This window comes from Ixodes scapularis, unplaced genomic scaffold, assembly GCF_016920785.2.
Source record: "Ixodes scapularis isolate PalLabHiFi unplaced genomic scaffold, ASM1692078v2 PGA_scaffold4__175_contigs__length_147842914, whole genome shotgun sequence".
In the NCBI taxonomy this organism is placed as follows: domain Eukaryota; kingdom Metazoa; phylum Arthropoda; class Arachnida; order Ixodida; family Ixodidae; genus Ixodes; species Ixodes scapularis.
In genome coordinates this window covers 28,985,444-29,057,532 of record NW_024609879.1, presented here as the reverse complement: position 1 = coordinate 29,057,532, position 72,089 = coordinate 28,985,444, and the positions used below count along the sequence as shown (strand labels likewise).

At 46.8% G+C, this 72,089-nt stretch overlaps 1 protein-coding gene and 1 long non-coding RNA gene across 2 annotated transcripts; both read left to right on the top strand.

Moving 5' to 3' along the window:
- The first annotated feature begins 18,666 nt into the window (after window positions 1-18,666).
- Window positions 18,667-19,457, top strand: LOC8043973. Its single transcript, XR_006078316.1, has 4 exons — window positions 18,667-18,750; window positions 18,849-18,961; window positions 19,045-19,098; window positions 19,403-19,457. It is a non-coding gene; the product is annotated as an uncharacterized LOC8043973 (long non-coding RNA).
- On the top strand, window positions 19,453-53,185 carry LOC121832899 (choline O-acetyltransferase-like). The gene is made up of 6 exons (XM_042293500.1): window positions 19,453-19,568; window positions 26,128-26,299; window positions 33,690-33,862; window positions 34,967-35,067; window positions 51,633-51,755; window positions 53,059-53,185. The coding sequence occupies exons 2-6, from the start codon at window positions 26,128-26,130 to the stop codon at window positions 53,183-53,185; spliced, it is 696 nt and encodes a 231-aa protein (XP_042149434.1). The 5' UTR covers window positions 19,453-19,568.
- Window positions 53,186-72,089: the final 18,904 nt, after the last annotated feature.

The following is a 72,089-nucleotide window of genomic DNA, read 5'->3' as shown; positions in this document are numbered from 1 at the left end:
CTGATGCATCACACTGCAGTGATCCACTTCTGTTGCCGTGTCACTTCCGAAGATCTCGAGGGGAAGCGGTTTAGTATGACGCTTGAGTCGCCTTCGTGACTGTGACAGTCTTTCACGTAGCAGTAGCGACATTTATTTTTTGGGGGAACCCTACCGAACCCCAGCGGGTTCCTGTGGCATCTCACCTACTCCTATAGGAGTAGGCAAGATGCTACAGAAACCCGCTGGGTTCATGGAGACGTGAAGCCGGGACTTACTTTTAAGAAGAACGGTTCCCAAAAAGGCTGACGCCGATCCAAAATGCCACATTCACACTTGGTTTCTAAATGCACCCGCCTGCAGTCCTTGCGATCCGGGCTGTCCTGGCCTACCCAGTCTTTTATTTTGCAGCCGCTAGATGGCGCAATACGTAGTGACAAATTGCATTGCCGGTTAATATTTGGGTCACTTGAAGTGAGGGGAGTGGGTGGAGTGGAATGGGGGGGGAGAGATTTGTATTATCGAGATTCTGCTGAGTCGTTGCCCAAGACGCCTCCGACTGTACGTTGCAAATCTTAATTTGTTTTTCATCTATATAAAAGCAGATATTAATTTACTGACAGGATGACAGTGCTGGTGGGCCCAAATCTAATTATGTATTTGCAATCTGAACTGCTGATAATGTAGTTGCAGGTAGTGACAGTCTCAATTTAGTGGAGCAAGTCAATTGATTGTTCAGGAAAGGCTCTGCCCAGTACTGTTATTCACATGCTTCAGGCCCTTCTACCGTTAAGAAAATAGTGTTTCACCCTCTTTGCACACAGGAGCAGAGGGATCAAAAGTTGCTTTTTTAGGGGCAGGACAACACTGTCATACTACTATAGCCAGACTTTTAACTCAACAAAGGTTGATGACAGAACAGGAAGACATCATTTCATGACTTCTTTATGCAGCGTAGCACGATACAGTCATTGCTTACCTGACAGGCGAGTAGTTGTAATAACGAGAGTTGGTAAGGTTGCCAGTATCTTACATGAATAAATACTATCTTAAAGGCGTGATTTCAAAAGGTAGTGATCATTTATTTAGTGCATAAAGCAGCCTGGCTGTGGCAACATCATAAGCAACAATACCACCTTAATGGTAGTGACCACAGCCCTTGTGTCACCTTACTAAAAGTACCGCAAGAAAGAGCTGACGTTACCTCTACAGGTTTGCATCGCATAAATCAAGTTAAAGCGATTTGCTAATGGTCTGAAAATCCTAAAACAAGTGAAAGTGATTTACTGGTGGAGTGAAATTACGAAACATTTTGAGGGCATGCATTGCTGAAATCTCACCTTATTAGCAACTGTAGCATACATTTTGTTTGGGAATATGCATGCTTCCTGCTATTACCACAACAAAGAAATGGGGTTCAATGTTTTGACTAACATAGCTCCTGAGCATAGGGCTAGATTGACGTTGTGAAGGAGTATTGTGCTTTATTTATACTGCATTGCACGTCATTTTGAATATGTTGTGCGGCTATCTTTTTCTTTATACAGCTACAGTATGTCCTAGCGTGTAAACAAATCAAGATTTTGATGTTAACTCGTCGCTCTAACCTTTAATTTGCTATCCTAGGTGCTGCAGTGGCTGCTCCACTTGGTGAGGCCGTGGCCTCCTCTTGGCCACCTCTCTTTGCTGTCCAAGATGGTGAGGTACGTATCTGGGCCTACAAGACATTTTGTCTATTGTTTTCACTTCATTGACTTGTTCAGGACAACAGACTAATGGCAGAAAAAACAAGGACACAAACAGGCAGGCACACAAAAAGGCAAACACAGGTACTGACTTAAAGGTGCACTAAAGACCTTTAGTGCACCTTTGATTGTCTATTCTTGGTGATAACTCATTCGACAGGCTCTAAGCATCTTAAATATCCAAAAAATTATGCTCGTTCCATTCCTATTTTCCTTCTAAAAATAAAAATAAAAGAACATACTTAAGTCTTGCCATAGGACGAGCAGGAGAACTATCTTTGAAAAAGTGTACATGCGGATGACAGTGACATCAGTGCTATCTGAAAGTTGTGTCCCACAAATTACAGTTTAGCAGTGCCAATAATACCTATCCCGAGGTTAGCAGATACATCAACCGTGGCAATATTTGATTTACTTATGTCCTTCCTTCATGTTAGTCAGATCAAAACCTAGGTTGCACTGTTCTAACTTTTTCCCATCTCACTGAGGTATATCATAAAGAGCAGGGGAGACAATGGCCAAACCTGTCTGAGATATCTTTTTATTGCTGCTGGTCTTGTAGTTTCGGCTTCCCATGTTATAATCACCCCTATTCTCCGTATAAACCCATTCTAGAAACTTAACCGTGGTTCCCTCTAGCCCATATCCCTTCAATTGGTTCCAGAGTTTTTCCTGATTCACATTGTCATATGCCCCTTTGATGTCTAAAAATGCTACCCATAATGGCCTTTGACTTGTCATTGCTATCTCTATGCACTGAGTGATTATGAATACATTTTCATCCAGTCTACCTTTCCTGAAACCATTTAAGCTCCCCCAGAATCTGTTTTCTCTTTGCCCATTCTTCCATTCTTCTTTTTACAATTTGCATAGCTAATCTGTATATTTCTGAAGTTACTGTGATTGGTCGGTATGATTTGACACTGTCTTTTTCTCCCTTGCCCTTATATAATAATCTCATCCTGCTCAATTTCCAGTCCACTGGGTACCTCCCTCCCATAAGTATCTGGTCAATCACCTGCCTTAGTTTCAATTTGCTTGTTTTGCCTAGAACTTTTATCAATCTCATTGGTATGCCGTCTGGACCTGTTTCAGTGCCAGCCAGAACCTTTCCTTCTACTTTTTTCCCATTCCTCTGTGGTCCTTTCCTCTTCCTCACTATGATCCTCCGCGTGTGTTGTGTAGACGCTACCATTCCCTACGACCTGATTTGATTCTAACTCCGAAAATACTGCTTCGATTGTATGTCTAATGTATTGTCCTGCCTCATCCCCTTCTACCTTTGTCCCTTCCTGTGTTGTTAGTGCCTGCTGGTACGCCTCGGTCATTTTCCCCTGTGCACTGATGTGTTCCCAGAATCTTTTTGCCGCATTCCTATCCTTTTGGCTTATCTCTATCATCCACTGGACCCCTGCTCTCTCAATTTTGGCCTGTATTAATGCTAATGTCTCCTGCTTTCTTTCCTGAAATTCCTCCCATTTTGTCGCTACTTCGGCTAGTGTGGCCCCCTTTTTCTTTGCCCATCTGTGTTCTTTAGATGCCGCTTGGCGTCTCGATATTGCTGCCTTAACCTCTTTATCCCACCACCTTTTGGGCTTGCGTTTTAGTTTTCTTCATCCTTGTTTGATTCAATATTTCTCTAACTCTCTTTTGAAAACACTTAGTCTTCATATGTCCATTCTCTTTCCGGTTGCTTGGATACAATGTTCTCGATCTGCTTAGACACCTCTTGTAACTGTTTAACATTTAAGTTATTCCTACCCTCTTGTTTTTGATTTTGCATTTCTGGTTTTATTGTGCCAAATCTGATTTTGATTCTCTTATGATCGCTCCCCAGACCTTAGACCTACATACCTCCTAATCTGTTGTATATTTTACGCGACATTAAACAGTAGTCAATAGTCGAGTGCGAGTTCTTTCTTTCCCGTGCTATTTTTCCATCACATTTCACCTGAGCGTTAACCCATTAACATTAACCCATTAACCTTTGCAGAACGCCTCTAACATCCTCCCTGTTGTATCTGTATGTCCATCAAAGTCTTCCAAATATGCCTTCACGTCCCCCAAGATAAATATTTCCTTGCTAGTGCCAATTTCCCTAACGTCTCCTGATATACATGTCAAGTGTTCTGCATTTTCCTCCCCTGCATCACCGCCTGTTTTTAGATAAACAAAACCCAGGGTTGTGTCCAAACGCCCAATATTGCCTTACCCAGATGTGTTCCCTGCAGCCCTCTCGTTCCCTTTCCCATTCCTGAACCTTAACTAACACCCCTAATCCCCCTCCCTTGTGTTCCCCATTGGCCCGGTTGCATCCCATCCAATGATATCCCGGTATGTATGGTGGTTCGTCCATATCCTTCAGATATGTTTCTGCTAATCCATACACTGCAAAGTTGTCGCTTTCTAATCGCTCCTCAATCTCCTCCCACTTTATTCTGTTCCTGCCCTCCTGCGTGTTTATGAACGCTGTTTCTTTTTCCTAGTCCTGCAAGGCTTCCTCTCACCCTCCCAAACCCTCCCCCCTGTATCTACATTTTGGCCCTCATTTACACCGGCGCCCTCAGGGCTCCGGGGCTCCGCAAAAAATGTATGATGTGGCATCCAATCCTATCGCCTACCGTGCTCCCAGTGGTTCCACTGTAGTGGATGCCCATTGTAAAAGGGTCGGAGCGAGCTTCGTGCACCTCCCTGTTTACTTTCATTACTCCATACTTAAATCGTCGGCTCAACCCCCTTATCACCCGGTTAGCTTCCACCACCCGCTTCTCTATCTGCAAAGACTGTCCCCAGACCTCTGGGACGGTGCATATTTGCACATGCACAGTCTCGGAGACGTCCCTCAGCTTACGTAACCCCAACTCTGTCTGCCTGGCGAGGTTCTGGCTCCGTCCCTTTAACACATCATTTAGTCCTGCGTGTACAAACACTAGGTTCTCTCCTTCCCTGTTTTTCCACACCTCCACCTTCGCTTTGGCCATAGCATCTACCATGCACTTTCCTGACTGAGCCATACGGTTACCCTCCCATCCCCTTTCACCCTGTCCAGCTGCCCCTCCTTAACCCTTGTTATGTTTGAGTCTTTTACCACCAGCACCCTCTTAACCCCCGACTGCCTGTCTTCACCCCCTCCAGCTCTCTGTGCTTTTTGTGCCTCAAGTTCTGCTGCCTTTCTCAAGCCCTGCTGTACTGCAGTACTATACAGCTGTGCAGGCTCCTTTCCTACAGAGTCAATCACCTCGTCACTATTTAACTGGCCCCCTTTGTCTGCCCCCCCCCCCCCCCTCGCCGTATTCTCTGCCACCTCACCCTTTTTCTTATTAACTACTCCTGTCAGTTGCTGCACCATCTCCTCAAACTTCTTCTTATGCTCTTCCAACTCCGCCTTCCACTCTTCCCCTAAGCTCCCCTACCTGTCGCTCAACCTGGGCTCTCTGTTCCTGTTATCGTCTCAGCTCTCCCGCCACGCTCCCTACCTTACTTTCCCATTCCCTGGTCATCTCCACCAGATTCGCTTCGGCCCTCTTATTCATATCTCCGACCTGCGCCTCGAGCTGAACCCACTTCTCCCGCTCTACCCGTATCTCCCACTTCGACTCCTGAACCGTATCCGCCCATTCCCTTCCTATTCTCCCAAAACCAAGTTCTACCTTCTCGCAACTCCGACAGGTAAAGTTGCTCTCTTCGGCTTCTGTTACAGTTTTGAGCTCCAACTCCATCATGCAGCACCAACGGCCACACTCTTCAGATTCTACATCGGGTCCCCCTTTTACATTAGCCTGCGCATTTTTCTTCCTTCGCATATTCACCGTTGCCTACGGAAACACAGCGCGACCCCACGAAAAATATCGCGCCAAAACCAAAAAAGCCTGGGTAACGTCTCTGTCCACAAAACCAACTAGCCCGCCAAAAGTTTCAAACGTACAGGTGGTTTGGTCTTGTGACCCTACCTAAAAAGCCTGCTGTAACCCAACTATCCTATCGCTACTTTAAAAACTGCTTTCTGCTACCTCATAAAACCACCAGAGTTAGAGCAAAAATGCTTTACAGCAGGGTGGTAAACCTGGAGGATCAACCCCAATGGGGTGTGCCCGCGCAACACCACCAATGAAGCAGATCCAACAAGCAAGCCTATCCTATTGCTACTTTAAAAAGTGCTTTCTAGTACCCATAAACACACGCGCAACTAAACTAAATACACCAAATATTGCTTAGCTTCGCAGGAGCTCTGGAAAACACGTCCTCTTTGTCAGCTGATAAGCAGCTGACTGGTGAGACATATTGATGCCTATTTCGGAACACAGAAAGGGAAGGTAGTGAGCTTTGGTAATAGCACACTCATTCATGTTTTCTTTTTCATGTCTTGTCATAAAGTGGAGCCAAAGGTTTTTTTTTTTTTCCACATTGCTCGGCTGCTCGAGGTTGCAAATATTTGTACAAAACATGGGAGTGCACAGCAGTATACTTCCTTCATACTTGGCGATGTCGAATTTAAAAATTGTCAAATGGTTCATTAAAGTCAAGCTTTCATGAAACAATTTTTTTATATCATTATTAGTATTTGATGTGTACAGCAATAATGGACCTCCTTTCTTAATGCATATTCCAAAGCTGAAATTACTTCTCTTAAAGGGGCGCTCGGGAGCTTTCTAAGACGGCCTATTTATGGCCGTAACACATTCTATGTGGTCTAAGCATCCCAAATATTTAGGTTTAAATCATGTGCAGCTTAGTTCACTAATAAAAATGTGATAAAAGATAGTGAATCTCAGACATACAAATGGCGGCACTGAACCCGGCCGGATGTAGGTGAGGAACGAACGGGGCTCATCAGACAATCACAAGCGATAGCTTCACGTCCGGACAAGCAGCCAACCAGCCCTGCTCGTCTGCACAAGAGGCCCTCGATTGCAATCGACTGACAAGTGTCTTTCGCCGTTCCACCCTATTCGCCTTGATTCGGTTCAACCGCATTCGCTATCTTTGATCACATTTTTTAATAGTGAAATAGGCCACACATGATTGTAAGTTTTGGACTTGTGGGATGTTAGAGCACATAGGTTGAGTTAGGAACATAAATAGGCCATCCTGGAATACTGGAGAGTGCCCCTTTAATTTATTTCATTTTTTTATATATATCTACAGTTCAGCATTTCAGTGAAACAAAGCAGGAACATGATTGCAGACGAAAGTGGAGAGTCCATTTGTGTTGCCTGTATTTCTCCACTTTTTGTGCATTTTCTTGACAGTGTTACTCACTGCAGATTCATCTTGGACCTGGCATCAAAATGCGAGAGGCAGCATTTACACACGCTGTGGAAAAGGCTGCCACTCCTGGCCGCTCTCTCAGAATGGTCAGCCAATCACTGTGGGAGCCTGCGGAGCTCTTCGACAGGGGTGTGTCAGGGCAAGCCTGCAGGCGTCTCCTCTAGGAGGGTGTGGTGGGAAAACAGCCCCTACCACACCAGGTGGGTATTTCTGATCAACCTGGAGGGGCACAGCACCTGTTGTAACTGCTGTGCTTAGCTCTGAACAAAAAAAAAATTTTGGTTATGGGAATATTTATACAGCGTGTAGTTGGTCTGCCATTAAAGTTGCGACGAGTCATACGCTGTAGATGAGCAGCGTGTGACTCGTCGCAACTTTAATGGCACACATAATGTTTGTATAGTGTGAGTTATGATTTACTATGATTTGAGATTTTTATGAACCTATTGTTGATTTTGCCTTGTGCAGCACACATGTACAGTGAGAGGCACTAAGAGGTCAGACAAGGTGAATGTGGACAGAGAAGGAGAAATGCCACTTGGGGTGCAGCGCTTTCTTTTCTCACTGGGAGCGAGGCCACGATGTTCGATCTGCAGTCAAACCTGATATTATCGAACCCGGTTAATTTAAAAGCACATGGTGAGGTAAAATTGAAAAAAAAAATTGATTTTAGTTTTTTTCGCAATTTGAAAAGTTTAGCTCTTTCTGCACATTTTCCATTGTCCCAGTGTTTTTGGAAAGCTATATTTCAGGCTGAAAATCACTTCTTCCGAAAGCAAGTAGCAGGTGACTACGCCTCCTTTTGGGATACACTCCCTGTTTATCGATGAATTCTCCAACAAAACAAAATCAACACAAGACTTAAAAGCTTGTCCAGTAACAGATAATCTAAAAAAATTATTTTGAAACTATTGCATAGCTTTTTTTCAACCAAGACAATCACGAGACGCTGTGCACGTTTTTCACAGGTGTGTAACGTGTGTACATTCAAGTGTTTGTGTTTTCATAACGACAAAATGGCGCCATTGAATGCTGTTTCTTTATTCAATGGTGGCAGCATTGCACAAGCCAATGTTTTGAAGTTTTGTGGATGGAACCTGTTTGGAAAGCCATCAAGTGGCTGAGGGAAGTTGACATCACTCTAATATACTTTACGGACCAAACGACATGGCAGGTCACAAAAGAGGCCCGGCAAGCAATGCGATAAGCCTAAAGGCGAAGATATGACTTTAGCAATGCCTTTCAAGCTGGCGGCTATTGAAAAAATGACTGTAAGGCTGTTGGTGCGAATAGAAATTCGTTATTCACCAGTTTTTTTACTTTAAACTCAATTATCTCAAAACAGTGTTTTTTAGTACATAGGTACCATTTTTTCCTTAACCTGACATTATAGAGGGTTGATTTTTTATTCCTACCACATACATGGATGTTCAAAAATACTGAACTAAAATTAAAAATGTGCACCTAGCAGTTTTTGAGTTATAAAGTTTTTAATAGATGAAAAAAACTAAAATTTCAGTACTAGAATAAAAAAAATATTTAAAAAAACTTATTTTAGATTGGTTCAAATAATTCTAGTTCAGTGGATAAAACACAATGTTTCGAACAAAATGATATATGCATGACAGAAATACTCCTAATAGTCACCGAGAAAACTGTTCCTCAACATGGCCTCAAATGCATGGGGAGCATAGGACTTACTTTGTGCTCTTAAACTATTTGTAAATGGACCGGTAGCTGCAATACAAATGCATAGCGAAAAATGCAATTACATCGAACGAAAATTGCAGCGTCTCCCCATGGACCGACCTGCCAAGAGCGCTGTTTAGCTCTGCAAGCTGGCTTTCCCTCTGCTTGAGAATCATCCTTGGGGGAGAGCCAGCTTGCAGAGAAAGCTGGCTTTTTTTCTTTTGAGCAGCCGTGTCGGCCGCCCAGGAGTAAAAAAAAGTCTTGTGGGGGGAGAGAGTGAGCCGGTAAACGAAGAAGCGGCCACTATATAACTGCAGTCGGCGTCCCTCATGATGTACAGATGCCCCTTCGAGCGTGGACAACTTTTCAAAATGTGGCGTGCTTGTTCGTTGTCAAATTCATTAAAACTTCTATAGAGAATTGCCCGCTATATCAAAGTGGTAGACGGTTTTTTGAGAGTTTGATATAGTCAGGTTTGACTGTATTATGTTGCCCACAGGTAGGCGAAATCAGATAGAACGTGGGAGGCCGGGCCGAGTGATAAATTGACTGATTATCAGGCTCGACACGACATCACCTCTTGTTCACTGTTGTAGCTGTGATTTTATTATTTTAAGGGTTTTTTTATGAGTAACTGCTCGTGTATTTCTTTTTATGCACTGCAGGTTTTATCACGCAATACCGACTTGCCGAAGCCATCATCTTAGCCATCCAGATGTGCTGGCAAAAGTGGCATGGAAGAAAAGAGCCATGGACAGCCCAGTCTGCATGAGAATGTTTGCGAGTGGTGCATGTTGGGAAAAAAATAAAATAGTAAGTTCCATTCTCTTTGTAGTTTTGTTTCATGGCAGAATGAACATCTAAACCTGCAAAAAATTAGCAGTCTTTTTGCACAATTTGCTAGCTGTTGTCATCAGCAGTCCTTTCTGCATCTAAATTATATCGTGCATGCATGACCAGGTCACCCCAGAAGACACTAGGTCGGCTGGATCACATCAGAACACGCCAAGACACTAGAACACGACAAGACACTAGAACACGTCAGGATACTAGAACACGTCAGCACACTAGAACACATCAGGGCACCAGAACACGCCAAGACCCGTGTCTGAATTTCCGCTCTGATGTAAACGTCAGAAACACACCAGACCCGGGCTGGTGGATTTTTCAATAGGGGTTGCTGCTCGGAGTGGCGGAAACTCACATGAGAGATTTTGAGGAACCCTTTGCACACCCAAATTGGCGCTGGGCAGAATTCAATCGTGTAGAAGGACAGCGACGGGCAGGTGGAGTGGGGGCCTTTCGGCGCAGTCGGTCAGACTGGCAAAGAAAACTCCTGGGATGCAAGGAACATATCTGGTTAACTGGGGAACTTATAGGTATTCCTGTTGAAGTGTGTATTTTGTACGTCTCAGTGGGAAGAGCGCGCAGTGAGGAGAAGCGTTTATCTATAGAATGTAAGCTAACGACGCACGAACAATGGCAACAGGAAAAGATCCGCAAATTAGGGAAGAATTTAATGGGCATCTACACGAGTTGGATGAACAGGAGGACAGCAACGGGCGAATGATACGAAACATGGCGGAAGAGGAGTTAGACTTAGAAGTGATCAACCTACGTTCCAATTGTGGAGGCCAATATACATGGAATGCACGCGATATCCGATTTTGCATTTACTTCGCCCTGATCTCACATCATCTGGGGTGATATCTGATACGCGCCCAAAGTGACGAAGCGGGGCAGAATATTCTAGGCAGTGATCACAATAGAATTACTCTGCAGCTCTCGAAAGGAGTGTGTAGTAAAGAAAGAAACAAGCGCGGGGACACAAGTCGGCCACGTCTTTCTCACGCAGCTTCTGCTAATGTAGTTTAAATGCTTGAGAAGTGCTACCAAAGAAGAACGTATCAGGGTACGTGGAATACGTAGATACACTAGAACAACTGTTAAAAAAGTATTCAACAAAACTTCATGGTGGCCGAAGGCGACAGAAGCGATGGTGGGTTTAGAGGTCCTAACTGCAATCCGATTGCGCAAAGTGGTCAATTGGCAGCCCTTTTTCGCACTCCACACGGGGTGCATCCACGAGGTCGCAGAAAAATAGGAAATGTGCCAAGAACAAAAAAAAAAATAAAAAAACGCCACCAAGCACCTGGTAAAACCGAAGCTGGATGCTGCAGACCGATATAAAATTAGCGAAATACGGTCAAATGGGAAAGGAAGTTTTGGGAATACCTGGGAATACCTGGGAACTCTGAACGGCAGGGATAAACTGCACTCATCATTGACGAGCGCAGAGGGTTAGAGGTGGACGCCGTCGGCGCTTGGTCTCACAGAAAGTTTGATGGAAGTGTTCACACCACACCAAAAGGCGCCGCGCCAACTATCACCACAGAGAGCAGCACGGACTGTACTCTTGCGAGGCCCGGCGAGAAGATTGGCCTGGTGTCAATTGTACGTGCTCTGGCCCACATCGAAAGCAGCACGGCTTCAGGATCAGGCAAGATACCAGCTTGCGTCCTCAAAACACTTCGGAATGATTGGAGAGAACACCTGGCTGAGATCTTCACCGGCATTCTCATAAGAAGACAGCCTGTACCTAGAGACTGGTGGCGAGGAAAGGTTGGCCTTGTGCCAAAGACAGGAGGAGACCGCCCTATTGAAAAAAATGTCTGTGAGGCCAACTAGGACTTCCTGTGAGGACCTGAGAGGCCTTTTACGATAGCCTGAAATGTCTGATGGGCCCACCAGGCTCCTCAAGTAGGTCTGTGGGGCCCATCAAGATATCTTTCTGAGAGGTGTACGTTCCTTCAGTATCGTTCTAAAAGGCATGTGTGGCCTTTCAGGATAATTCTAAAGGGTCTGTGGAGCCCACGAGACATTATCGAGAGGACCTTGCAGAATTCATCCGAAGACGGTAGAGCGTAATCGTGCTGTGTTCATCGGCAGCCCGCTTCGGTGACGCGAGTGTGTAAACCTGTTCTGTCGCTCTTTATATCAATTGATTGTGTAGACGCAGTTGCAAGCGAATAATTTTTTGATCGAGACTCACTGAGTGCAAACGATGCCCATATATGGCCGCCCATTGAGAACAGATAGAAACTATCGAGCTAGCTTTATCGAACGATCTCGCCCCAACAATTTGGCGGTTCAAGTTGGCCACCCAGCGGCCCAGCCGCCCGCCAAACAACTAATGCCTCTATCAGACGGGCACCTAAGAGGACCTTTATGCCAAAGGTCTTTAGGATTTTCAAATTGCCTTCACGTTCTTCCGTGCCGGACAGCGCAAGTAAATGCCACTTAGAAAATGTTTACAGCGATTGAAGTCTCGTAGCTTGGTTAAAACGGGAAAATCATGTTAACGCCAGAAAAGTAATGTTCTGCCGATATAAACATTTTTAGAGCGCAGCTCTTAGGGGCCCGTTTCCGGCTTGAGCGGCGTCGCCGTCGGCGTCGGCGTCGGCGTCGGCGTCGGCGTCGGCGTAACCGCGCGGTGCATCATGGGAAATGTCCCATAATGCACCGCGCGAGCCCCCCACCAAGGTCACGTGACCTCGTGGGGGGTCACGTGACCCCCGAAGTCACGTGACTCCCCTGAGGTCACGTGGCCCCCTCCTCGAGGTCACGTGACCCCCGCCGATGTCGCGTGACCCCCCGATGACGTCATCGTCACTGATGACGTCACCGGCATCCACATCGTCATCGTCATCATCACTGATGACGTCACCGGCATCCGCATCGTCATCGTCATCATCACTGACGACGTCACCGGCATCCACATCGTCATCGTCATCATCACTGATGACGTCACCGGCATCCACATCGTCATCGTCATCATCACTGATGACGTCACCGGCATCCGCATCGTCATCGTCATCATCACTGATGACGTCACCGGCATCCACATCGTCATCGTCATCATCACTGATGACGTCACCGGCATCCACATCGTCATCGTCATCATCACTGATGACGTCACCGGCATCCACATCGTCATCGTCATCATCACTGATGACGTCACCGACATCCGCATTGTCATCGTCATCATCACTGATGACGTCATCAGTGACGTCACTGATGTCGTCACCGGCATCCGCATCGTCATCGTCATCATCACTGATGACGTCATCAGCGACGTCACTGATGACGTCACCGACATTCGCATCGTCATCGTCATCATCACTGGTGAAGTCATCAGTGACGTCACTAATGACGTCATCGGTACCCGCATCGTCATCGTCACTGATGACGTCATCAGTGTTGTCAGTGATGACATCATCGGCATTGGGGGTCACGTGACCCCCAAGGTAACGTGACCCCCCCCTGGTTAGTTTAACCCCCCCCCAGTGCCCTTCCCTCCTCCTCCTCAAGAGCTGCGCTCTAATTCGGCGTTACAGGGAGTTGTAAGCGGCTTTCATTTTTAATTTGTACATAAATGATATAATTAACGTCAATAAGGAGGCAAAATTTGTAATGTATGCTGATGATGCAAGCATATTCTTTTCCTCCGAAAACGCTGATGACCTAATCGATATGGCTAACTTAACTCTGTCTAGAATTAAATCTTGGGATGATAGTAACTCGTTGATAGTAAATAGTAGCAAAACAAAAGCTGTTATTTTTCGTCCAAAAAATAAACATGTGGTGGTGTCTAAGCATCTCCGTTTTAATTCGTCTCTAATTGAAATAGTCAATTGTTTTAAAACTCTCGGAGTATTTTTTTAAAGTTTTTCTTAAAGGCCGACGTACAAATCAGTTTTCTACAGGGAAGATAATCCTCTTAGCGCTCTCCTCTCCTAAGCTGCGAGGGAAGTCAAGTTGGAGCAAGATAAGAAGTGGATATAGGAAAGGAGGAGGCGGGCAACAGGGGAGAGCGCGAAGTGTACGTCGGCCTTTAAGCAAGCGAAATTTTCAAAAAGGCATAATGACGAGTTCAGTCGAGTGATTACAACAAAGTCCATTTTAAGCCCAAGCAAAGTGGTTTTTTTGGCAATTAGCGGCAATCCTTAGCGTCCTCCGCTTACTCAGTCCTAACGTTGCTCAGTGCTCCCGCTCCTATCCGTGGTTCTGGTACGCTATTTCCCTGCTCGGTTCAGCGTCGCGCTCGCACTTCACCGTAAGTGTTGAAGTCCTCCAGCCGATCCTCCCAAACATCGTATCAGCGTCCAGGTCGCCTCAACGCTCGAAGAGAAGCGCGGCTACCCCTTCCTACTCGTGGACGCTCCCTCCTCCCTCGTTCGACGTATCGCACGACGCTACAGTGACATACATAAATATATATACACAACAGTTAGTAATACACTATTAAAGGATGATAAAATATAAAGTGGAGAAATAAAAGCTAGATAACTGTAGTTCTAAGGAAAATCGACAGGAGGAAAACCGAAGTGCCAAAGCGGAAGATGCGAGCAGGCGACGACGAGGCTTACCAGATAGCTGGGGCCGTGAGTAGAGAAAACTATTCGTAGAGCGAGGTTTGTACAGAATATACGTAAAACACGCTCTTTGTCAATAATAAAAATGCAAAAGCACTGACCTTAGATATTGGTACGACCTTTTATTTTAATGCACTTCTCTAGTGTAGACCGCTGATGACGAGAGTAGGCCTTTAGCAGCCGTAAAGGAGCTGCGGGAACTCAGGTTCACGAAAAGGACCTTTACGCTAAATGCCATTTGAGGTTCGTGTCTGAGATGGGTATATGTAAGCAAAGCCGGTCCGAAATGTGTAACATATGCGACGGAGAGCAGACAGACTTATACGTATTGCTTATTTCTACTTACATTTCCTAGCACCGTCTGCTTGTATACAGCGTTTCAATATTTACAAATTCAAGGCTCATCAGCGCGTGATTGATGCTTCAGAAACGGAGCGCTGAAAATTCCATTTATTGAGAAGTTGCGGCCAGAAGATCGCGGTTTTCAAAGGTGTCCTCGGGCTGCCGAAGCGAATCCCGGTCACAACACCCCACTATGTATGATCTCTCCTTATCTTTGGGACCCTCTCCCAAAGATAAGGAGAGATCGTTTCTGACCACGCAGACCACAGCATCTGGAATGTGGAGTCCCCAAAAAGCAAAGTAATCTGGTTTTACCAGCGCGCGACTGGGAGGGGCGCTTTGGAGTTAGAGTCGCCGTGAAATCCCCGCTTCCGGATTGGTCAACTTGCTCCTGGTGGCAACGGTCGTAGGACGGCCGGTCGGCGGGAAAGTCTTTGTTCCTGTTGGCTGTTGACGCTCGGCGAGCTTGTGTGAAGGCGCTGTTTATGCACATGAAGTCTGTGCATTCCTGTGGCGACTTACCTCGGCAGGTTCTTCGGGAGTCTGGGCGGCAATGGGCTGTTTTCGATATATGGGTGGTGCACACGGATGGCTCTATATAAACGAGAAGGGGTGGGCTTGATCCCACGATCCTGGGTTCTGCAGCGCGAGCTTTGGCTCCACGCGCTCCCAGCTGGTATGCGCTAGCCCATTCGGCCATCCAGCCATAGCTGTGTACGCGACTGCTGAGCATGTGATGACGGCGAGCATCCACAGTTCTTTTACAGCGTGCATGGCCAGTCTTAGCAGCTTATTAATGTGACCTCGCTCTGAGCATGCGCTTTAAAGAGCATCCACAAATATGGCGTCCAGTGAATACTCCCTATAAAGGCCTGGCACATCGACAACGGAGCCATAGGGCACGCGGCCGCAAGAAAAATGAGAGGAGGAGCGCACGGAACGGTGACAAATATGGTACCGCTAAGCAGAAAGGGCAGAGATAGTGTGCGGGCGCTTGGGTCATGAGCGATCACTCCCGGAACCACGTTTCTTTTCGTGTTTTCGTCAAAAGCATGAGCCCAGCGCTTTTTGCGTTCCTGCCTCGCGCGCGCACTCGAGCAAAGAATCACTGCACAAAGCGTCGATTGGCCGCTCGTTCTTGTGTGGCACGAGCAGGCAATCTCTCCTCCTCCTCTGATTCCCCGCTCCTCCTTTCCCATTTTCGGCAGCCGCCTCTTTTCGCGACGTGCCAGCTTTTACAGTATAAATCGTTCCACTAGGAAAAGCAGGAAGAGAAAAAAATGATCTCCCCCTCTCACCCCGCCCTTCGTCTGCTCCGCCGAGTGGACTGTACCTAACATCCGACTGGCGTTCAAACTCGGTTTAAAATTGCATAATTTGGGAAATATCATGCGCAAACGCGTGGATTTTGATATGCAAGTTATCGTGTAATGATATGCCTGATAAAAAAAAAATAACCGGGTCCCATCGCGCTGTTACCTGCGTGCTAATAAAAAAACAAATGAGAAAATTCTGTCAGAGCGGCCGGTTTCTGCGGCGTATGGTAAATCCCGTTCCTGTAGTTTTTTTTACTATATACAAAGTTTCTACTGGTGTAGACCTTTAGGGATAAGGAGTGGAAGTTTGGAATAATAAATAAAAACGTACCCTCACGACGTAATAGACGCAGTGGTTGAGGGTAGTACCGCCGGCTGACTGTACTGCTATTGTAGTAAAGGAACAGAGTTACGCCAGCTGATCATTTACTGAAATAAAACAACAAAGCGGTATAGGCTGAATTTGGAGCAGACGTAGATGTTCTAAAAACGCGAACCACTTCACAATGGCAGCCCCATGCGTGAGTTTGTACACCGCCGAAACCACTGAACTTCCCGAATGTCTGGAGAGGGCGCTGCGGTCGAACAAAATGGCACCGCACTGAGAGCTCTAAATGAAATGGTTTATAGAGGAGGCTATGGCTAGATTTAAAACGCGGTATGCACCATTTCAGTTTCTTTTTTGGTCCGATATGGCCGAAAATAAATGTTTAGGTATAGCTGTGTTAAAACATAAATGAAAGAGTTTGCTTGCATTCAAGGACAGGTTTTATGGGCGTTCTAGGTGGTATGTTCTAGCAGAAGACGATGCAGCACGTTGCCACACGTAAAGCCGCGCCTCTGCCCCCACGGCTATCGTACAGTTAACTAGAATATAGGGGCAGTGGAGAAAGCGTCGGCGGCGCCCCGTCGGCCGTGTGAAGCAAGAACTGTAGACTGCCGCGAGTGGCGCTGTTGTCGTAATACGGAGGACATGGCTACTGTAACATGGAATAGGGCGTCGAGTACGTTCGGAGGTAATATATGTAATGTCTATGGTCGTTTTCGGAATTTGTTTTCGTGAATGTTAAGTGCTTGGCATTGTGACTACATAGGTTCGAGTCTTGTCGCTAAGCAATGAAAACGAAGAGAAAGAAGACGGATGCGCACCGCTAGGCGCCAGCATGCTAGACTGGTTACCCCCGTTTTCACTACGATGCACCAGTAAGCTTTATAAATTAATTCATAAATGTTGAAGCACCCATAAAAAAAATAACACAGGCCACATTAATGAACCGCTATGATCAAAAACAGCTACTCTTGGCGCGAACTTCGCTGGCAGGCGTGCTCTATGATCGAACGCTAGAGCTACCCTGTAGGTTCTACACGAAGCGCTTCACATAGAGGCCGGCTAATTCTCGACTACTCCTATTCTAGATAGCACGGCCAGGAAACTGTGTCGGACGGTAGATTAGACGCACCGGACGTCGCGACTTTGAGGCGCTAGTCTCGCGAACGGGTTAAGCCGAGGATCCGAGCCAATACAGTAGTAATGGGCGGGGCCACCGTTTGACGCGTGGCCTGCAGTGGGTGGTGAACTGCAGCTAAATTGCGCGTAGTGTCGTCATTATTGGTCTACTTTTTTCATGGCATCTTTGTAATACCCGTCCCATATAAACCCTTAATATATATACCGTATTTACTCGATTCTAATCACCCCTTTTTTTCACTCCCGTGATGTTCAAAGGGGGGGGGGGGGGGGGGTTAGATTTAGAACGTGCCCCGAAAAAAATTAATTTCCACAAGAAATATGAATTTATTATAATCAAAATTAACGAATAAATGTTCTAAAGGAAATAAATAAAGTAAACACAGGAGAGTAGTCCGCTTGCAATCAGTTTGCACCACGGTCGACTAGTCGCTATCGCGACTAGTCTTTTGAGGATGATGTAGGGCGGAAGTTTTCGACCGTCGGCTGTGATGCACAGCGTTACGGTCACCCTTTGCTTCTCGTAGCCAGTCGTACGCACTTTTACTTCTCGGGCGCCTACTTCGTTCACGGTGCACGTCCTTGGCCTGTCGATGAACACAGGGGTCTCATCAGCATTGCCGATCTGCCCGAGTCTGTCGCGAGATTCGCGACGCCGCTTCATCACATAACGTTGGAAGCTGACAAGCTTGTCCTCGAAGTCCAGCGGTAGCTTCTGGCGGATAGTGGTGCGTCGTCTCAAAGAGAGACCGCTCCTCTTCATCATCCGCTCCACCCAGCCTCGGCTTGCGCGGAACGCGGCACTCCGAACTGTTCAGCAGCGCCGTGATTTCCGTTGTCTTCCGCGTAAGAAATAACCGTTGCTTAGGTAATATGCAGTCTGCATATCTCAGAATAGTGCAGAAGGAGTTCTGAACAATTTACAAGTCTGTACACGAGAGCTGCCGTGAGAGTCGCAGGTGGCTATCGCGGGCCACAAACGAGGCGTTCATTGGTTTCAGGCACTTCTTCCATGTGCTTCAGACTCTCCAACGAACGGCTTGTCCCTAGTCATGGTAGTCGAGGTCGTTACTTCAAGCCGTGCGACTTGAAGTACGGCATATCCCTGGATGATGGCTGATTTGGTTGGCCTGGGAAGAAAGCAAAATGTCACTACCAGCTTTTTCGATACATCCCGGCACGGACACGCTGATGCCCCCAGCATATATTTCTTGATAGTAAACCGTAGTAGAAAGGGGGTCCTCATGATAAGAATAGTGACGAGAATGATACAGAGACATGCCCCTTTGGCGTAATCTCTTATAATATTTTCCGGCTACAGGAATGTAAAACCTCTAAAAGATATAACCGCGCGCGCCTGTTTTTTTTAACAAATAAATCTTGAGCAGAACGCAATCTTAAACTACTCACACTGTTGGTAGGTTGTTAAAGACTTCGGAAAGCCTGGTGGCGACGGAGAGATTCTGCAAAAGCTATTGCTAGAGCGAGCTTCCCGCAACCCAAACTGGGTAAGCACTGCCACTTTCCTCCGCGTTTTTTTAAAATTAATATTGCACTTAACATACAAACAGCTGATCACGCGGAAGACTAAACAGATGTTTTAAAGTTTTCAGAAAAAGCTATTGAAAAATTTCTGAAGTCTAGGCTTCCTTTGTCAAGCACGTCAATGGCAATGAGTCTTCCGAGGAACAAATTTCCCACGAAAAAAGATCAACTCAGGTATTTTTAACCTTTTATAATAACTTAATTTCTCTAGGGAACGTTTAACTCTCAGACTGATACTATTGGATATATGTTTGCAGACAGGCAGCTGCACTCACAGCAGGAGCGCTGAATTTCAAGCATTTAATTGAAAGGTAAAGTAGTACACTACTACACAGTTTTATATACGTTAATCCTGTGTAATAGAATACAGGCTTCATCAAATGTCCGCGCCATCTAGCAGCTGGTGCACAAATAATTCGAATCAGCCATTGTTTGGTTACTTACTCTGGGCAGGTATCGGACGCAGTGGCGGCGTCAGCGTTAACCAAGGACTCGGAGCTAATCGCAGGCTTCGTGCCCAAGACATGTGTGTTACGAATGTCCGTAGATGGTGTTTTGAAAATTTTTTATATGTGCGATATCTGATTTCTCATAATTTATCATATTTCCGCACAGACAACTTCTCCAGCCTGATGTCAGCGGAAAAACACCCTTGGACATGTCGTAATACCAGCGCATCTTCAGTGTTTACCGCACGCCTTCCAAAGCCTGCGATAAACTGGAGTTCAATACGCCCCTCGAGAAATCTGGGGAACACGTGCTAGTCATACACAACTGCCAGGTACGTGAGCGCTGAACTTCCATTGGGTGCAATCGATGTCAGGTAATCTGCCGTCTTCATCACGCAATAAGCCAAATATTACTCTGGGGACGAACCAAAGGAATCGCTCTGCTGAATCCCAGATGCGCCAGTCGGTGAAGGCAAATTTAAAAGTTGAATATTTATGTTGATCGCATTAGAAAAGTGTTTAGTTCAGAGTTATTGAAATAAAGGCTGTTCTTGGGGCTAAAATTTTTAAGAAAGTATATTTAACGTTCAGACAATGACCAAGGCGGAATGACATCACTTAAAGGGTAACTGCAAAGAAAAAAAATTGAATTTTTAAACAGCCTGATTGGGACAAGCATGTCACAAAACAATTTTTCCGCGGAAAACAAAAATGTTTACACGAATATTTATTGCTCGAGACTAATTTTAGTTTGCGGCTATTTCGTCGGTTTTAAATCGCGCGCCACCAAGTTCGTATTATACGTCACGTAGTGGCTGCTATACGTCACGGAGTGACGTAGCGCAGCCACTCTGCGCGAGTCGAAAGAGCGGAATTTCAAATGTGGGGAAGTTGTGACCCCGCAAATATTGCTAGAAACAATATTTCTAGAAAAAAATTGTTTTTTTGCGGAAGATTTGTTTTGTGACATACTTGCCTCAATTAGGCTGTTTAAAAAACACTTTTTTATCTTTGCAGTTACCCTTTAACAGAGGCACTCGATTAAAGTAACTTCGTCGCCCCAAAGGTGATAACGAGTTACATAGATGTATGTCGCGCAGAGTTGTGCATTTATCATTACAAGGCGCAACAAGCAGCCACCAGAGCTTTAAAAGCGGTAATGGATCTAACAGTAAACAAAATAAAAACGAAATAGATGATAACCGTGCTGTGTTTATTAAAAGTGATAGATCATAATCGCGAATGTCGGTTCACAGATATGCGTGCCAAAGTGATCAAAAACCCATGCTTTTCTGTTGCCTAGCGATCGCTTTGCCAAGTAGCAGTTAAGCACTTATATCTGTTTTTGTCTCAGCTTTTCGAAATCGGAAACTTCAAAGTACTAAGGAGTAAATCAGTTGACCATAAAGAACACCCATCTCTCGCCTTATACAACGTGGCAAAGTAGAAGCAAACTGTTTTAGTACCGTATGTTTGGTATGTGACACCAAAGGAAAGGAGAAAATCAGAGAATACAAAACCACACCTATAATTTCCTGTGCCTTCAGCAGTTACACCTACGTAATCTAATCTGATCCAAAATCCCCTGACACCATTCAATCGCAGAGTAGAGAAATTCCTTCCTTGGCATGCAGGGATGCCGTCACGTTGTAACAGCGTCACGCCTTAGCACAAAGCCGCGCTTACGTAGATATTTTCGGGGGAGGGGGAGATTTTTGCTCGTTCTGCACAAGCGGCCCCCCCCCCCCCCCCCCCCCCCCCTTGGCGTGGGGTCTGTATGAAAATGCCGGTATTTTATTTGCGTCTCTGGCAAACTTTACTGATTTTTCTCAGCGGGATACTGGTGGTAGCATAGAGATAGGCACACCTGTGGCTTGTTTTGTTGCGTGCGCCGTCCGAGGCACCCGAAAGAGTAATCGATATTAATAAATGTCGTCCTGAAGCGTTTCCTCATATAACTGGTCGGGGTTCTACTTCTCTTTTGTTGCATCCGCCCCTTCAAGAAGCATTTCTGTTTCTTGTCGTGTTGCGCCATTTAATTCATGATATGTTCTACCAGCTAGCCCACCAGATGATCTTGATGCATTTAACAGCACTGATGCCCAGGGGCGGATCCAGACCTCCATTTTAGGGGGGGCGGTTCCTCGGTGTAACACGGCGGGGGGGGGGGAGGGGGGAGTGTTTCTATTTTTTGTGGAGTTATCGTTTTACTAAACTCAGATAACATAATATAGATCTTGAGAGCTTTTGTATTGGTTTACCTGTCGCGGATGAACTTTTTGAATTAAAACCTTTCGGGTGACCACGCTAGAGGTAAGTATCTCGAAAATAGTGGTGACACTATCCTTTCTGAAACTTGGGTTTCAGACCGACACTACGTGAGCAGTCGATTTAGGGCAGCTTAAAGACATTGCCTTGGCAGACATTCTGGTTGGAGCTACTGCTCAACTGCTGAGGCAACGGGAAGAGCGGCTTAAATCAGCGGAGCGAGTACAGCGCAATCAAGCGACAAAAATGGCCCGGCGGCTTTCGACGCTGCTCGTGGTGTCAAAACACTGTTGACGCAGCGAGCGAAACGAACGCTGCCATGCAAGTTCGTCGGTTGTTCGCCGTATATTTGGAATGTCCAGAGCGCAGCACAAGCGGCATTGCCAACCCAAACTCGTGTTTTCACGTGCTCTGGATGCAACTCGAGAGAACGAAAGCGAATAATTGTTGAATATTTTTGAAAGCATGTTGCAGTCCGGCAACTATAACTTTTGAACTTAGACAAGACCTTAAACTAGCTATGGATCCTTCCGAATTATATTCGATTGCACTTCGTCTGGATATTTTCTGTATCAAAGGAATTCTTACTTGTTTCTGGGTAGTTAGCTCATTCGTCAGGGTCGAGAGGACGGGTGCAGAGATATGATAGGGCAGAGCGGTTGTAAGGTCGGCGAATCTCAACTGGGCTTAAGGCCGATCACGACTGCAGTATAGATGTTTGGGAGTCGGTGTTCACTCGAACGGGCACAGGCACTGTCCATTTAATTTATGTGTAGCCGCATCTTTGAAAGGGCTCGTTTTCCCCAAGTCCGTTCGACACACACATATTCGCTCCAGCAAAGCCGCGCGAAAGCTCTGTCGTCAATCCACAGAAGCCGCGTTTAACTGGAAAAGACGGCGCCAAGGGGAGACAAGGGGTAGCGGGCGCCTTTCCTAAAATATGTCCCGCCACCCTAAGTTGAAACGGCATTGTATACAAATAAATGCCTACGGCGTCGGCTTGAGGACTCCGTGTAAGCAGCCTCCAGCCTTTAGAGTGCTCGTACCGTTTATCTTTCTTTTATTAGCTTCCCGCCACGAGAAGTCGTACCGCAGGAAGTATGAAGCCCATTAGAGGAAACATCTCCCCCTTCTGGCGCTCGTCGGCATCTTTCTGTATTCCGCGCTGCGGCGCTGATCCTGAGTGAAGGATGGAGGCGAGGACGTAAGCGGGCTTATGTTTAAGCCAAGGTCGTGGGGAAGTCCGGAGCGTCTTCAGGAGAACCTCAGACGCCAGACTACACTGTACCCAGAGAATTTGCTTCCTCTCTCAGTTGAGAAGAAAAACAATTGGTCACCTGGTTGTACAAGCTGCATCCCCCTCCCCCCCTGGAACGTCTCCTCCCGGTACGTCCCCTCCGCACCTCCCTTGGCAATTAGCACACCGTGCCAATAAGATACCTTTAGTGAGCCCGTGGGCGACAGCAACTCAAAGCAAGCCAAAAAAGACATGCCAAAAGACAAGCCCAGAACCACGAAGAGACCATCAAACGAAAAGTGATGAAAAGGCGGCCGCTAGAGAGGAAGGATAATCCGCTACCCTTGAGGAAGGCTGCTTGACGTCTGCGTTTGGGAGCTTCCAGGGCACACATTTTTCGCAGACAACCCCCAGAGAGAGGGAGACAGAGAGAGAGAGAGAGGAAGGGGACTAGATATGTTGAAGGTATTTTCCCCCCATGCTCGACGTGCTGGCCTTGTTTAAAAGTGTGCCTGCAGTCGAGGACCCTGATATTTGGTGCGCCTCCCCACTGCCTCTCCACTTCGAAACTCCTGGCGGCGTCCCTGTCGGGAAGACGTACCGTGACCTTGACGGAGATAAACCCCACTTTGGAAGCGCCCAGCTGGCGCATCCACCCACCGCTGTTTTTATCTTTTGTTCCTCGCGTCGATTGCTTACGTTTTTTCTTCGAGCTGACGAAGAACCCCGGGGGGGGGGGGGGGTTGCCTGGCGAGGCGTTTGGGGGGGGGGCGATCACCCTAACCACCCCCCCCCCCCTTGGATCCGCCACTGCTGATGCCATAGTCCCGTATCGCCGCTTGATGTACGCCTTCATTTTTACACCCTCGGCAGCGCGCACCGAGACCCATTTTTCGAAAATGCCACCGCTAAATGAGTCTGCTAACACAGACACTTCCCTCGGCCCCCGTGGTTCTTGTGAATGCTGGATTCCGGGTGGGAGTGCCATTGGTTCCGTTGATCGCTGACGTCACGGTGATCCACGCAAAGCATCCCTGTGTGAATACTTCATTACAATTAGCGCCAGGGCGTTTGGTGGCCGAACAATAAAGAAAAGATATTGGTGGCCGAGGGTGTTAGCGTATCGCTGGTCGGAGCATGTGGTACGAAGTCGAAGTCGCGTGCTCCATAGGTATCCGCTTCCGGTTACATCTTCAATTTTCAGCGGAACGAGATCTGGGCAATCCAGATTCAGATCTGGAGTCGGGTCTGCTTCGTAGCAACGAGCGAAAGACGTCTGTATTGATCCCAAAAGTCCAGTGGTAGACAAGCGCTCCAGAAAAGTCCCTCCTCAAGCACCTGAAAATGACGAGAGGAATTCGCCGAGCTAGATGCCTACAGACGGATATTTCACCAATCGAGACATTTCGATAACTGCTGCACGCAACAACATACAGCGACTCCCGAAAGAACATTTCTCTTCTCGACTTGATAGACTCCTGAGAGCATCGGCTTGCGATACCCGACTCATGTGCCGCGTTGTCGGCGGAGCTTGCCGCACGCTCGCATCAGTTACGCGTATTGTTCATATTCCATAACATTGGAAAATAACCCCACGGTTCACCATCGCACCGCGGATGCTACTCTCTCGTTTGGTTGCACTATCGCCTCGCGATTTCACTGGTTCCTCCCACCGTGAGGTAAGCCTACGCGCGAGGGTATAAGTTAATACGGCGCAAGATTCCCAGAGAGAATGCACATGGAGACTTCACAACAAAATGGCACCGGACTACAAAGACTGCTCCTCCTCTTCGGCTCTATTTTAGCTACATAAAAAAGGTAATGTTTTTACTAACTGTTCCAGACCGACTTAACTTCGAATCCAAGAAACGCAAAACGTTGCACTGCCTTTTAGCTGGACGCAAATGTGAACCGAGGACCGCGTTTCTTGTGCTAACGGCATCGCTCCCTGCGTGTATAGCGGTTAACCCGGTGCGTAAAAAAATTAAAATAAGAACTGAATTTATATCTGCATAAAATAGCTAACTCCGCAGGATGCTGAAGGTTCATGTCAATGAGTGACACCAGATGTGGTGATGACATGCGCAAGTTCAAAAACTTAATGTTACATACATTAAAAAAATATAACCCAAAATGAAATTGCTTATATCAGCCAACGTCCACCTTTGCCTAAGAATGGTCAAACAAATGAATGACAGTTGGGGCGAATGTGGTATTTATTTTAGTGAAACTATCTAGTCAGCAAGGAACACACTTAATTTTATTTCTGGCAGAGCGGTTCGATTTACTAATATATGTTGTACTGACGACCAGAATGCTATTTATTTATTCTACTATACTTCGTTCCAGCTTCGGTCCGAGAGCGGCCGATGTTATGATCCGAAGGGCCAATCAAACAGCGAAATATGCACAACGTCATGGCGTGCTTTGTGCTGTTGACCAGGCCAGCTTACTGATCTCCACTAGAGGGGGCTGGATGGCCCATTGAGCGATAAGGTATGAAGCCACCGGAAGTAAGTGGCTTGTCCCGGAAGTGAGCGCTTGGCAAGCTTTGTAACCCTTCCGAGTGCTGGTTCGAAAAGCGTCGAGGGCGTTAGATTTTCGCTTGTTCCCTCAAGGAAGCCTGCTTGTTGCGCAGTAAGAGCGCATGCAGATCTGAGAACTATCATGGGAGGCCATTCGATGTAAACATTTTGAGATTCTATTTGATCAAGTGTAAATATGTCCCACGTTCATATGACTCATTCTCGGGATTTAATCCAGAACGTGAGTATTCAAATCCGATCAAAGACACAAAAAGTATCGTCTAAAATATCGAATGAATGCAGAAGGAAGCCCAGCGCACGCCCGACTTCCGGGACAAGCATCGAACTTCCGGTGGCTTCACTTGCGCCAGGCTCGGAGTGCAGCTAAGCGCCATCCAGCCCCCTATAGTAGAGATCAGTGGGCCAGCCAGTATTCGCCGTCTCTCTGTGCGTGCTCCTCCACCGGCTAGTCCTGTTAAGCGCAGAGAGCACGCCATGACATTGCGCTTTTTGCGCTGATTGATTGGTTCTTCGGCTCATAACATCGGCCGCGCTCGGACCTAGAATGAAACAAACTATACTATCAAATAAACCTCCGAGCGAAAAAAAAAAAATCCGTTATCCTGTTTTATTTTTTTATTCATTCAATGTCATGTTAAAAAATTGCATCTCGTAGAATTTTTAAGCGTGAATTCACACGGATATTCAGCCATATGAGAAACATAGTTCAATTATGCTTTGCCGAAAAATCTAGTTCACTTTCTCAAGTCCCTACAGATCCATGCAAAGGAAAACGATACACCACACATTTCTCCTTGTACTTTGCTCCTGGAAGCTGAGTGCGAGTTTTGTGCCACGCAGATGTTCACCTTCAACGCGCACGATGCCCACGGAGTGCCCCACGACGAAAGCAGGATCCTCACCCAGCTCATTCGAGTCGTGGAGATGTCACCCGAGAAGGACGTCGGCGTGGGCATTCTGACGGCGGAAAACAGGGACGTCTGGGCGAAGGTGTACGCCACTCTTGGCCAGAGTGAGTTTCAAGTCGAATCAAACACTTTACCAGGAGAATGCATCCTACTACGCTCATATGCAAGGGAAAGCACTGCTACAGCGCCAAATCTACCTCGAGGGGTTTGGAATCTCCGCGTCCGAAAGAACACAAGCGCAGCGCGTTGACCACGATGTCGCGTTGTCGAGTTTCGCCGAGAGAGAGAGGGCTGACACCGGAGCGCCGAGATACCGGATTTCCCGAGACAGCAGACATGGCTGTCTCCGCTGTCTCGTTGGGTTTCCACGAGGATAGATTGCGGCAGCCATCCCTCCCAAACCCAGAAGCGGTGCACGCGCGACCTGCCGTCTCAACTAGGGTAAAGGCCTGTTCACACATAAAACGCATGATCACGGTAGCGTTCACCATATCTGTATCGCACTGTCAAAACGTTTGATCAAGGGAGCCAATAAGTAGCTGACGACACGTTAACACCGCCATGTAAATGCCCCACTGTAAGTGAGAACCGGCCTTTAAGCTGTGGGCGCCAAGACCAGTGTGATTTTATTCACAATACTTCGTTTCAGCTTAAGCTCAAATACAGGAGCTCCTTTGAGGTAACAGGGTGAATCACGCAGTGTCAAAAGCACAAGTCATTAGGTCTTTTCTGCTCATGATTCTTTTACCTACAAAAGCATGACGAACACCGCACTTGTCCACTTTTGACGCTGTCCGACTTGCTCAATTAGGCCATAGCATCGGCTGCGTCTAGACTTTAGGTGAAAGAAACTATGGCAGAATATTTTCTCAAATAGAAATTTTGTCTTTTTTTAAATTTTATGCAACTGCCCCCTCTCCCCATTTCTCCAAAGGCACAAGCCGTCTGTAAGAATGATGGAACCACTGCACAATGGCGGAACGACTGTAATCGGGGAGCGTGCAAGTCATTGCATAAGAATGCGGACGTTGGAGGGTACCCAATGTTCTCGGTCTTTTCAACTCAGTAGTTGCCTGACCGGCGGATAGAGGATTGTGACGCACTTGCCACCATTACGTTGCTTCAACCTGGGTGGTTTCTGCTTCAACGTGCACGGGGGTGTGTTGCTGTAGTATGTGGCATTTATTAATTGTGTGATGAAAATGTGTCCCTTTTAGCCCACAAACAATGACAACATTGGTACTGGGCTACGTTTAAAACCATGAAGTTATTTTCAGCTTGAATTGCAGGTATTTGTTTGATGCGTGAACACGTTTTATGCATTTGATTACGTTTGTTGTTAATTTATGCTAGGTTCGGCGACAAAGCAGCTGAACTGATGCTCAGCGAGGAGAAGCGTCGCCTATGGCCGTTCCTGATAGCACTAGCTCGCGAAAAAATAAGCGAAGGAAGAGACTAGTGCATAAATGCAAAGTGAATAAGCAGGTGCATAACTTGATTAACCATGCTAAATCGCGAGGAACATATGAACTTGAACGTTTACTGGCCACTGCTTGATTCTATTAGACATTATTTTTTTAAGATTCGCAAACTAGAGAGTTATCTATAATGACGCCAATGCTCCACAAAAAGAAAATGTTTTTTTTCTGACTGCTTTCTTGAGAAAAGCATTCCTGAAATATCTTTCTACTTCGGCCCAGACAGAGTAGGACATTTGTTTTATTATCTATCTTGCTAAAGGTCTCAATAACTGCATTTCAGAACATTGGCCTTAGGGAGTAAATATTTGTTATAGGGACGTTTCTATACTGCGTACTTAAGGCATGATAAAAGTGACAGACCTTTCAAATTAAGCCGGACATTTGGCTTGTTCTCATGTCAAATCAAAGAGCTCAAGAAAAGAAAGGTCAATTGTGCGAGACGTGTTTCTGCCTGTCGTCCGTGGCGAGTGTCATGAGTTGTTGTCCCTATTCAGTTTTTAACTCAGAATATGTTTATAGGCTGGATATCATGCGAAAAGTGTCACGCTCGAGTGTAGGAAACGCGCTTTAGACGCAGGACCAGATAACATAAAGCATACTTGGCATATATGAGGCATTGCATAAGCTTCCAAGCAGAGGGCAGACTTAATCATAGTTAACCATAAGTAATCATAATCAGGGGCAAGAAACTGTAATAAAAATATTTACCACGCGGCTGAGTGAGAACTGAAGCACAAACCGTGCGATCCGTACCCAGTATGGCTAACGGGAGTCTGCGGTAGCAGGATCCCGACAGGCGTACTGGGCCCTGCTTCTTAAAATACATAGCGCACCAACCGTCTCTAGTCCTATATTCGGGGGCAGGTTAATAGCTTAGGAGACGCCCCTCCCTCCCCTCTCCACCTTAGCGGAGAGAACGCTAGAGGGCAGGCGACCTCCTCTGGACCATTCGCTCTGCTAAAGTGGAGAAGGCTGGGAGCACCTTCGCGTGAACTCGTAACCTGTAACCGATTATAGTGCAGCTCAGTTACGGAACCGCCCATCAACGCTGCATCCTTAAACAATACCGCCCCTCCTCCCTCTTCCGATCTCTTCCTACTGCTCGCCTCCGGTCATTTTACACTCCACTGTTTTAAAACGGTTTCTCTGGTCACTTCGGTGTTTTTTACGACATTCATATAAGCAGCGCGTCGAAATGGCGCTTCGCCGTACTCTATGGAACACACAGTATTTTAACAAAAATGTAGGTGGCGCTTCAAATGACGGGTAACCAATTGAATGGGAGTTGAGGGGGGTACCGCCCTCTGCGGCAGTTTCACAACTGAGCTAATCTAGTAACATTATGACCGACGGAGAGTCCAGCACAATTCGTCTGTGACAGTGTTATGTAAATAATGTATATAAAACCTGTTCTTTTCAAGCTGACTGGCGACAATTGTACCCTAATTTAGCGCAAAACCCAGGACAGATAAAGGATTTCTTGCCTTTCAATCAAGCCATCCCAAAACTATTAAAATGATAGTTGGAGAAAGGCTACTCTCCACTCTAAATAAATCGTGTCATCATCGAATGGGACCAAGATTTGATAAACAAATTACTCGTCTACAGAATTATGGCTACAGAAACGGCCTACTGGAAGCCTTTTGTGAATCTATCGCCACGAACATGAAGAGCTAGAAGACAATAATTGAACAAAAGAAAGGATCTCCACGAAATATTGCTGTCATTCCGCACAGGCATGGTATATGACACAAGTTGAAAAAAATCGCCAAAATACAGGACGTTCAGGTCATTACATCTGCACCAAACAAAAGGGATGTCATGTGCAGAAATTCCAACAAAGAAAATGTCCAAAGTACGACATGTGACACCTCCCACCGAAGAAAATGTGGTCCATGCACGACGGAGGTTGTCTATTAAAATCCCCTGTCCTGCCGCAAGTAATATATCGCACAAACAGGCAGATACAACATTTTCAGAACCATGGAGCACGCAGCGTCTTGGAAGGGAATGGAAGCAGGACATTTGTCAGCGCGTACAGAACGTGCGAATGCACTGCAATGTCTGAAAAAATAGCAATACTTTTAAGAATCAACAACCCTTTTGCTCATGAGATGCTCGAGGCAGTGGCCCTTGATGGCCACGCGAATCATTGTGTTAGCTTCTGGTTCATCGCCATCCATGCTAAAGAAAATCTCTCTGAAGTATGCCACTGCCGCTTGACTCATAGCTTGGTTTTCGGCGGGTTATGACAAAAGTGTGTTATGTGTAGCAATTTTGTAGCAGAATGGTAATTTGAAATTTTTATATTTTTTTGTTTATAATAATTTGTGTATTGATACGACCTTTGGAGAGTACGTGAATGCGTAAAAAATAAAGAAGGCAGTTTCTTCACTAAAGCAAGTTGATTGTCCGCTTGTGAATTCTCTCCTACTTTCTTCCTTTCTCTACTCAAGTTCGTGCTGACCAATACGAAGTATGTAGAAACTAGCTCAACTCAAGCCTTTAACTCAGTTAGTCTCGTGGGATTTTCTGGAAAGGTCTGTTCTGTCAAGGGGCTTGAAGAAAGCCTATATTGCATTGATCTGTTTGTGCTTGTTTTGCAAGTAGCACCACATGTGCCAAAGCATAATGCCCACGCATCGAGCAACCCTTAGAAGAGAATGACTTCCCAGCACTCTCTCAACGCACGTGTTTTGTGCGTTTGCGCAACAATGGCTGACGGTGTATGAAAGGAACGCCAGTAGAAGGAGTGTGAATTTTATAAATGGGTCTTAAATGGACCTACTCGCCGACTACTTCAACTACCACACTGGACGACTTACGATGCAGGAACTGCAAGAATTACTAAAGGCATAAAACGCACCCTGGGAAGAAGCAGAACCCATGTAAACGTGCCACTGAAGCCTGCCCCTCAATTACTCTCCTCAATAAATTGAGATGTCTTCATAGGAATATAAACCCTGGGGCACATCAGTGGAAGCTACGCCAATAGGGTCTGTGCACGTTGTCAGGCAAAAATTAAAAGGGGACTTATTCATCCCGATAAGTTGAATAATAACAAAAATTTTTGATAAATTTGTTTATTTATGATTTGAAGGGTCATATCGCGCGGGCGGTTTTAAATTCAGTTCTTATGGGAGCATGAATTAATTCAAACGATTTGCGTAAAAACTCCGGATCTTGTTTTTTTTTTGTTTTTTTTTTTTTTGCCTGATTGATGCAGGCTGGTGATAGCAAACGTATAAAATCGACGAGAGCAGCGACGACCCACTTTTTCCGCTACTCGATCGGATCGTAGCAGTAGTTAACAGGAACTTTGAGCGAATTGTTAGCGTGTTTCACGTACCGCTCTACCGGAGCCTTTGATGTATGCTTTTAAGCGCGCGCCCGGGGGACACCTTGACCACGGTCCGCCTGCTTAAAAGCGTGCTTCAAAGGCTCCGATAGCGCGGTACGCGGAACAACGGGAACCATTTGCTAAAAGTCACTTATGATATCGTTGGAACCCCGTGGCGTTCGCATCCTGCGCTTTATTTTTTTTTTCTTCTTCTTTACTCTAAAGTTATTGTTGTTTTTCTTTCTCATCGCAGTCTCTGGCTTCAAAACGACATGACTTCCATTACAAGCATATAAATCTATATTTCGTTTCACATGAAGTCAGAAAGGAGTCGAATCTACAATCAAATGGATAAAATGAAACTGCGTCGAAATTGCGTCACACTCGCTTGTCGACTTTGTGCGTGTGGTGAATCATGCACAAATCAATCATGCTCAAAGACAGAAACAAAATAAATATTGGAGGATCACGCCGTATTCAGTGTGTGGGATTAGTTCAGCCGGTCAAAGGAAACTCATAAAGACAGCGAGCACTATGACGTTACACTTTTGGATTTGCTTTGACTTCTTCACTCGATCGTGGCGTTGACTGCCAGCAAGACTTAACGTGAAACAGAGTTTATACATGGTTTCGGCAAGTCCGTACGCAGCTGACGCCACAAGGTAAAGGGGTCAATTGAGCAACGTTAAAATCGCAGTCAGCTGGGTCTTTTCCGTTTATGGTTGGTTCAGCAACCAGAGAACACGACACAGAAACATGAGGAACACCACGAGGGTGCGCTTTTGACGGTGTCTGATTGATCCCATCAGCTCGTGGCGTCGGCTGTGTCTGCACTCAAATGGACACTGACAAAAGAAGCATCTCGTTAAACAGCCTCGGAAAATTACAAATGATAGAAAACAAATATATTTTGCAGGCTTAAGTTGTTACCTATACAGATTCTCTCTCCTTTCCTGACCGTTCTACGCCCATTTCTAAAAGTCAAGCTGTCGCGTAACTAAATGCTTTGCCAAAAAAAATAAAAAAAATTTACAGCGAAGTTGTTATGTGCTAGGATTTGGAAAAAAAATGGCTCCATGAATGTTAACAAAGCTACTCCCGTCTAAACGACTCACCTTCGTTCCGATTGGGCAGGACAAGTAGAAAAAAGAAAAAGAGGGGGAAGCCCGCGTGAGTCAGCCTTCCTTGGCATTATTAGATATTGAGGTCCTGATCCCTTGTTATCACGTACGGTCACCGACTTATCTCAGCAGAGAGTGTGCTGTGACGAGGCTGAGGGCAGAACGCGCCGATCTAACCTACTTTTCTTTCGTTTCCGCGATGCTGACAAAAATATTTGAGCACAATTGCAAAAAAAAAAAAAACTGTCCTTGAGGTGCGCTTCGGTAATTCGGGTTTAGAACTTGCCCATAAGTGACCATAAGGCAATGATAACTTTAGTCACTAAGAATTGAATAAAGACAATTAAACAACAATGTCGTGGACGTGTCTTCATTGCAATCCTATGTATACCGTGTAGATGTCATATAGCTGTCGTAAAGATAACAGCTTCGCTGGTCCTCTATCTTCATGTGAAGTGTATGGGCTCTAGAATTTGTTTTTTGTTGTAAAATTATTTACAGCGCTAGACGCGTTCTAGTTTGCAGCTTTCAAACGCGCGTGCTAAAGGTGCCAAGGTAAGGCAACGGCAGCGGCGAAGATAAGCGCCGAAAAAACAAGGGCAAGAAGAGACGTAAACAGCGCCTTTTTTTACGTCTCTTCTTGTCCTTGTTTTTTTCGGCGAAGCAACTGGCCCAAATTCCCATCTTAATGCAACGGCAGCGTTCTCGAATTCTTCTTCCCTCTCTTCCGCACTGCGAAATCACGCTCGAGAGAGAAAAGAAGAAAGGAGGAGCGCTAAGATGCGCTAAGGCGAGGTAAGGAAAGGAGAGGTAGGCAAGGAGAACGATGCCCTCTGCGTGGATGTGTAGTGGAGGTTTTTGGCGCAGTCGTTTGAAAGCTTTAAACGAAATTAAGTTTAACGCTGTAAATAATTTTAGGATAAAACAAGAAATGTGTAGCGAAATATTTATAGCGTGTAATTTGTAACTTTTTTGGTCTGTAAAAAAATGTGGTTTCCTTTTCAATGTTTTCTTACAGGTAAAACAAAGTATAAGATGTTTGGTATGTGGCCGTTGCAGTCCGACGTGTGAGAATACTACACTCGTTTTCACATCAAGAACCGCAGTAAAAAAAAGTCCGGCTTCTCGCGGAGCACTACTAATTCCCCCCTTTACTTAGAAAATAAAGATATATGCAGGTGAGTTTAAGATTAGATATGGGGGGGGGGGGGGGTTAGCTTATCAGGACGTGCACGTTTCAAACGCCAAAAAGCATCGCTTCTTCCTCCGACGAACAAATCTTGTATGAACTCCTTCGCGCGGTGTATGAACAATAAGCAAAACATACTTTTTTCTTGAGGTGAAAACGGGTGTAAGTAAAAACAAATGAACTTGTCCAGGGAATCACAACGTCATAAGTGCCGTACAATTTAGGACTGCACAATCTGAGAGAGAAAAATAACGACAAAAACTTCTGATTATAAATAAAAAAAATTCAGAAAAAACTAATTCGCAAAGCGGAACCAAGTTTATAGAACACAGAATGGCACAATTCAATCATTGTGAGACGCAGATTCCCAGAACGCGGCGTCTCTGGAAGCAATCAAGAAGGCTGCCCTCGTGGTGTGCCTTGACGGCGGGTTGGAAGACGCGGATCCCTACGAAGTGGCCTGGCCCCGGCAGGTATACAAGGGCGGTCCGAACGCCGAATATGGAGCCAATCGATGGTGGGACAAGCCGGTTCAGGTAAGCAGGACAACGGGTAGTCTTCCGTAGAAACAGACCATCTTGAATCGCCCGCTACTTCGCTCGAATGCATGGGGATATTCATCGGCGCTAAGCACTATCACGGTGCACACAACTGGGTACAGCACGTGACCGGTGGCCGCCTGGTATTTCCAGCACCGCGCATGCGCGGGGTTGGGAGTGCGCCGTGCGTGGGCAGGGCGGTGGCCTCGACCCTCCAGGTAGAGGCCACACCACCACGTGACAGTTGTTAAAGCCAGGTGTGACCGCGATAGTACCGACAAGAGCCCTTTTACGTTTGACAATCGTTACTCAACAAAACTGTTTGCCTTAACCGTGTCTACTGTGCTCCGGTCTCTGGGTAGTTATTTTAGTTTGGCACTTCACATAAATGTAAGAGCAATTTCTGCAGGCGAATGCCAAGCAAGGAACCTACCACTTTTACGTGTCCCAATAAGCGGCGGAGGAAGCTGCATTAAGGAATGTATCTTACATTAACAGTGAACACTGAACCGCTAGGTAAATTAGGGAAGAAATCAGGAAACGTATCTTGAACTGCATAAATAATTTGCTCTTCCATATAAAAATATTATATTTCCTAGATGACGTGCCTAGACGCCTTCCTAAATTTGCTACACATTATCTACGGCAACTTCAGACTTACTAGAGTCCCTGACAAGGTAAGAACGGCAGGAAGGAGCTTAAGTCGTGCAACCCCAATGAAGAGCGAGCATTACCTTCGGCGACGCTTTGGCATCTCGTGGGCACCGAGCTCGCACGACGTCGAAGCATGACGGAAGGCAATGAGCGCGTCCTGGAGGCCGGGCGTTAATACGCGCTTTATCATTCACACTCTCGGTCACCAAAATACGGGGCATCTTAAAAAAAAAAAAATGAGGACAGGGTCAGGGGCATGCATCATAACTGCACCCTTCTTCCGTTCTTCTAAGATTTAAGCTTGAGGTTAACGCAGGAATATACCATTCTCATTACTTCTTGTTTAATATTCACATTCAAAAATGACAATGCAACTGACGACGCATAGCAAAACAATGCTCCGTGAAACAATGCTCAGAAAGTTTTTTTCCTGGTTTCTCGATCCAGGTGATTGTCGGGGAAGACGGAGGGTCTGCACTTCTCTATGATCACACAGCCTTCGACGGCACCGTGATGTCTAAAGGCACCAATCACTGCTACGATTACGCGTGAGTTTGAATTCAGCTGAAATCGAGTGCTTCTTACAAGATTCCTATGCAGAGTGCGAGTGTCGTCTGCTACTTACTCTGGGGTTTCAATGATGTCAGAACGCCGAGCTCGTATTCGCTGATCGAACAAAACTGGTGGGTAAACCCGAAGGCATCTAGCATTGAGGTCCACCCACTATCCCTTCAATCAAAGCCAATCAGATCTCGGTCTCGTTCTGACGTCACCGCAACTCCTGCGCAAGAACCGGACGACTTGCTCTCGGCATTCACTTTCTTGCCGTATAATTACGCCAAATCGGAAGCTATTATTCTAGAAAAAAATGTATCTAATAATTAGTCGGGGTGTCTCGTCGATGGAGTAACTACGCGGAGTCACCGCGAGCGTCGTAATATTTGAAAGCGAACTTTTCTAGATACATACCCCTTTTCGCACCGACGCTCCGATCCGATGGAGCCAATCAATCCGCACCAAAAGTGCTTCGTCACGATGCTCGTCGTAAATCGATACGCACGTTGTCACCGGCTTACCCAAGCAAGTGCGGGGCACGCGCCGTGACCGTGCATTTTTGGTTCGGAGTTTTGTGCCCGTGTTTATGTCGACTAGCTCTCCACTTCGCTTAAATTATTGGATGACACGAAATATGAGTCATCGTATACATTGTGTTCAAAGGTTAAATCTTGCGACTGATACGAGCACTGCGAAAATACTGAAACCGATGATACTGCCGAAATGTAGTCGCCTAACGGCGAATTCAGGTTGTAAATCGTGGGCAACTGCATGATGTTGACGAAGCACCGGCAGTTGTGCTTGCGCGGTAAGTTTCCGGCAGGCGCGCACCTTTCCGGTGGTTGTTGTCTGTCAAGCGCCTGCAACCTTCCGGGAGTTTTTACGCCCGAGCTCCAAACGGCCAGGCGAGAGGGCGCCAAACTGTGTTGTCACCCTCTAGATGGGATATGAGGTCAGTGAAAAAAGATGAGCGAGAAAACTACACTGATCTGATGTCACTTCTGCAGCCAATACTCGAGTCAATCCAAGCCGTTGGGAGAATACCACGAGGGAAGTGGAGAACCCGAGGGACATGGGTGGCGGGACCGCGGCGAAAGCCTCAGCGGTGTGTTGCGGGAAAGCAGCAAAGTCAACTGCCACCGTCTGGCGTTTCATGTTCGGGTGGCGAAGGTCACGTGATGTGCCGCCGGCGCGTTTCTGGCAGCCAATGCTCCCAACTCGATCTCGCCGGCGATTGACCACCCGAATTCTCCGTTAGAATTATTCTTCTGAGAGTGTCACTTCCACTTAATAATGTAATCGTATGGCACGCTACGAGCTGATGGAACTAACCAGACAGCGCCAAAACAACACAATCATGGTGTTCAGTTTTTAGATGTACGTGTTCTAACATCGCTAAAACCATTCATCAAGAAAGGCCCACTAACGTGGCCTTTTGAATCTGTTTGATTGGTATGAATTTAAGCTGAAACTGGGTATGGGGAATACATTTAACTGGCTAAAATCAAATGGCTTGGGCCCCGATACCTTTTGCGTAGTTGGAACGGCTGGAGGCGCACCGCCTCGGTGTTTTCCTCTTTGGATCGCAAGACGGTAAGGCCGCCAACTACCTTCGTGAAAACCCGTCGAAAGAGCGCAGACGTCCGTCTCGTCTGTCTTGGGCGATTCGGTGTCTCTGTGCGTCGGCGGGAGCCCTCCTCCACGGTGTACGGCGGCAGGACGAGCAGCCAGATGCGCACGCATTTCCTCGACAACGGCTCTACCTAGCACTTGGAAAGGATTTTGCGCTGTAGGCGCGCTGTTTAAAATAAGTGAGCAGAGTAGAATGTCTTAAACAATTAGGGATGTGTTTTTGGCCTCTTACTTTTGTCAGCCTGTTAAAGCGGCACTGAAGTCATCTTGAAAAAGGTCGTTTTTGATCTTATATTGTTTAAAATGTGTTAGTCCCACATATACCCATTCCTATATTACTAAACCACCTATTCATCTCAGGGCAATAGGAAAACATGTCAACACTTTTTTTCTCGCGGACTACATTGTGTGGACCGATTAAAACCGTACCATACGCGCAGATTCCAACTGATTTTATAATAACTCGCTTCGAAGCTATTTTGATAGGTACGCATTCTGATAAGACTCCTCTTTTCCCCAGCGGGCGAAGCCATCGCGTGCAACTCGACAAAAAGCGTCCTTCGTCAACCAATTCACTCGGAAGAAAAGTCTTCGCAAAAAGGGCGTGTGGCGATCTTTGAACCTACTTCTAACGAGGAAACAAGCTACGTACGATTGTAATTTCGGGTTTGTTGGGACGCTTAGAGCGTCTAGATTGATTTGTCACCGCAAAAATGACGGTCTCAGTATCGACTTCAGCGCCCCTTTAGAGCTGAGAAAAATATAAACTCTTTCCTGAAGTAAACTGCCAGCCACTGTGGTTATTTACAAATGCAAGAAAACGAACAAATTAGGTAAATATTTAGCTATAATTTACTAGTAAAATTGATAACTAAGGACAATAAACACATTATTCCCATTAGAAACTTGCTAAGCATCATCGAAAACCCCAGAATCTACTCATTTTATTAGGAAATCAGAAAAAAAGAATTACATGTTCGGGCGTTAGAAAACAAAACAACACCGTTTAATTTTGACGTGATAAAAGGTATGATTGGGCTAGTTAATTGCTGAGCTTCTTGGATTGAAACAGCGGAACAAGACAAAGACAATGTAAAAAAAAAAATGAAAGACAGACGACATTGCTGACAATTTTGACGCTCGTTTGTTTTCTTTTTTTTTTCTTTTTCCCGGAGCGCACATTTGCACCAGCAGTCCTGCTTTTCGGTGGCCGAGACGCTGAACACACGTGCCTCATACTTCCCTCTATTCAACGGGGGAGGCGAGGCGATTGCTTCGCGCCTCGGCCACCCGGGAGCAAGATTGAAAGGCACTAGAAAACGCTTCCAAATCGAGCGTTTCTTTAGAAAGCTGTACAATGCTGCCCTTGCCTTTTATATTTTTAAAATCGTTGATTTAGTGTTTTTTGTTGATGCTTAGGAACTTTCTCATTAAAGCCATTAGTTTACTATGGCTAATTAGAAACGGCCATTCGAAAATTTTAGCTAAATTATCCGGCTTGAGCGGCGTCGGCGTCGGCGCCGCCGTCGGCTTAACTGCGCGGTGCATGATGGGTAAATTTCCTCGCTAAATTTAGCGGGGAATTTTTCGCGCTAAATCAAGCGGACAATTTCCCTCGAAATAGGAGCCGAGCAGGAGAGGATGAGAGGCATAGCTCCCTTTCCATAGCTTCCCCTCCTCCTCCTTGAGAACTGCGCTCTATTTCGGCGTTACAGGGAGTTGTAAACGATTTTTTTCAGATGAAGGTAAACGAAAATCCTCCTCGCCCAACAGTTTCCATTCATATGTCGAAATCGGGCATAATATTCAAGTTTGCTGCTGGCTTCACGCGCCTCGAAAGATGACCATCCGAGATCTCCTTGAACAAATTGGTTGGCAACCCTGCTGTGGCATCCTAGTGCATGGCGTTTAATCTCTTTTTTTTTTTTCGTTACTAAACTTCCAAGGTTGCTGGCAATATTTTCCGGAAAAAATAATATTTTTGTTGACAATCTCATTTTTTAAGAATATTTAAAAAAACTTTCGTTGGTGCAGAGTGTATATAGGTGAGGGCACGTAGCACTGCTCACGCGGTGACGGGATCAACCAGATGAGCCAGGCGGGAGTGGGGAAACAAACCTGTGGCTGCACTGACACCTCTGCACGTGCGCGTTTTGCTAGGCGCGCATTCTTTGACTGCGACGCAAGCACCGCGCCACAGACATATCAGCTTCAAATCGTTCATGAAACTCTTTTTCGCGATGTTGAGGTACGAAACTAATTTTAGTGAGGAGGCTCTGTATACGCTACACGCATATCAAGAGTGCCATGTTTTACATGACGTGGCGCACTTAGAAAATATTTAAAAGCTATCGTGTTTCCCATAGTGAATCATGGGAAACGGGATCCGCGACAGGCTACAATTAGCCTCACATCGAAGATACATCGGGTGGCGTCAATTTCAATCAAGGCGACGATAAGGCTTTGTCTGGGTGCTACGACGCGCGCAGTGTCTTCAATTATATATACAAATATCCTACACTATTGGCAGGACCAACAAGATGGCTTGATTTTTTTGGTTGTACAGAACAAACGTATGTGAAGAACGCAGTCTGATTGGGGTGTGAGAATATTGATTGAATCGAATAGCACGGGCAATCAGAAAGGTTTGCAACTCACATATAGCAAAAGCTACTAGGGCTTTGTAAAAAAAATATTTTTTTCACATAATCCTCTCTCACATTAATGCACTTCTCTCATCTGCCTTGAAGGCTTTTGATACCCTCACACACACAAAAAAAAAATTCCTTTGTTTTCGTCAAGCCACTGCTCTGTGGCAGTTCGCACTGCGATCAACTCATCGAACCTTCCTTTTAGTTGTTTTTTAAACTCGGAAATAAAAAAAGTTACTAGGGGCCATATCAGGACTGTAGGGTGGGTGGTCAAGCACTTCGAAATTACAATTTCGGATGACAGCCTGGGCAACACGAGACTTGTGAACGGGGGCGTTGTCATGCAGGAGGCGGACACCTCTTGTCATCAATCCTCTTCGCTTTTCCGCTATGGCCTCACGCAGTTTTCGGAGAACGTTGGAATACTATTCGCCTGTTATTGCCCTGCGGTCGCCATCACTTTCTTCCGTGAGCGTTGCGTCTGAAAAGTTTTTCGGAAGAGGGGGCGGGAGTCATTGAATGCCTCTAATGCTAAGACTGTTTCGTTTCGGGGACCCAATGGTAAAGCCACGTCTCGGCCCCAGTCACAAGGCGGGCGATAAAATATTCTGGGTCGCTTTCAGTGATGTTCAAAAGCTCCTTTGACGAACGGAAGCGATACTGTCGATCCTGTGTTCCGTGGCACCCATCGTGCTGAGACCTTCGGCCTAACCAACACGTCATGGATGATTGTGAAAGCACTGCCATACTAAATGTTTAATTCTGTAGCAACTTCGGACCCCTTTATTCGGTGATTCTTCTTGATGAGGCTCTCAGCTCGGGCTGAATGATCCAAATCGTTTGAAGTGCTAGACCGCCCTGACCTTGGGTCGTCTTGCACGTCCACTAGACCGCGTTTAAACTCGTTTAACCACCAAGTTACTTAGCTTATGGAGGGTATTTATCGCCATACACATTCACGATTTTGGTGTGAATTTTCTTGGCGGAATTTCCTTCTTTGCCCAAAAGCTTTATCACGCTCCCGTACTCAAGCGTGAAATCGGGGAAGGAAGCCATGTCTAAGTGACTGGTGCAGACCCAAAGCGGAACCGGAAGTCTTGATACTACGAGCATGTTTGTCTAGAGAGATTAGCTAACCAACGGTTATAGAGGCATAACTGTCAGACTTTTAGTTATAGTCGAGTTGCAAAACTTTCGGATCACCCCTCGTATTAGGGAGTTGTAACACAACGTACGGAATTTTAGCGCAAGCTGGCGTTAAATTTAGCACTTGCATTAGCGCATGCTACAATAGGAAGTTTTAGAATAGCGTTCCTCCACCGCCCCGTAAAAAGTCCGAGCATCTCGCGCTTGCAACACCACAAAGTCACGCTACCAATTTTCATTTCATACACGAAATGCAGTCACTTGAAAACGAGCCCAGAGTAACATTTTAGGTTTGTTGAAATATGCGAATCCGAAAAGAGCGGTCGACCGGTCGTGGCCGCTTGCGTCGTCTCGGCAAGAGAGGTCTCGTGTACTGACCCTCGCACACATACCCGACGTCTGTTTGCCGATACATGCTGGCGGGTCGCAAGCAGGAAATGGTCGACAATCTCTGCCAACCTTGCTAGGTTTCCCGAGTCACTCGTGACGTGCACCTCGCAGTGCACCTCTCAGTCAGTCGAAAGCCAAGGAACTGTTGCCTGGGAAGATGAGGACACCACGGCCTTGCGATATCGACGGTCAACACCAGCTTTGCTGGCCAAACAACGCCGCGTGCGCGCTAAAACCGGGGGCGAATGGCAAAAATCCCGCAGATGCACACACGAAGATGGACCGGCTTCGTTAGGGATGTGGGGAAGTTTTGAAACCAGCCATCCGTGCACGCGTGAAACGATACCTCGCATTTGCCCAAGCTTCCAGCGCCCGATCCTTAAAACGGCCATGCTCTATCTCTCTCCGCGGAGATCCGATAGCACCTAAAAGTTATTTCTTTTGGAAACAGCAAAGCCCAGAGACTAACATTACAAACGAGCGTGCTGGTGAATATACTTGTGTTTATTCTGCACGAAGACTAGTCGGGTCGAAGTCAGCCTCCTTATCAACTATAACCGTTTACGAAGAGTGGTCTTCTCCCGAGATGAAAAGTTAGCACCCGCTGACGCTCTTTTGAAAAAGGGAAGGGGAAAGAGAAAGTTTGTGTAACTACTGTAACTAGCTCGAAAGCTCCTCTTCCGGTATGAAGCTCGACGCATGTTACGTCTCATTTACCTTCTTGCTCATCGCTGCTCGAATCTATCCTTCACTTTGTTCCGCCCATTACTGTTCCGTAGAGTCGCGGCAGTGCGGAACAGAGTGAAGAATCGATTCGTGCAACCTCCGGACTCCGTCATCCTGCAGGCTTCAGTGTCGTGGGACAGGAGTCCGCGTCGGTCAGTTAAGACTTTCGTTTTATTTTCGTGCGTATTTCTTCGCCCCGCTGAACTTTGTTTCTCGATTGCGGTTTTGCTGAACGTTTTTTTGTTTTTCTTTCATGCTTTCTTACTAACTGCTTTTTAGCATTGTTTAGTTGCTGGGTATATTTCGTCATGGCATAGCGGCCTGACGGTGCTGTAGAGCGCGTGTTCGCACGAGTTTGGTTGAGTCCCGTTTAGGAAATGCCCCGTGGAGTTGGTTTTTGTTCTTGCCGTGTGCGGCTGAGTTTTTTCGTCTTGATTAAAATTTTGACTTTTTTCTTTTACCTTTACCTGTCATCGACATCTTTGTCTGACTTTCCACTAGGAGTGAACATATCGTTTTGCAATTTTTGTTAACATCAGAGTTGGGTAATATTATCCTTATTTATCTACTGTCATTCCTAACACTCTCGTGAGAATCTCTCCGTGTGTTTGGGACCGTTTCTGTGTGTTCACTTTTGTGTATTACGGAAGTGAAAGGGCCATTCTCTGGTGATCTGTGTAATGCGCAATGAACAAACCCCAGCGTTTGGTTTCGGAAAGAATTGTATAAAATATATCGATTATGTGGTGACATTCTATGTCTCAGTAATATGGCAGCTAATAGCTAGGCATGCTATTTTACAGTGAAAGTTTTATAAATCGAAACAATACAACGTCTGTGCCTTTTTGATATTGAAGGTCTAGTCACCCTGCTACTTTGATTAGATATGCTTCTCGTGGTTTCCCGATCTTATCAAAACGTAAATAACCATTCGATACCACCAAATGCGTTTATAACTGATTACAAAACATAGACAAATATTGAAGAAAACGTTTTCAAAATTCATAGAAACGCACGGGTCTTAGGTCTTGCAAAACGAAGACGTCTTTTTCCGATATTGAGGCTTAAATATAGAACATACAAACAAAATACACAATTTGTCGACTTGCTTTTCGAGTAGACAACAATCATATCTACATTTTAAGAAAAAATAGAAAAATAAAATAATGATCTTTTAAAAAAATATTTCAAAAATGGTACCTTTTGGTTTTCGCATAACATTAACGTAAACGTACCACAAAGGAAATTTTATACAGCTGAGCGATTTCATACTATATATTAAGAGCGTGTTTCGGGCTCTCCATGGACATAAAAAGTATAGACATAACTTAAGTAAATTGCCAGCGTTTAATTGTCGATTTTCGTTAACAATTAACCGAGGGGGCGTTTTTGACATTTTTACAGAAAAAAAAGCAAAACACCTAAAATTATTTCATGGTATTAGAGCTTTTTACCTGTGCTCACAGAGTGCTCCAAGAAGTTAATATAATGTGGACTAAAAATTCACGGCGGGAGATCGAGTGAAACATCCGACCCACGATGGATGTGAAAAACACTGCATCCCGCCGCGGCCTTTTAAAATTCCTTAGTCGAGAACCAAAAATCCGACGAACTTGCGCTCTGTGGTTATTGCGTTTTCAGTGACGCCGCCATAGCATATCTCTTTTTCAGCGAAATTATAAATTGGCCCTTTTTTGCCCGCACGATTTGAGATGAAAACACACACACACACACACACACACACGCACACACACACACACACACATATATATATATATGTATATATATATATATATATATATATATATATATATATATATATATATATAGAACAGCACCTGAGAACAAAAGACGGCACTCGAGAGAAATATGTTCACAGAAATATTTGCCCTTAAAAGAGTTGGTCGAGGAGGTTGCCAAAACAGTGAGCTTGAAACGTTTCGTGCCTGGTAGGCTCTTCGTCAGTCAAAGTAAGAACACTTCGTTCTCCTTTTGCTTTCAATCAAAGAAAAAACGGCCGGAAAAAAGAAGTTAATTCGAAAAATGCTTACCGTTTAGCGGGTATCTACTCAATTAAATGCTCGCTTAAAAGTTTAATATATACCGATACCAAAGCAGCAAATACTATGAAAATAATTAAATATAAAATTATTACTGCCATTCTTATCATAAAACCAGTTTTTGGGACATGTGGTTGGACATAAGCCAACTATACCTGGTGTCATGTGAAGCCAATGAGAGGCCCAATGTTAAGCGTTTGTTCGTGTCGCATTAAACAATAAAGCGAGAAAAAAAAAAAACAGTGCGGCACCGATTAGAAGATCTCAATTAAATGTCCATAAAAAAAGACGGCAATGATCCTTTCGACCTGTTAAGGCCCTTCGGTTCTAAATTATTAAATTTATAAATAAATTGAGATTCTTTATTTTTTCGACCTCCGGTGGTTCGAAAGCCCCCCTGGAGTTTAATAAGGTTAAAATCAGAAAGTTCGTTATGTCCTGCGGAGTTTAAGTGACGAGAAACTGGTCCGGCAACGTGTTTACGTATATGACTTTTATATAGATTCATGCGTTTTCTTATGCTTGTTTTAGTTTCTCCTATGTATTCAATATGGCATTTTTTACATTGAATCAAATAAATAACATTTTCCGAATTACAGTCAAAGGTACCATTTATTTTCCAGTTAAAGTTATTTGCTGTGCTACGAATAGAGTTAGCTATAATTATGTCCCCACATAAATTGCATTGGTTATCATTGCACTTGATGCAACCAATAGGGACCAGGCTACGTCAGATGGGTTTCGGGACTGTTTAAAGAAATCTAATAAATTACGTGGTCCCCCTGGTATAGCGTTTAAGAGAACACGTAATTTATTAGATTTCTTTAAAAAGTCCCGAAACTCCATCGGACGTAGCCTGGTCCCTATTGGTTGCATCAAGTGCAATCATAACCAATGCAGTTTATGTGGGGACATAATTATAGCTAACTCTATTCGTAGCACAGCAAATAACTTTAACTGGAAAATAAATGGTACCTTTGACTGTAATTCGGAAAATGTTATTTATTTGATTCAATCTGAAAAATGCCAAATTCAATTCATAGGAGAAACTAAAACAAGCATAAGAAAACGCATGAATCTACATAAAAGTCATACACGTAAACACGTTGCCGGACCAGTTTCTCGTCACTTAAACTCCGCAGGACATAACGGACTTTCTGATTTTAATTTTATAATACTCCAGCGGGCTGTCGGACCACCAGAGGTCGAAAAAATAAAGAATCTCAATTTATTTATAAATTTATTAATTTAGAACCGAAGGGCCTTAACAGTTCGAAAGGATCACTGCCGTTTTTTTTTTTATGGACATTTATTTGAGATCTTCTAATCGGTGCCGCACTGTTTTTGTTTTCTCGCTTCATAGTTTAATGCGACACGAGCAAACGCTTAACATTGGGCCTCTCATTGGCTTCACATGACACCAGGTATAGTTGGCTTATGTCCAACCACATGTCCCAAAAAGTGGTTTTATGATAAGAATGGCTGTAATAATTTTATATCTAATTATTTCCATAGCATTTGCTGCTTTGGTATCGGGATATATTAAACTTTTAAGCGAGAATTTAGTTGAGTAGATACCCGCTAAACGGTAAGCATTTTTCGAATTAACTTGTTTTTTCCGGCCGTTTTTTTCTTGATTGAAAGCAAAAGGAGAACGAAGTGTTCTTACTTTGACTGACGAAGAGCCTACCAGGCCCGAAACGTTTCAAGCTCACTTTTTTGGCAACCTCCTCGACCAAATCCTTTAAGGGCAAATATTTCTGTAAATATATATATATATATATATATATATATATATATATATATATATATATATATACCTACGCCTTCCGCGAGCAGCCCCACTTGATAAATATTGATAAATATTGATATATACCAAGTTGATATATTTCAACTGGGGCTGCTCCCGGAAGGCGTAGGGTCGATTCCATTTAGCGGACTGTCATTTATTTATTCTTTCAACTTCGCCTTCTAGTAAATTCGAGAACATTCTGGTCTGGTCGAGTTCAGAATGTTTTACGTACCGAAAGTTCTACGCCAAACGATCCAGAAACCCGCGAGGGTACAAGGGATTTCGCAAGGCAATCTGAGCCAGTTTCGCCCCAGCGTTCGACTCTGCTGTCACGACGACTTCGAAGCCAGCGAGGCTCTGCTGTATTCCGTTCCATTTTATTTTTGGCACAAGTTCGCCCCAATAACATTTAGTTATTATCGCCTCATCACTTGTCATCCGTTACATTTTGATGGAGGTGTGGGGTATTTCCATTCTATGTGCGTGGATCGTACCCCTCCGAAAAAACGCCAGCCAAGTGACATGCTCAGCTCCGGGAGTCTACCCTTCGCAGAAGACCAGACCAAGGCCCACTCAAGTCGCCGTAACCAACGCCTACCCCCGGAACTCGGACCCCTGCCGCAGAAACCAAAGAAAAAAACCGCGATGATGACCACTCTATCCGTTGTTGTCCTACCCGTCGCTGCCCGTACGCCCGCGCCCTTCCACTTTGAACCTTATGAAGACATCGAAGACTGGCTACAGCAGTACGAGCGAGTGGCCCAGCAAAACCGATGGACGGAAGAACAGCACCTGCAGAGTCTTTACTTTGCGCTCGAAGGGACGGCCAGGCACTGGATCAAAAATCGTGAGACTTCCTTGATCTCGTTGACCGCCTACAAGGATGCGCTGAGACGGACATTCGCCAACCAATATCGACGGGAGAAGGCCGAGGACCTTCTTCAAATGAGGACACAGGGACGAAACGAGACTATTACCAGTTCTGTCGAGGATGTTTTGCGCCTGGTCGCTCACCCCGACCCTCAAGCCACCAACGGAAAGAAGCAGCGGATCCTAATGCGAGGTGTCAAGGATGAGATCTTCGGTGGTCTTGTTCGCAGCCCCGCTCCACCGTCGAAGACGTTGTCACGGAGGCCACGAACATGGAACGTGCCCTCCTCGCAAAAGGCAGCCACTACCATCGGCAGTTGAGCGTCGCAGCTGCTTCTGCATCGGGCTACGATATCAGCCCTAGCGTCCCCGGCCTTCGCGACATGATACGCGTCATCGTCCGGGAGGATCTTAAGAAGCTTCTGCCGACTGCTGAACGCCCGGCCTCAACCTTCATTGTCGAGGTCGTACGAGACGAGGTTCAACGAGCGTTTCTGCCAGATGCCCCTGTCACCGTGGCCGCACCCGAAGAACCGACACTGACCTACGCCGCCATGGCCCGACGACCGCCGAAAGCTCACCACCAGGTCACGGCACCACACCGATGTGAACCGCCAGCGCCACAGTTTTCCCGACGCCAGGAAGGTCGGGCGCATGCCCACCTAGAACAAGCAGCGCCACGAAAGACCGACGTGTAGAGGACGGTCGATTGACGCCCGTTGTGCTCTCACTGCGGTGAAGCCGGCCTTATTTACCACCGATGCCCCTTACAGACAGCTGGGGCTGCGCGGGTTCAGCCCGAGCGACTCGCGCCCAAGGTACGACGAACGCCCTCGCGACATCAAGGAGTACCGCCAACGCTCGCCCTCCCCAGTGTCGTCTTTCTGCCGTAAAGCCCGCTCCCCATCACCACGACGTTCAACGTCCGCAGCGCAATGACCCCGCCGAGAGAGCCTATCTCACCTCCGTCGCCGGAAAAACCAAGTGCGGCAACGCCTGAAGGTGACGTTGCTGAAAACGACGGAAGCAAACAGCCTGCAAGAATGCCGGAGCGCTCTTACTCTCCTGATGCCCCGAATCACACCGACGCTCCTGCAACGGTCACTAACAGCCTAAACTTTGTTATTGATGGCCTCGACGTATCGGCACTCGTGGACACCGGCGCAGACTATTCAGCCTTGAGTGGGAGAATCTCTAGCCGCCTGCGAAAATTGACAACGCCGTGGGATGAACCTCAAATACGAAACGCCGGAGGGCCTCTCATCACACCACTGGAAAGATGCACCGCTCCCGTCAGGATCCACGGTGAGACGTGCCCTGTGAAATTTGTCTTCCTACAAGACTGTGCCAGGGACGTCATTCTCGGCATGGATTTCCTGTGTGAGTACGGCGCCGTCATCGACCTTGGTGAAAACAGATTGACGCTGCGGACGCCTGTTCCACCTTCAGAGAAACCCCCCAGCGTCAGCCGCCGTCTGAGCCGCTGCCGACCACGTGAACCTGCCGCCGCGATCAAGTGTTGTCGTACCGGTCGTGATCGATGCAGCTACCTGCGGAAAAGTTGTTCCGGAAGGAAGCCTTCAATTGCTCCTAGAAAGAGGAATAGGCGTCGCAAGGGTAGTGACTAAACTTCAGGATGGGCGCACCATGGTCCTCGTGACAAACTTCCGACAAGAAACTCAACACCTCACGACAAGTGCCGCTGTGGGCCACGTCGAAAAACTTCAGAACTCCGCCGAAATTGCCGCGATTGCTAAAGAATCATCGCCACCTCAGCAAGACATTCGCCGCATGCTCAGCTTGATTTTGACCCCAAGATTCCAGGCTCGAAACGACGGCAGCTGAGTGACGTCCTCGCCGAATACAGCGACTGCTTCACGACGTCGTCGAAGGTGCGCCAATCCACCGTTGCGAAGCGTCGCATCGTCACCGAGGATGACCCACTCCCTGTGCACCGATCGCCGTATCGAGTCCCAATAAAAGTATTGGAGGTCATCCAACAGCAAGTGGAAGAAATGCTGAACGACGACGTTATCCAGCCTTCAAGGGGTCCATGGGCCTCTCAAGTCGTGCTGGTTAAGAACAAGGACGGAACGCTTAGGTTCTGCGTGGACTACCGGAAGCTGAACGCGGTAACGAAGAAAGACGTCTATCCATTCCCCCGAATCGATGACGCGCTAGACCGGCTGCGCCACTTTCGATACATTTTATCGATGGACCTGAAGAGCGGCTACTGGCAGATCGTAGTCGACGAACGGGACCAATAGAAGACAGCTTTCGCCACGCCTGGCCTGTACGAGTTGAAGGTGATGCCTTTCGGCCTATGCACGGCGCCGGCAACTTTCCAGCGTGTCATAGACGCGGTACAGGCAGGGTTGAAGCGGCAGAGCTGTGTCGTCTGCCTTGACGACGTCGTAGTGTTTTTGTTTTCAAGTGACTTCGACGAGCACTTGCGGTGAATTCGAGCTGTTCTCCAAACCATTCAGACCGCCGGACTCACACTCAAGCCGTCAAAGTGCCGGTTCGCCTATGACGAAGTGGAGTTTCTAGGCCACGTGGTTAGTAAAAAAGGCGTCCGCCCAGACCCCAAGAAGACTCCAGCGCCAACAGGCAAGAAGGCCGTGCAAAGATTCCTTGGACTTTGCGCCTACTATCGACGCTTCGTTCGGGATTTTGCTAAAATTTCCGCACCGCTCACAAAACTCTCGACGGACGCCGAGAAGTTCGAATGGGCCAAGGAGCAGCAGCAGACATTCGACGAGCTGAAACGAATACCCCAGACTCCTTCTGTGCTTGGACATTTCGATCAGGATGCGGAAACCGAGATTCACATGGATGCAAGTAACGCGGGACTGGGCGCAGTACTGGTCCAAGTGCAAGCATCGAGCGAGTCGTCGCCTACGCAAATAGGACACTGTCTAAGGAGGAGAAACATTACTCCACTACAGAGAATGAATGCCTTGCTGTCGTTTAGGCAACCACAAAGCTTCGGACGTAGTTGCAAGGGAGCCCGTTCCGCGTGGTGACGGACCACCACTCGCTTTGCTGGCTTGCGAACCTCAAGGACTCGTCAGGACGCCTCGCTCGATGGAGTCTCCGACTACGGGTTCAACATGACAGTGGTCTACAAGTCAGGTCGGAAGCACAGCGAGACTTACTCCCTGTCCAGAGCCTCCGTCGAAAACCCTTCCGGCTGCAGCGACGACAATGACGACGAGTGCTTCATAGGAGCAGTGAACACCGACGACATATCACGACGTCAACGGGACGATCCTGAGCTGCGCGCATTAATCGAGCATCTGGAAGGGGGCGGGAGTACCGTGCCACGTGTCTTCTCACAAGTACTGCCGACCTTCGCCATTCGACAAGGTGTGCTCTACAAAGAGAACTTCGGGGACAACAACACACCGTGGTTGCTGGTAATCACGACCGACCTTCGGGAGGAGATCTTTCAGGCATGTAACGACGACCCGACTTCTGGACACCTCGGTTACAGCCAAACACTGGCCCGCATTCGAGAAAAGTATTACTGGCCAAAGCTGGCCAAAGCCGTCCACCTCTACACTTGATCGTGTCACGAATGCCAGCGACGTAAGAAACCGCAGACGAAGCCGGCAGGTCTCCTACAGCCGATTGCTTCCCCGATCGCACCGTTCCAGCAGATCGAAATGGATCTGCTTGGCCCTTTTCCGCCATCAAAGTCGGGAAACCGCTGGTTGATAATCGTCGCCACAAATTATATCACGCGGCACGCCGAAACGAAAGACCTTCCTTCACGGACTGCTGTGGAAGTCGGCAAATTTTTGATCGAGTCCATCGTCCTCTGGCACGACGCTCCCGAAGTTCCGATTACAGATCGCGCATCATCGTTCATGGCACAAATAACCCAGGAAATCCTCCGGCTCAGTCACATCAGCCATCGTCGTACCACAGCGTACGACCCGCAGACCAACGGGCTGACGGAGCGACTCAACAAGACAATCGCCGGCATGATCTCTATCTACGTCGTCGCAGAGCACAAGACGTGGGACGAGGTGTTGCCCTACGTCACGTTCGCCTACAATACGGCGGTTCAAGAGACCACTGAATTCTATCCTTTCCAGCTGGTACATGGTCGGAAGGTGAACACCATGCTATACGCCATGCTGCCCCATGAGCTATCTGACAATGAGAGCGACGACGCCCAGGTGGTTTCTAAACGGGCTGGAGAAGTCCGTCAGCTCTCCCGACTCCTGATTCAAGACCAGCAACGCGTCGACGCGGGCCGCTACAACCTTCCTCGTCGGGACGTCCACTTCCAGCCCGGAGACAGGGTGTGGGTCTGGACACAGGTTCACCGCCGAGGTCTCAGCAAGAAACTTCTGAAGTGCTTTTTTAGACCCTACAAAGTGCTCCGTCGACTCAGGGATCTGAACTACGAGGTGATGCCCGACGAAACACGGACTTCATCACGCCGCTCTCCACTACCGGCAGTCTTCCATAGAGTGCGCCCCAGGCCGTACTGTATACAATCGATAGGACTGTGAGTTTTGTTTTGTAATGCGCTTGATAGGATTATGTTGCACAAGTCTACGTAGTTTGCCATTATTATTTGTTTTACCGTTTCTGTTTTCCGGCATGTCGCATCGAGACGATGCGCTTTTAAAGGGGGAGGGAGGGGGGGGGGGGGTAATTTCACGCGCGTTGCCGAGCAGGCGCGTGCGTGGCCGAGTGGTTAACGCGCTTGACTGTCGCGCGGAAGGTGTAGGTTCGATTCTAGTTAGCGGACTGTCATTTTATTTATTCATTCAACTTGGCCTTCTAGTAAGTTCGAGAACATTTTCGTCTAATCGAGTTCCAAATGTTCTACGCTCCGAAAGGTCTGCGCCGAACGATCCAGAAGCCCACGAGGGTACATAAGGGGTTCCGCAAGGCGAGCCTAGTCAGTTTCGCCTCAGTGTTCGACTCTGCTGTCACGCCGACTTCGACGCCCCCCGACGCTCTGCTGTATTCTGTCCCCTTTTTTTTTGGGGGGGGAACAATTTTGGGCCCCACTAAACGTATAGTTATTATCGCCTCATCACTTGCCGTCCTTGGCAATATATATATATATATATATATATATATATATATATATATATATATATATATATATATATATATATATATATATATATATATATATATATATATATATATATATATATATATATACGTTGGTTGGCACTGTGGACGAAGTGCTCGCTATTTTATTCTCTATATCTGAACATGTACTTAAAGTGTGTCGTTAACATAAATGCCGAATATTGCAGCCAGAAGGCAGGGAGCTTCGAAGCATCTAAGGACGACGCGGAAACAGCTCCACAAAAACTGGAATTTGTTCTTGGGCCCGATACGTTACACGATATAGAGAAAGCGAAATCGTCCCATGCAAGGTCAGTATACCATCTGCAAGACCAACCTAAAATCAGATATTAGACATCAAGGTATTGATGGACGGTTCACTTTTTGGCCTGCGTTAGATCCTGCTGGAACACTCACTGGGAATGTCACGCGTGAGACAGAGATTATTTTAAACAGATATTTGCCTTTTAAGCATTTTAATTCCGTTATGGCAACAACAAAGTTGGCCATTCTACTCGCACATCTCAACACACTGGGGGCATTATCACGGATTTTTATATCTCAAAGATGCTGAAGATCACCCAACGCAAGTAGAAAGTGCCGACAATGTTTTTTACACAGTAAAATGAACTGAATACATCGGCGGCTGCGCATAGAAAGCTCTAACCTTCACCAAATGTGCAGCTGGATTGTGGATTTTACCGTTTAAACTTTTACACGGATTAGTTCTCGTTTTCTAAATACAAAATGAGACTAACAAACTTGACGGTCAAATCGGTAAATTTTTTTGCACTGTTTCTTAATAGGTGAAGTAAACATTCGACGGACTTTGTTGACTGCTAGGTGCGCATATCTGGAGATGCCGCCGTAGGTTACATTCATGGTTAATTTATGGTCTGAGATCACTTCCAGAGTTGACTAGGGAAGTGTGCTAGTATGATTTATTACAGAAAGAGAGATACGTTTTGAAATATCACAAGGTAAAATGGACTACCCAAATGCACATTTCGTAAAAGATCAAGTTGTCTGATTGCAGGCGCTAATTTGTTTCGTTTTTTTTTTTTTTTTTACAACGTACGAAACACTGGCTATCCTTGGTATAATTATACTCAATATGACGGGCAGTACTACTTTTCAAAATTTGATTTTCCAGCCGCCGAAGTTCTCTGAAGAGAATTATTTTAACCTGCTATATTTATTGGGAGCAAACAGGAGTCGGCAAATAGGTCGTAGGTGTACATAGCTTGCACTGACGTCACTAGGCCGGACATAAGAGGGAAAGGGCGCGAGCTTCCGCTGCATTAACAAATACGCATCCGGTCATCAGAGAAAAGGGCGGTCTGACGTCATGTGCAAGCCACCTCTATGGCTAGGTCCAGAGGGGTCGAGTTTGATATCTGTAAATATGTATTGAAATTCAATTTTTATGTTTCTTATGTTCCTTCGTCCCGATTTGACTTTTCGAAATTTGTCAGAGATGAGAGCCATATTGTTCTTCAGCAGCATTTCGCGAAAAATGATACTTTAAAAGAAAGAGAGAGAAAAAAAGGGTAACGAGTTGCGATTACCGGTTTAGAATACTGTAATCCATAATATTGACAATTAACACCACAGATATGCCGGCGGTACTGAAAGGCTCTTCTATCAATTTTCAAACTATGGAAAAAAGTTCATCCAGTCGTACAACATGAGTCCGGACGGCTACACGCAGATGGCAGTTCAACTGGCGGCCTTCAGGTAAGAGGACGATTCCTTGCACGCGTAACGAGTTTTGATGGAAATGAGGGTTACGCATTGGCGGCGTTAATTTTTTTTCATATTTGGGGTGTTTTTAACTTAGTTTTTTCAAACGAATTATCTCTTTTTTTTGTATCAAGGTAATGATGCATGTTGATCGGTAATTGTGTTGAAGAACGGAAGCATAAAGTTCCCTCACCTCTATGTCCCGCTACTGATACTAGGAAACACGTTAAGCGGTGTAATTCCGAAAAAAAGAAACAGCCTCGGTGTGGAATGTGTTCCGCCTTAACACGAAAAAAAAAACAGTAGGTAGTCATATCTTCCAGTTAAGCTTGGAATTCTATGATTCAGGTGCATGTTCAATTCGGGGTTATATGTTTCCTGAAACACATCAAGGATCTGGTTTCTTCGGAATCATACCCGTTATCTCGTTTCCTTCTCTTAGCGCTACGTTTCCTTCTCTTATCGTTTTCCGAACATGGGCATGTTACATAAGGATTGAGAAATCCTATGCTCCAGTTCCACTTTCTTCAACATAATCCTCGATAAGCACCGCTCGTTTCCTCAACATAAAAAATTGACACTAGAGAACAATGGATCGGATAAAAAAAATAAATCCCCAAAATAACCGCTTCATATTTAGAATAAAGAGATACCTTTAAGATTAGGCAGCTTACCGATAGATGCTGGTTGACACACTTGCTTTTGCATGCAATCGTACACACTATAACTGTTTTTATGCCATTTGTGACTGTTGACGACAGGCTGCGTTTCAGCGCATTCGGTTGAAATGCTACCGCCGGATGCCACACCCTTTGATCAATACGTGGCAGTTTCGTTTGCTATGTTACTTAACCTTGGACCTTTCGATATTTTAATTAAATTATATATTATGATTTTGAATAATTAAAACACAAAATTAAACAAATGAGTGAAGATAAAATCGTATTTGACTCACTGTTGAAACATTTTTCATATGTCACTACATCACCAACTCTCCGAAAGCGTGAAAAAATGGGAAGCCAAACGATATGTCCAACATTCAGAGTTACCTTCTCCATGTGACGTTGGTGACGTCGGTGACATCGCGCCTCCAAAAGTTTCGGCCTTGCCTGTATATCTCGTTTTAGCTTGAGCGATTGTCCGGTGACAATCGCTTGATCAGCGTAAAAACCTACGTTTTTGCGCTGATGATGTTGAAAGGTCGTGAATATTGTTAGATGTGATATTCATTTGATTAAAATACGCCCCTATATTTGTTAAATGAATTATGAACGTCAATACGAGTTTTCACGCCAAATTTCGCAAAAATGCATGGCTGTTCGTGTCGTGACGTCACATGAGGCATTGTAGCGTCAGAGGCGGAGGCGTTGAATTACAGGGTGATTCAATGAAACGCCAGGCTCTTTAAATCGACCGCAAAATTCGTTTTTTAACCTATCGCGCTACGACTTTGTGCTCTGTTTCCCACAGATGGTGCATTTTTTTTTGTAAAGTTTGCAAAGAACGAACTTACCTGAGGAAAAAGTAAAGAAAGAAAAAGGCGTAGCTCCTATGGAAACGCAACGAAGCCACCGGACTTCAAACAACACGGCGCCGTTTCGCACGGGAGACAAGAGATGTCTTCCGTGCGAAACGGGAGACATCTCTGGAAATTTCTGAATACTCATGCAAACGCAGTGAAGTGCTTATGATGCATACCACAGCTTTGCCCTTAGAAAAACATTACACACTGTTGCTCGGGTGAAGATGGAAAGATCGCTGTTTGTTGCATCTCGAAGCACCCCAACCCAGGTCGGCAGCAATGTCCGACCAGTGCACCCAGCTGTTACGGAACGAGCTTAGTGGCGTGCCGAGGTAGCTGGCTAGCACAAAGGTTCAACTTATGCCCTTAAAAGTCGAGGGCGTCGTGGCCTAGAAGCCGTGACAGAAACCGGAGCATTTGTTCCAGTTAACTGCTGCACCAGTCGCATTAAAAGACTGGTCAGTTCCACCGTCTTAGCAACAATTTCGACTCTTCATTTGTCGAAGAAGACAAAAGTGAAAGCCGTTTACAACTCCCTGTAACGCCGAATTGGAGCACAGCTCTTGAGGAGGAGGAGGGAAAAATACTGAGGGGAGGGTAGACCCCTCCTCCTCCTCCTCCCCTCATTCTTCAATATGCTCCGGGGGGTCACCTGACCTCGGTGGGAGGGGGTCACGTGACCTCGGGGGGGGGGGGGGGGGGGGGTCACGTGACCTCGGTGGGAGGGGGTCACGTGACCTCGGGGGGGGGGGGGTCACGTGACCTCGGGGGGGGGGGGGGGGGTCACGTGACCTCGGGGAGGGGGCCACGTGACCTGGGGGGCCACGTGATCTCGGGTGTTCACGACACCTTGGGGGTCACGTGACCTTGTGAGGATCACGTGACCTTAGGGGTTACAGACCTTAAGGGTCACCTGACCTTGGGGGTCACGTGACCTGGGAGGTCACGTGACCCGGGGAGTCACGTGACTTGGGGGTCACGTGGCCTGGGGGTCACGTGACCTTGGGGTGACCTTGGGAGAGGTCACGTGACTTCGGGGGTCACGTGACCTTTGGGTGACCTTGAGAGGGGTCACGTGACCTTAGGGTGACCTTGGTTACGCCGACGGCGACGGCGACGCCGACGCCGCTCAAGCCGGAAACGGGCCCCTAAGAGCTGCGTGTTTCGTTTTACGTTCTTTTGCGAAGGGTACACATGGACAACCTTTCGTGCCGGAGTCAGGCTGAAGACTGACGTCTCGTTTATTAAATCTAAAACGAAATAAAAGAAAGGCGCCCCTGGTACGGGGCGCTCAGGTTACGCGCGAAGCGGCGGGACGGGGCTCCGCGCGCGAACGGTTGCTCTCGCTCGGTCGCTTTGGACTTTGGAGCTCGCTAGCGTCGGCGCGTCGGCGACCTCCATAACATCCCTCTTTCTAAGGGAGCTTTGAAGTGCCGAAACTGTCTGGCTCTTTTACACACCGGCCGTGCCGAGAATGTTTGTGAGAGGTGTCAGCACACGTTTCCTCGGGCCTCGTGGTTGTTTCGGGGAACTCTTCGATTCGTTGTTTATCTTGTTCGTCGGGGAAAGGAATTAAATGCGTGCGATTTCTTCGGATCTCTTGGCCCTCGGACGTTATCTAGTAAGATCGTGGTGCATGGGCCTTGTTCTGAACAACTCCGGTTCGCTTGAGGTCAATGACCCAAACTCGCTCTCCAGAGCCGAGTGGATCGAGTTGATGCACTCCGTGTCGCCGGTCGAAGTATTGCTTCTGTCGGTTCCTGTTTTCTTGCTCATAGCGACGCAGTTCTTTTTGGTCGGGTAGCTTTGGTTCAAGGAGCTGAGTGGCGATCGGTACCGTTGTACGCATCCTTCTCCCCATGAGAAGTTCAGTCGGACTGTATCCGTTGGGCAGAGGCGTTGAACGGTAGATCATGAGTGTCTCGTACGGATCTTCTGTTTTGCTGAGTGATCTCTTTATGATCTTTACTGCAGCCTCTGCCATCCCATTGCTCTGCGCGTAGCGAGGGCTTGATGTGATGTGCTTAAATCCGTAGGTCTGTGAGAACTTGGTGAATGCTGAACCTCCCGCAAACTGAGGACCATTATCAGACACCACTACTTCTGGGATGCCAAGCCTCGCAAATATCGATTTGCAGTGCATTATTACGCACGCTGCTGTGAGGCTTTCCAGTCGAGCGATTTTGGGGTAGCGAGAGTAGTAGTAGACGACGACCGGCCACCATTTCCCGTGAATGAAAAAGAGGTCCATCGCCACTCTCTCCCACGGTCGACTAGGAAACTCTGACGGGATGAGGGGGAGCTTTCGGTTCTGGCCAGTTTTAATGCATTTTTGGCAGTTCTTGACCAGGCGCTCGATATGATCGTTTATCCTCGGCCACCATACCGATACCTTTGCCCGTGCTTTGCATTTGCCTATGCCCATGTGTCCTTCATGAAGTTGTTGCAGGATATGTGGACGGCAGGATTCTGGTACCACTATTCTAGAACCATTCATGAGAAGGCTGTTTTGCACAGCAATGTGATGACGGTACTCGTAGTACTCTTTGAGGTCTGTTCCGAGATCTCGACGATTTGGCCAACCTTTGTGGCTGTAGCTGGCGAGTCTTTGGCAAACATGGTCTTTCTTCTGTTCTGCCGTTATCCATTGGAGACTCGTTTGCTCTGCTGGTAGGGACGTCTCTATGTGTCGAATGAAGCAATCGATTTCTTCTTGCATCTCTCTGTCTTGCCGCTGTGGCAGAGGGCTTCTTGACAACGAGTCAGCTGCTTGGAGTTCCTTGCCCGGAACGTGGACAACTTCGAATGAGTAGCGCATTAAACGCATGGGCAGTCTCTGAAGCCGTGGGATTAGGTCGTCCAATGACTTCAATCCGAACAGAGAAATGAGTGGTTTGTTGTCGGTTTTCAGTACAAAGTGCGTTCCCACGATGTAATCTCGGAATTTTTCGCATGCCCACATGAGTGCCAAACCTTCTTTTTCGATTTGGGCGTACCTCTTCTCTGTTTCGGTGAGTGGTCTGGACGCATAGGCGATGACGCGATATGATCCATCCTACTGCTCTTGACGCAGCACTGCTCCCAGGCCGTAGAATGACGCATCTGCCGATACAATCGATCGCTTGTTGGCGTCGTAAATTCCGGGAACAAGGCAGGTTGAGAGGATTTCCTTCCACTTTGCGAAGGCTTTCTGCTGAGGATGATCCCACACGAAGTCCACTTTGGAAATGAGCAGTGACGATAGTGGATGCAGTAGGTCAGTCAGGTGTGGCACGAATCGTCCTAGGTATGTCGCCATACCCATGATGCGCTTGACTTCTTGCTTTGAAGTCGGTATGGGCATCTGTTTCACTGCGTTGACCATTGTCTCGTCTGGACGGACACCATCGCTGTCTACTTGATGACCTAGGAACTTTATGCTTCTTACTCGAAAGACGCATTTATCCTCGTTGAGCGTGAGTCCTGCTGATGAGAGTCGCCTGAGGACTTCTCGCAGACGTTGCTCGTGTTGCTCGGACGATGACGCCCATATCAAGGTATCGTCCATGTGGCAAAGTGCTCCTTCCATTCCTTGAAGAATTTGTGTGATACGTCTCTGGAAGTGTTCCGGTGCTGACGTGATTCCGAATGGTAGGCGATTAAAACAAAATCTTCCAAACGGAGTGATGAATGTCGTCAGGAGTCGTGACTTCTCGTCTAAAGGGATCTGCCAGAACCCAGAATTCGCGTCCAGCTTTGAGAAGATCTTGGCTCCCGCTAGCCTTCCCAGCGTGTGCTCCACTGATGGGATAGGGTGATATTCACTCTGAACGTGTTTGTTCAGTTGTGTGAGATCAACACAAATGCGAATTTTGCCCAACGGTTTGGGGACGATGACCATCGGCGCGCACCATTCAGTAGGTGTTTCTACTGGACAGATGACACCTTGCGACTGCATGTTTTCTAGCTCTTTCTGTGTTTCTCGATACAGCGAAAGCGGTACTCTTCTCGGTGATGCGATAGCAAACGGCGTCGCGTTAGGTTTCAGCTTGAGAACGTGAGCACCTTCGAGAGATCCCAGTCCTTGAAACAGGTGAGAGAACTCTTTCTTCGGTTCGCAAGCTTTGTTCGCAGTCATGCAGATTTGAGGGCAAAGCCGAAACTTTTCGATAGCTGGCTTACCCAAAAGAGGTTTGCGAAGTCCTTTCACGATGTAAACTTCTTCGAGTGCTTGTTGCCCACGGCAGTTGAGCTTCATCCAAGCTGATCCCATGACTTTAAGGGGTCGTCCGTCTGGACCGTGAAGTCGGCGTTGGGGCTCGGAGAGCTTGTGGCACTTTGCGAAGAACTTTTGAAAGATGGCAGCTGGCAACGCCGTTTTGTCTGCTCCAGTGTCAATTAGGAAAACAACAGGAGTTTCGTCGACGAATATCTCGATGTCCCATTTTGCTGTTTGAGGAGAAGCTGCAGCTTCTACGAATCCTTGTTCGTGTACGAGGGAGTTCACGGTAGTTGAAGATTTGCAGACAGTTGCAAAATGTCCCTTTTTCTTACACCTGTTGCAGCCTGCATTCTTCGCCGGACACACGCTCCTCGGGTGAGCTTCTCGACCACACCAACGGCGCGGTTTGACTTTTGGTTTGGGTGTCGCGGTCTTCTTAGTAGGAGTTTGAACATTTGAACGTTCAATTCCTCGCTGAGCAGGTCCTGCTGCTCTGCCATTTTTGGCTGTTATACGGTCAACGTTGGCATCCTTTTCTTTTGTCGGTCGGAGTTCCACTTGTTGCTTCTTAATCACTTCCGATTGGCGCGCAGCAGCGATGGCCTTCTGGAGGTCCAGATCAGGATCCAGTTGAAGTTTTTCTGAAGTCCTGCTGTCCCGAAGACCAACAATTAGCCTGTCGCGGATCAATTCTTCCTTCAGTGGTCCATAGGTTGCACGTAGTGGCTAATCCATGGAGAGCAGTGACGTACTCCTCGACGGTTTCCGTCTCCAGTTGCGATCTTATGCTGAACATGGCTCTCTCATACACCACGTTTCGACGAGGAATGAAGTAACGTTCGAAGTTCTCCATCACCTTCTCGAAACCTTGGGCCTCGGTGTCCGACAACTTGAAGGTCTGTAAGACGTCTTCCGCTTGTGGTCCCATGATGTAGATGAGAGGGTCGACTTGGTGTGATGATGGTTGAGATGGCAGTCCTGATGCACTGTGGAAGCGCTTGAATCTCTTCTTCCACGCCGGCCATTCGTTAGGTGTTGTAAAACTGAAGGCTTCGGGTGGCGAGATGCGAAAAGTTGCCGTTACCGTTTGTTCGGTAGCGCCGTTGTCGGCAGAAGTTGAGGGCTTGTCCATTGTCCCTTCGTTTGTAGACGATCCTGCGCTATACTAATTATTAGTAGACTCGCGGAGCGGTCGCACTTCTGACACCATGTTTCGTTTTACCTTCTTTTGCGAAGGGCACACATGGACAACCTTTCGTGCCGGAGTCAGGCTGAAGACTGACGTCTCGTTTATTAAATCTAAAACGAAATAAAAGAAAGGCGCCTCTGGTACGGGGCGCTCAGGTTACGCGCGAAGCGGCGGGACGGGGCTCCGCGCGCGAACGGTTGCTCTCGCTCGGTCGCTTTGGACTTTGGAGCTCGCTAGCGTCGGCGCGTCGGCGACCTCCATAACACTGCGCTCTAAAAAACCACGGCCGCCAAGGGCCGTTGTTGACGCTACAGAGGAGCTGATGATCGTGCGATCGAATGGTGCGGACACCGGAAGCAGGAATAATCGACACATCCCCGTGATTTGAGGTGCTATTAACGTGAAACGCTCTTTGTCAAAGTGTTCGGCATTTTGTAAAGCCCAGAAAAAACGTGGCCGGTAGGCTCGACACTGATTGGTTGACTGAAAAGAAGGGAGGAGTGAGGTTCTCGACGCTGATTGGATTACGGCAGGTCATGTGACCAGAGGGGTAGGCGAGGAGCAGTGAAGTAGGTTAGGAGTAGCTCGACCACCTGTACACATTGTGTGGGAGGAGCTCACTAGAATAGAAGGCGTGTGAAGATCGCCGGGATTATCAGCACGGTCAGCGGCAGTATCGCTTCATTGTTGGAACAGTTATCAGGTTTACACATTGTACGCGTTAAAGCGCCTGATGCAGGGCTCCTTGAACGTAGGCGTCTGGTGTCTGGAAATTGAGTGTAACGCTAAACGTTTGTGACACTAGAACGTTTCTCATATGCAACACAACTGCTTAGCGTTGCATTATGGGACGTGCGACGTCACGCGTGACGTCAGGACGGTTAACCTCGTGAGGGTAGCCCTCATGACGTCACGTGAAGCCTTCGTGAGGGTTGCCTTCACTGGGGTAATTCTCAAGAGGGATACCCTTACGATCTAGTGTAACCCTTATGAGGGTAACCCTCACGAAGGTAATTCTCACGGGGGTTACCCTCATGAGGGTAACCGTCGTGAGGGTTACACCTTGAGGTCTACAGCATTGAGGGTTACCCTCATGAGGGTAACCCTCAAGGCTGTAGCCCTCAAGGGGTAACCCTCACGACGGTTACCCTTACGAGGGTAAGCCTTGTGAGCGTTACCCCGTCAGGGTTACCCCTGTGAGGGTTACCCGCAAGGGGTGAGTGTAACCCTTAAAGGGGATAGCATTCACGGTGGTTACACTCACAGAGGTTACCCTCGTGAGGGTAATCCCCGTGAGGGTTACACCTGTAATGGTAACCCTTGTGAGGGTTACCCCCGTGAGTCTTACGAGGGTTACCCTCGTCAGGGTAACTCTTGTGAGGGTTACCCCCACGGAGTAACCCCCATGAGGGTTACCCTCGTGAGGAAAACCCCCACGACGGTCACGATGGAAACGTCAAAAGGTTACCCTCGTGAAACCACGTACGATGTCATTATGCAAAACACGTGACGTCCAAGCAACTAACATTGCCAACATTCCCACTAAGTTTAGTGAAGAAGGAGGAGGCGCATACTCTACCTTTCTCCTCCTTAAAAGCTGCGCTCACATTCGGCGTTACAGACAATTCGAAACGTTTCATTTTTTTATTGAATTCTTAGCTTGTATTGACATATCACGCAGTACAACATAGACCTCTGCCTCAATTTTTATTAACTTAAACATCTATAAAAACGCATCAACTGAATAAATTACACTTTATGATGTGAACAAAGTTACACGGTGCCGTTACGTTTAAAGAAACTACGCTGATTTGTATTATGCAATGGCGAAGAGAAAACTATCACGTACGCTTTCACATAGGAATACATAGGAAGACTGGGAAAGTAGACTGCTCGCTCTCTGCTTCAATTTGCTACCGGAAGTCCCGTAGACACTAGCGCCAGCTGAGCCTCTAGCGTTTATTGTAATGACGCTTTGAGCTGCCATTGGGGCGGTGTAGAGTACGCATGCTCTCTGCACCAGAAATTGGGAGGTGCCTTGTGCCACCTGCCAGTGTTCGCGTGCAAATTAGCGGCGCTCATCGTTATCGTCCTTCGCACTGTTTGCTGGGTGGCCTGATATATTCTAAGGGCGAAGTGTAGGTTATGATACGGCATACCCGCCTAAAAATAGCAAATCAAACAACAACAAAATGAAGCCGACATATGCAGTGTTTATGAAGTCGCAAACCAAGTGTTGTAAGTTAGCGCTGAGTGAGCGCTTCTTTTGGTTGTGTGTTTGTGTCGGGCGCGCTGTTACGTCGAACGCGATGACAACCAGCTCATCGAACGCCCAACGCAGTGAGACTTGTGTTTTGTCCAGCGCCCATTAGAGGCACTATAAAATATATCAACACGACTGTGCGACGACCTTCGTCGGTAACAGATTCATATGTGTCACCGTCACCACAAATTTAATTTCGAACACACCGAAAGTGAAGCACTTTCTCAAAACAGGCAACCGAAATAATAAAAAAAAAAGTACACAACACTCCGATGCATATATCCTGATCTCTCCCACAGACCCATTAAAATGATATTGATAAGTGCCGTGCTTTCACGGAAAAGTCTGGGGCAGACCCCACAGGCCTCTCAGAAACTATGACGGGTCCCTTACACAATTTAGAACTTCTTGAAGGGTACGTCGGGTCTTTTAGAAAAGTTAGACGGACATTTCTGACACCTAAAAGTTTTTGAAGAGTATTTAATAACATTCAAGAAATCCTGGTGGGCCCCAGAGACGGACATTCAATAGGGCAAGAAGAGATATGAACGCGAACAAAGTAATATACAAGCATTCTTCGAAGTGCAGAGTTCCTGCTCCTGTGAATGAGAGGACTGAAGTCAGATGGCTGATTATCTCCAGCGCCTAAGATTTTGACGAGCGATACACCAAAATATTTTTCTCGCTCACTAACTGGAAAAAGTTTCTTGTATTCCAAAATGGGGATAAAATAACGAAGTGCCAACATTGCTACCAAATATCGTTGCACAGCCCCTCTAAACTGTAATGTGTCGCGTAGTATAAGCAAAGTGGTTTATTCTGACTAGCTTAAATGCCTCCCGGATTTAAACTTTCCGTGACACATTCTATATTTTGCTTTCCACTCATTGAACATCATAATCATTGAACCGATTTGAAAGTAAGACTTCCGGTCTCAACGCTCTCAACTTATCAAGTGTTTCCGTGCTCATCAATATCACAATGTACAACGCTCAACGAAAACGAGGTGGACCAGGCGAGTGCATGGCCTAGCTACTCCTGGAATCTAAGGTACACCCGGAATCTTTGGTGTAACTGTATATTCGCGAAGCCGCACGCTCCATATTCCAGGCTTCCTTTCTTTTCAACACATCCCTCTTTCTCTCACACGCTCCACTGGTGCCTTTCGTTTCGGTGAGCACGGTACTATTTCCTTTTTCTTTTGTAAAAATTATTTTGATATTTCAATCCTGCCTCTCTTCCCCTCTTTATTTCATTGGATAATTTCTGTATTTTTGTTCTGTATACATATTACATCCACTCTTGCTTGCAGTATCCCCGTAAGAAAAGAGTAATTGTTTTTCACGAGAACGTCTACTGATTTACTTGCTGTCGCACAACAGGCGGGGTACTTGGTAATTGCAAACGGAATACGAAAACGATGATGCAGGCGTTTTTTTTTAAAGTGATTATAAAAATAACGGTATAAAATATCAAATCACTGTTCTGTTTATCTCAACTTCATAAATTCTGTTGATTCACTCCTCACTTATCTGCTTTTTTGGTATTCGTGTTCAGGAACAATGTGTAAGTCGGTATATTTTTTACCAGGTGTATTGGCAATCCAGTCATGGTGTTAGGAGCGGCTTCAACTCGTCAATTCCTTCACGGCAGAGTTGATCCATTTCACGCCTCCACGGAAGAGAGCCTCTCCTTCTGCAAGATCTTTGACAGCCCCTTGGCAAGCAGGGAAGAAAAAGAGCAGAGCTCGAGGAAAGCCGTGGAAAGATGCAAACAAGACGCCGTTTTGGTAAGTTCGTAAGCGCTGTTGTTTAAGCGGGTAAACAACTCTCGGTGGCAAAAAATACTTAAATTTGATGCTATGGGCCCTTAAAAATTATTTTATGTAATACGACGCCCCATTCGTGGTGTTAGTAGAGTTTAGCAATGGCTAACTTTTGTCCAATCATACATCCACCTTTTTGCTTAAAGTATGCGGCAAGTACGAGCGGACGTTCTTTTTGAAGGAAGCTAATAGAGATTTTTAATAGATGGTTTCTATAACTGCGATTACAACACCCGATGCTCCGCCAGTGCTTAGCCCCGGCTAAAACAGAAGGGTGTTGTAACCATATATTACCGGGCATCTTTTCTGAAAACTTCGGGACAATGTGCTTTTACTCAAAAATTAAAATAAAAAGCGTTAGATGTCCCATTACGCGAAAGGCGGTGTCGGCGTGTTGCCCGAGACATGACCATAAAAATACGTCATAGGCACGCGCCGCTCAAGGTCAAAGCGGACGGGCCTCAGAAACAAAACACACAAAAAAGCACAGCAACGCATATGCTTCGTCGCGGAAGCCGGCGGGGGCGCTCAAGGTCTAGTCGGACGCGCCTGAAACATAAAACACAAAGAGAAGCACAGCAGCGCAGATGCCAGGTCACGGAAGCCATGGAGCCGGCGGGGGCGCCGCGCCTGCGAAGAGGGGGAGCGTGATGCCACCAACGTGTGAAAAAGATGCTTCTTGTAGGAGAGCACTACGTGTAGAAATACTTTTACATTCCTATACGTAAGCAGTCTCAAAAGGATTGTCCGGTCAAATTTTGAATTCGAGAAAACAATCGGATATTATTGCTATTGCCTCGAGACTCATCGTACGTGCAATATCTGAATTTTATATGCCCCTCTGCGTGAGTAAGTCAATTTATACTGCTCCAGTCGCATTCTGACGTAAACGGTGCTTTCGTTGGCAACACTGAAGCTCTGACGTCACAAAACACAAGCCTGCGAGTGAACGCCTCAGCGTGCTTCGTCTTTGTTGTTGTGCTCGACTTGTTTCGTGCTTGGGTGAGATTTTTGTTGCGCGGTTGGGTACCACAACCACCAGGCAGCACATGCGAGCCAAGACATGACGTTCCACACTTTTCCGCGAGACGTGCAGTGACGAGCGAAGAGGGTCGTCGCCGTGCGCAGACTAGGTTCCCGTCAAGATCGAGATACCGCTTATGCAGCGACCATCTCACAGGAGAGAGCTACGACCTGAGCTCAAAGCGGACAGGAGGCTCGTAATCTGAGGTGTGATGATGTGCCAACAACATTAAACTACGTGTACCCACTCCTCGCCCGAATTGTATCAATCAATTTGATTATGCAGCGAAACCGAAACCAACAGCTAGGCCATCTGGAAACGAGACCAGAAGTTGTATTTAGCACGCGTGCAGCCCGATTCTGTTTGACCCGCGTGTGAAAATGGAGCGTGACTGCGATTCACCAAGCTCGTCCAAGTCAAGCGACAACATGCATTTAAACGATTCGCCGTTTGCCTTCCCCCTGCGCGGACATCGCCTCCGAGGGTACGACCAATACGACGCGCAGCCTCATGACCAATCCAGTGGATTTGTCGACATGTGTACCCAGATGCCGGTTTGTATACCAAGGTGCCGCTTCAAAGGCGTAATTTGCATCTTTTGCTTTACAAGCGCACCTAGTTTGATTGGTGGCCGTCGCTGTTGTGTTTGCGCGAAACGGCATACGTTTGCTCGAAGCTTGTGGCTGTCTGCAAGTAATTTCCTGCTAAAAGGCGTGGCTGTGTTTGTTCATGCTTGGGAACTGCATTAAAAGAGTAGTATTTCAGTAGGGTACAGCCTAGGAGCCTAGAATTCGAAACAAAATACAAGACATCAATTGACCAACGCCTGTTATCCCCATCATCAGACAAACATTTGCGTTTTGTGACGTCACGCAGCCCCTCCAGACGTCAGCCATTGACACTGGCGAAATTCGGGGTGCAGTTTTATACATAGGCTCATAAAAGGATTAATCAATAACCGGAGACTATGTATCAAAATACAAATGACGTTTGCGTACATGAAGGCTCCTTCGACGTAACGAGCACAAAACTTTAAGTACTTCCGGTTTCTACCTTTAAATGTTTTCAGCGTGTTTTTTTTTTTTTTTTTTGTGTGTGTGCCAACTTTAGTAATATGAATGGTTAGGTGTCCCTTCGCGATCTCTTTTGCTGCTTTAAACAAGTTTATATTTTATTTGCCACATATCCTCAGAGGTGCGTGGAGATTGTAGACGGGAGTGGGTGACATATATCAAGCAAAAACAAAAGCAGGAACGAATTCTAAGAATGCGAATAATAAACTGTTATCAAATAGTAAAATACTGTCACTGTTAAGGCAGTTTTAAAACCGGAGCCATCGAAAACAGTTACCGCCGACGCGGCTTTGTCGCTGTTGTTACGATACTAATAAATGATACATTGCCTTTGTTTTTAATTTTTCAATGAAATCATTCAGTTGTGTTTGAACATAACCTCTAGTTGGCTTTTTGTCAGCCTGTAAAGGAGTCTGAGCCTCGTAATTTTATCTTAAAGGACTACCGACGTAAAATACCCTTTCTTAAATTGGAGGATTGGGTTAGTTGACTGTTTATAATTCTAATTTGCAGCTCACAAAAAAAAAAAAAAAATTCACGCTGATGCGTGCACACCAGTAAAAAGAATCCACTCATTCGGCGCTGACTATTGAGTTAGTGTTGTATTTAGAATTATTACACAATCTCTTCACATCTACCATATTTCTATATTTTCTCTCTGTTACTAGGGAAAACAACTTTTTTTCAGATAAACTTATAGAGGGCCTGCTAACACACATTTCGTCCAAAATCACAATGAGTGAGTGAGTGAGTGAGTGATTTATTTCCCCTTAAATACGTGCGCACGCGGCGGCGTGCCAGGCAAATCAGATAGGCAAAAACCTTACGCGTGTGCGTCTGCCAGCCTGCCGCCGTGTGTGTTGGGAGTTATAGCACTACCCAGCTTTAGAAGCATTAAAATTATGATGGAAGTGATGATGGAGGTGGTGGTGATGACGATGATATCGCTGATGACGATGGCGACGGTGATGATTCTGATTCAAGAGAAAGAGGGGGTGAGGGAGTGAAGATCATGAGCGCAGCAGACGCGAAGGCATTCGTCCAGGAAATACCTTGCAAAGTTCTCGGGATTCATCGTGTGATGTGGGCAGAGGGCTACGAGAAGCTAATAGTATGGTCAAAAAGTCTCTAATGGCGGCAGGCAGCAGGGATTCGCTGTGACGAACAGTCCTGCCTCGAAGAAGTTCGGGCTGACCTGATCTTGTACCGAGACGTGCGGCTGCCGATAGGCGAGTCCCCGAAATAGATCCGTCGAGAAATCGGCACAGCACGCGAACTCGAGAAATCCACCGTCTCTGATCGAGGGGCCGCCAGCCAAGAGTTCTGAGCCGTGTGTGGTGCGGCACGTCGGTCGTGCCAGGGGACCAGGCGCAGATTTTGCGGGTTGCGCGGCGCTGCACACTCTCCAGTCTCTCGATTAGGTGCTGTTGAGGGGGAGACCAAACTGCAGAGCAGTATTCCAATGAAAGCAGGACTAAGGATGTATATAGTGCCTGCAGGTCCGCCGGCCCACCTGGCCTTGCGACGCGGGTGATGAAGCCAAGCGTTCTGCGGGACTTCGCGATAACACCGGTAATATGTGCGGAAAAATCCAAGTTTTGGGAAAACGTGACACCCAAGATGGACAGGTGCTCTGATGCGGGTGATGGAGTGCCTTCTACAGTATATGCAGGGCTTGTCGGTTCTTTGCAGTGTGAGAAACGTATCACGGAACTCTTTGATGCGCTCAGGCTTAGGTGTTGTCTGGAGATCTATCTCTCTATATCTTCTAGATAGCTTTGCAAGTGACGTGCGTCAGACTGGGACGAAATTGTCGTCGCGATCGATGTATCGTCTGCGTATTGCACTAGAATACACTAGTCGTTGCGTGGCATGTCGTTCACGTACAGTCGGGGACAAAAGTCTCCAGGACGTGCGAGCTGCGGCTGAAACGCATCGCTCTGCCATCTGCCGGCGGGTGGCCTGGTTTCGAGATCACACAAAAGCGCATGCGCGTCCTGCTCTGTTTGCCAACATGTGCGCTTTCCCGCTGTTCTGCGGCACAGTGCCTAACTCGGAATCGGGCGCGTGGTACCGCCTCGGAGATAGCGTTGATGGCTGACGAGCGTCTGCTACACATTCCGAAACTCGAGATACCGCCTGGGGCATTTCGCCGCATTTCGCCGTGTCAGCGCACCTTGCTTTATAACCAGTTGAGCTTATCGCTCAGTTGACATGCCGTGACATCTTGCTTGATATGTGCCATGTCAGTAAGCGCTATCTCCGAGGCGGTACCACGCGCCCGATTCCGAGTTAGGCGCCGCGCCGCAGAGGAGCGGGAAAGCGCACATGTTGGCAGGCACAGTAGGACGCGCATGCGCTTTTCTGTGATCTCGAAACCAGGCGACCCACCGGCAGATGGCAGAGCAATGCGTTTCAGTCGCAGTTTGCGTGTCCTGGAGACTTTTGTCCCCGACTGTACATGAGAAAGAGCGTCGGATCGAGGACAGAGCCCTGTGGCATTCCTGATGAGATGACACTCTCTGTAGAGCGTGCCCCACAGTACACAACTTGTTGGCTGCGATTCCGCAGAAACCTTCATATCCAGGTGAATAGGAAACCGTGCATGCCTGCTTGAGTGAGCTTCTCAAGCAGGAGATTAATGTCGAGAGTATCGAACGCATTGCTTAGGCCAAGTTGAATTAGATCTGTCATGGTTCGACTATCCATGTGATCACTGATAAAATGAGTAATGGTTGCCAGGGCTGATTCGCAGCTGTGACCTCTTCGAAAGCCGTGCTGACTGTCGGAGAGATAGCCGGATTCTTCAAGGTGGTTGAGAAGCTGGCCGTTAACAATCCTATCAAATGTCCGACAGACAATCGAGGTGATTGACACAGGACGGTAATATTTTGGTCCATTCGTCGGCTTCCCTTTTCCCTTGTGTAGCGGAGTAACCAAATCTCGTTGCCACGTTCCTGGCACAGTACCGCTGTCGAAGAGCCCTTGCAGAATCCGGCATGTGGTCGGCAGCATTAGCGGACAGAGCCTTTTGAACCACGTCGGCGCGATACCGTTTGGACCGCAGCTGTGAGAGGGCTTGATTTTGGAGAGCGCCTTTTGTAGTGACTCGGTTGTGAAGGGCACAGTGTCAAGTTTCGACTGGGCGAGGCTTCCCGCCCTCGTTGTCGAAGGTCGCGCTGCGGGGATGTCGGGGCATCAGCGTAATGTTCGTTGAGCAAAATCAGTCTAGGGTGATTCGGGGGTGGGCCATTGTTGCTTATAGAGGAAAAGTGGTTGGCAAAAAGATTAGCGATCTCTTGTGGGGAGTCAGCCATCTTGCCGTGGACGACGAAACTTGGTCGCTGGGATGAATGGCGTAGGGATCTAGTGTAGTTCCAGAAGACTTTCGGATCTTTCTTAGCCCTCTCAGCAATATCGCGAATGTAGTTTTGGTGGGAGATGTAGATCGTAGCCTTAAGTCTCCGTTGGTGATCTTTTGCCAGTTGTAGAGTGGCAGGACAGTGGGATCGGCGTGCCCGCCGAAACGATGATCGCTTGATTAGTGCGGCCTTAATGATGTCGGCTGTGATGGCGAGTGTTTTCGCTTTGATGAGCGGACGGAGCAAGGAACGCATTCCTTCTGAATGGTGACCATGAAGTCACGCCCCAGGTCATAGTTGGATAACCAGTCTGGTCCTGCGGAGGCCATACGCCACGGTGCCAGGTGGGCCGATTGTACCATGTGATCAAATTCAAGTTGCCGGAACACCCACAACATAGAAGCATAATGCCCTGTGCGTGGCAGGAAGACTGCGTAGCGAAGTTCCACGGCTTTGTGGTCACTGCCGTGGAAGCCTTCCGATACGTCAACGGCTTCGAGGCTCGTCTGGTTGGAAACGAGCACCAAGTCAAGAAAGCTTGGTGTACCGTCGTGGGTCGTATACGTTGGCTGTTGGCATGCTTGGGCCAGGCCAGCGGCGCTCATTGTCTCAAGGAGGACGTCGTCCGAACGGTCGCGAGGGACTGGGTCCCCGTAAGAAAGCCAGTCAGTGTGCGCGTTGAAGTCGCCGGAAAGAAGTATGTTTGCATAAGGTTTAGATGCGGCAGATTCCAGGGGTGTTTCTAGTAGTCTATAGGCTTCCTCTCGTGAAACGGGCGGTCAGTAAATGCAGCCCACAAGGATGGTTCCACGAGGAAAAAAAAACTCAGCGAAAAGCGCTTCGAGGTCCTTGTGTTCGAGGTCACAGCGGCGATTAACGTGAATGTTCGATGGAATCGCAATTAACACACCTCCACCTCTGCCACCTCTGTCCTTGCGAAACACGGTGTATGAGTCGAGAGGAAGTAACTCGCTGTCGGCGACACTCGCGTCAAGCCACGTCTCGGTTAGCAGGATGGTCGAATACGGTGGGAGGGAGGAAGCAAGTGACTGAAGGTCTAAAATTATGTTTTTTTACACTGCGGCAGTTATTAAACCAGAAAGTGGAAGATCTGTTAACGCCCGTTGGCTTTGAGTGCACAGATGCATCGGGCACACCGGTTGTGGTACTCGTGTCGATGCTAGAGGGGTTGTGCATGTTCTCAGCGTCAAAAATTTCTTGTGTGAGCTCCTGAAAGTTTTGACTTATATCACTGCAGTTTGTTTTAAAATCCTCTGAGTATCCGGAGTCCCTGGTTTATTTCCCTAACTGTCCGGAATTTGCTTTTTTGATGCCGTTGTGGCCTCTTAAGCAATCATTTATAGATTTTCCAGTTTGCCCTATATATTGTTTTGCCACATGGTATGGAATTATAATAAACCCCTCATATGCATGGGATGTTAGGAGGGGTATGCTTTTTAGTGAGGCCGGTACTATAAATTTGAGTAGAGTAGATTTGTTTTTTTTTTGAATCAACTAAAGTGTTTGTTGGGGGCTGAAAGCACTACATCAACGTTTACACGGATTCCTATATTCTTGAGATTTTGTGAACGTGTTATGAACGTAATGCGTGACTCCTGGCCTTTAAATTTTGTTTCTTGAATTTTCTGCTGTACTTGCAATCTTCTTGATTTTGGTAAGGTGGCTTTCAGTCCCAGAGATTTATAGTTGGGTGGGGTATCCCACTTAGTTGGCTAGATATTTGTGCCTCAAAGATTACTTGGACTGAATGCGGGAAGGACCTGTTAATAGAGGTTTTAAGTAAATGTTGACTATACCCCGCTTCATTAAATTTTAATTAGTCGAATGGAAATGAAAAGGCGGCGTCCGTGTTTTTAGCTTATATAGCCAATAAACATGGTGGGCCAACACAAGCCGTTGGTCTAGGAATTCTATTTCATTTAATTTATTTCTCCTCAAAGGGTAACTGCAAAGAAAAAAAATTGTTTTTTTTTAAACAGGCTATATTGATCAAGCATGTCACAAAACAAATCTTCCGTGAAAAAACAAATTTTTTCTAGCAATATTTACGCCGCAGGGCGTAATTTAATCGGAGTCACAACTTCTCTAAATTTGGAACTCCCGCTCTTTCGACGCGCGCGGAGTGGCTGTACGTCACTCTGTGACGTATAGCAGCCACTACGTGACGTCTAATACCAACTTTGTGGCGCGCGACTTAAAACGGACAAAATAGCCGCAAACTAAAATCAGGTTTGCGCTATAAATATTGCTGTAAAAAATTTTGTGTTTGGCGAAAAAAATTGTTTTGTGCCATGCTTGTCTCAATTAGGCTGTTTAAAAATACAATCTTTTTTCTCTGCAGTTACCCTTTAAGGGCCCGTGGGCCCGTGGGGCATTACATAAGGGGGGAAGCAGGGGGGTAGTAAAAACATATAGACACACA

Excerpts from the sequence above, each read along its gene's own strand:
- LOC121832899 (XM_042293500.1), top strand. The coding sequence starts at position 26,128 with ATGTTCACCTTCAACGCGCACGATGCCCACGGAGTGCCCCACGACGAA. Across the intron at positions 26,300-33,689 it reads GTACGCCACTCTTGGCCAGA|ATTCCCAGAACGCGGCGTCT; the intron begins GTGAGTTTCAAG and ends TGTGAGACGCAG. Across the intron at positions 33,863-34,966 it reads GGTGGGACAAGCCGGTTCAG|GTGATTGTCGGGGAAGACGG; the intron begins GTAAGCAGGACA and ends TTCTCGATCCAG.